Source organism: Pseudophryne corroboree, assembly GCF_028390025.1.
Source record: "Pseudophryne corroboree isolate aPseCor3 chromosome 7 unlocalized genomic scaffold, aPseCor3.hap2 SUPER_7_unloc_1, whole genome shotgun sequence".
Lineage (NCBI taxonomy): Eukaryota > Metazoa > Chordata > Amphibia > Anura > Myobatrachidae > Pseudophryne > Pseudophryne corroboree.
In genome coordinates, this window is record NW_026967608.1 from 1268624 (window position 1) to 1337059 (window position 68436).

The 68436-nt window shown below is 45.9% G+C and overlaps 32 non-coding genes and 3 pseudogenes across 32 annotated transcripts; all 35 read right to left on the minus strand.

Annotated features, from left to right (window-relative positions):
- Window positions 1–15562: 15562 nt before the first annotated feature.
- Window positions 15563–15725, minus strand: LOC134985836 (U1 spliceosomal RNA). The gene has a single exon (XR_010191982.1). It is a non-coding gene; the product is annotated as a U1 spliceosomal RNA (small nuclear RNA).
- Window positions 15726–15877: 152 nt separating this feature from the next.
- On the minus strand, window positions 15878–16041 carry LOC134985713 (U1 spliceosomal RNA). Its single transcript, XR_010191880.1, has one exon. It is a non-coding gene; the product is annotated as a U1 spliceosomal RNA (small nuclear RNA).
- Window positions 16042–16712: 671 nt separating this feature from the next.
- On the minus strand, window positions 16713–16875 carry LOC134985814 (U1 spliceosomal RNA). Its single transcript, XR_010191964.1, has one exon. It is a non-coding gene; the product is annotated as a U1 spliceosomal RNA (small nuclear RNA).
- A 152-nt stretch (window positions 16876–17027) lies between these two features.
- LOC134985690 (U1 spliceosomal RNA) lies at window positions 17028–17191 on the minus strand. The gene has a single exon (XR_010191859.1). It is a non-coding gene; the product is annotated as a U1 spliceosomal RNA (small nuclear RNA).
- Window positions 17192–17885: 694 nt separating this feature from the next.
- Window positions 17886–18027, minus strand: LOC134985793 (U1 spliceosomal RNA; annotated as a pseudogene).
- Window positions 18028–18179: 152 nt separating this feature from the next.
- LOC134985677 (U1 spliceosomal RNA) lies at window positions 18180–18343 on the minus strand. Its single transcript, XR_010191847.1, has one exon. It is a non-coding gene; the product is annotated as a U1 spliceosomal RNA (small nuclear RNA).
- Window positions 18344–20964: 2621 nt separating this feature from the next.
- LOC134985832 (U1 spliceosomal RNA) lies at window positions 20965–21127 on the minus strand. The gene has a single exon (XR_010191979.1). It is a non-coding gene; the product is annotated as a U1 spliceosomal RNA (small nuclear RNA).
- Window positions 21128–21279: 152 nt separating this feature from the next.
- LOC134985706 (U1 spliceosomal RNA) lies at window positions 21280–21443 on the minus strand. The gene has a single exon (XR_010191874.1). It is a non-coding gene; the product is annotated as a U1 spliceosomal RNA (small nuclear RNA).
- Window positions 21444–22117: 674 nt separating this feature from the next.
- LOC134985739 (U1 spliceosomal RNA) lies at window positions 22118–22280 on the minus strand. The gene has a single exon (XR_010191900.1). It is a non-coding gene; the product is annotated as a U1 spliceosomal RNA (small nuclear RNA).
- Window positions 22281–22432: 152 nt separating this feature from the next.
- On the minus strand, window positions 22433–22596 carry LOC134985636 (U1 spliceosomal RNA). Its single transcript, XR_010191809.1, has one exon. It is a non-coding gene; the product is annotated as a U1 spliceosomal RNA (small nuclear RNA).
- A 956-nt stretch (window positions 22597–23552) lies between these two features.
- Window positions 23553–23716, minus strand: LOC134985676 (U1 spliceosomal RNA). The gene has a single exon (XR_010191846.1). It is a non-coding gene; the product is annotated as a U1 spliceosomal RNA (small nuclear RNA).
- Window positions 23717–24387: 671 nt separating this feature from the next.
- LOC134985796 (U1 spliceosomal RNA) lies at window positions 24388–24550 on the minus strand. Its single transcript, XR_010191949.1, has one exon. It is a non-coding gene; the product is annotated as a U1 spliceosomal RNA (small nuclear RNA).
- A 152-nt stretch (window positions 24551–24702) lies between these two features.
- Window positions 24703–24866, minus strand: LOC134985856 (U1 spliceosomal RNA). Its single transcript, XR_010191999.1, has one exon. It is a non-coding gene; the product is annotated as a U1 spliceosomal RNA (small nuclear RNA).
- Window positions 24867–25538: 672 nt separating this feature from the next.
- LOC134985734 (U1 spliceosomal RNA) lies at window positions 25539–25701 on the minus strand. Its single transcript, XR_010191895.1, has one exon. It is a non-coding gene; the product is annotated as a U1 spliceosomal RNA (small nuclear RNA).
- Window positions 25702–25853: 152 nt separating this feature from the next.
- On the minus strand, window positions 25854–26017 carry LOC134985661 (U1 spliceosomal RNA). Its single transcript, XR_010191833.1, has one exon. It is a non-coding gene; the product is annotated as a U1 spliceosomal RNA (small nuclear RNA).
- Window positions 26018–26688: 671 nt separating this feature from the next.
- LOC134985776 (U1 spliceosomal RNA) lies at window positions 26689–26851 on the minus strand. The gene has a single exon (XR_010191933.1). It is a non-coding gene; the product is annotated as a U1 spliceosomal RNA (small nuclear RNA).
- Window positions 26852–27003: 152 nt separating this feature from the next.
- Window positions 27004–27167, minus strand: LOC134985857 (U1 spliceosomal RNA). Its single transcript, XR_010192000.1, has one exon. It is a non-coding gene; the product is annotated as a U1 spliceosomal RNA (small nuclear RNA).
- A 674-nt stretch (window positions 27168–27841) lies between these two features.
- Window positions 27842–28004, minus strand: LOC134985735 (U1 spliceosomal RNA). Its single transcript, XR_010191896.1, has one exon. It is a non-coding gene; the product is annotated as a U1 spliceosomal RNA (small nuclear RNA).
- A 152-nt stretch (window positions 28005–28156) lies between these two features.
- LOC134985681 (U1 spliceosomal RNA) lies at window positions 28157–28320 on the minus strand. Its single transcript, XR_010191851.1, has one exon. It is a non-coding gene; the product is annotated as a U1 spliceosomal RNA (small nuclear RNA).
- Window positions 28321–28991: 671 nt separating this feature from the next.
- LOC134985772 (U1 spliceosomal RNA) lies at window positions 28992–29154 on the minus strand. Its single transcript, XR_010191930.1, has one exon. It is a non-coding gene; the product is annotated as a U1 spliceosomal RNA (small nuclear RNA).
- Window positions 29155–29306: 152 nt separating this feature from the next.
- On the minus strand, window positions 29307–29470 carry LOC134985654 (U1 spliceosomal RNA). The gene has a single exon (XR_010191825.1). It is a non-coding gene; the product is annotated as a U1 spliceosomal RNA (small nuclear RNA).
- A 671-nt stretch (window positions 29471–30141) lies between these two features.
- On the minus strand, window positions 30142–30304 carry LOC134985751 (U1 spliceosomal RNA). The gene has a single exon (XR_010191911.1). It is a non-coding gene; the product is annotated as a U1 spliceosomal RNA (small nuclear RNA).
- A 152-nt stretch (window positions 30305–30456) lies between these two features.
- LOC134985861 (U1 spliceosomal RNA) lies at window positions 30457–30620 on the minus strand. The gene has a single exon (XR_010192004.1). It is a non-coding gene; the product is annotated as a U1 spliceosomal RNA (small nuclear RNA).
- Window positions 30621–31302: 682 nt separating this feature from the next.
- LOC134985728 (U1 spliceosomal RNA) lies at window positions 31303–31454 on the minus strand (annotated as a pseudogene).
- Window positions 31455–31606: 152 nt separating this feature from the next.
- LOC134985695 (U1 spliceosomal RNA) lies at window positions 31607–31770 on the minus strand. The gene has a single exon (XR_010191864.1). It is a non-coding gene; the product is annotated as a U1 spliceosomal RNA (small nuclear RNA).
- Window positions 31771–32441: 671 nt separating this feature from the next.
- LOC134985792 (U1 spliceosomal RNA) lies at window positions 32442–32604 on the minus strand. The gene has a single exon (XR_010191946.1). It is a non-coding gene; the product is annotated as a U1 spliceosomal RNA (small nuclear RNA).
- Window positions 32605–32756: 152 nt separating this feature from the next.
- Window positions 32757–32920, minus strand: LOC134985858 (U1 spliceosomal RNA). Its single transcript, XR_010192001.1, has one exon. It is a non-coding gene; the product is annotated as a U1 spliceosomal RNA (small nuclear RNA).
- A 674-nt stretch (window positions 32921–33594) lies between these two features.
- Window positions 33595–33757, minus strand: LOC134985736 (U1 spliceosomal RNA). The gene has a single exon (XR_010191897.1). It is a non-coding gene; the product is annotated as a U1 spliceosomal RNA (small nuclear RNA).
- A 152-nt stretch (window positions 33758–33909) lies between these two features.
- LOC134985682 (U1 spliceosomal RNA) lies at window positions 33910–34073 on the minus strand. Its single transcript, XR_010191852.1, has one exon. It is a non-coding gene; the product is annotated as a U1 spliceosomal RNA (small nuclear RNA).
- A 671-nt stretch (window positions 34074–34744) lies between these two features.
- On the minus strand, window positions 34745–34907 carry LOC134985773 (U1 spliceosomal RNA). The gene has a single exon (XR_010191931.1). It is a non-coding gene; the product is annotated as a U1 spliceosomal RNA (small nuclear RNA).
- A 152-nt stretch (window positions 34908–35059) lies between these two features.
- Window positions 35060–35223, minus strand: LOC134985655 (U1 spliceosomal RNA). Its single transcript, XR_010191826.1, has one exon. It is a non-coding gene; the product is annotated as a U1 spliceosomal RNA (small nuclear RNA).
- Window positions 35224–35894: 671 nt separating this feature from the next.
- Window positions 35895–36057, minus strand: LOC134985752 (U1 spliceosomal RNA). The gene has a single exon (XR_010191912.1). It is a non-coding gene; the product is annotated as a U1 spliceosomal RNA (small nuclear RNA).
- A 152-nt stretch (window positions 36058–36209) lies between these two features.
- Window positions 36210–36373, minus strand: LOC134985860 (U1 spliceosomal RNA). The gene has a single exon (XR_010192003.1). It is a non-coding gene; the product is annotated as a U1 spliceosomal RNA (small nuclear RNA).
- Window positions 36374–37055: 682 nt separating this feature from the next.
- LOC134985729 (U1 spliceosomal RNA) lies at window positions 37056–37207 on the minus strand (annotated as a pseudogene).
- A 152-nt stretch (window positions 37208–37359) lies between these two features.
- On the minus strand, window positions 37360–37523 carry LOC134985651 (U1 spliceosomal RNA). Its single transcript, XR_010191823.1, has one exon. It is a non-coding gene; the product is annotated as a U1 spliceosomal RNA (small nuclear RNA).
- Window positions 37524–68436: the final 30913 nt, after the last annotated feature.

Below are 68436 nucleotides of genomic sequence, written 5' to 3' on the forward strand. Positions count from 1 at the left end.
GTATAATCATTACATAATGTTGATGGCATTGAATTGTCTCTGCCTTGACTAGTATCCAAGATAAAAAGTAGATCCAAAGTGCGCAATAAATGTTACAGTGGGCAGCCGTCACACAGAAAAAGGGAACACCAAATCCCTGTAGTACAATGCAAACAGAAAGGATTTATGTGTGCATAGGCGCCTTAGTAACAAAGATGAGAGGATAATGTAAAACAATATTTATTTACACAATAAAAACATAGAAGCATAAACAGCGTAACAAAGTATAATGAACATATATATTGCACTTGTCCCAAAAAGGATTTCTCACCCTCTAATGGATTTGCGGTGGGCAGATGGCTTTCTCAGCAAAAAAGCGATCAGTTCCCAGTGTGGTTCAGATGGCACCACCGCAAAAAGCTTTTATCTTTAGAAGGCTGAGTAGGGATTCAGTCCGTGCATTCAAAATAGGGTATCCATATCGTCCAAACAACGCGTTTCGGAGTGTGCAACTCCTTTTTCAAGCTTGGATGGTATGGATCACAACCAAATGGATATTTATACCCTTACTAATTAACACAATCTTTCAATTATTCCCATTTCCGGTTTCGCCGGCCGGAAGTGACGTATGCAGTTCATCACTTCCGGTTGCGTCTCAGTATCTCTATGTCATAATGTTCCATATAATATATATTGCCCCCAGCACTTATGTACAGGCACATCCGCCTGTTGATCATTATCTAATGGACTTCACGGTCACAGAAACGAAAACAGAACTTTCTTCCGTTTTCGCCGACCGGAAGTGACGCATGCGTTCCACCGCTGCGTTCCAAATGGCGGCCATTTTAAACTTCACGGTCACCAAAAACAGAAACAAGAACTTCCGTCTTCGCCGACCGGAAGTGACGCATGCGTTTCACCGCTGCGTTCCAAACGGCGGCCATTTTAGAATTTCAGAATTTAGATCATATACTTATGCTGGGGATCTACAAACTTCTAAATTTTAAAAAGAAGAATCCCTTCTATTTGGTCTATTACCATATACATAAAATCCACATATACATATAAAAGAATTATGCAAACAATATCCCCAAACAAAAACTTTGTCATTTAAAAATGGAAAAGGCTTCCGAAATCACTTTGCCAGATATGACATATGCGTTCCACCGCTGCGTTCCACATAACGGCCATTTGTAGATTCCTTTTTCGATTCATTTGAGAAGTATTTTGCAGAAAAGAAGAGGGAATTAAATCCACTGCCATATCTCCTCACCAAAACTTTGCCGTACTGTGTATTCCGGGCCAGTCCGTCCCTAATACCGGGAGATAGGCATCTCAAAAATCCAAAAGAATCTTCATTCTAATATAAGGCTCAGAGAGAAGAAGATAAAAACAATTAAGAATCACATAGTTAAAATTACTCTAAAAACCATTTCAACTCAAAATCAAAATTATGTCCTTCAGGTTGCAAAGTGTTTAAAGTGTAGATCCACTTCATTTCACTCTGCGCAAGTTTTCTTTCTGTATTCTTATATTTCCAACTTCCTTTAATTAATTGGATCCCAAGGAATCTTTTTATTCCCTTTTCGCATTTGTTATGAACCACTGAAAAGTGTTCAGACAAAGGATGGGTACTGAGTCCCTTCTTAATATTATAAATGTGTTCTGCTGTTCTTGTTTTAAGGCTTCTAGTAGTTTTGCCTATATATAATTTTCCGCAGTTACATTCTATAAGATAAATTACATTGCGCGAGTGACAAGTTATAAATTCTCTTATTTTATGTTTCTTTCCTTTTATTTCAAAGTCAGTAGTTTTTCTTTCTATTCCCTTTTTTGTAGTGGATTTACACATAAGACATGTTCCGCATCGGTGAAATCCAACATTACGTTCACTCGCTCCTTTCTCATTTTTTAGAGCACTCTGTACTAAAATATTTTTAAGAGAGGGTGCTTTTTTATATATAAATCTAGGTTGTTCAGGTAGTATATCACACAAAATTGGATCATCTTTTAGGATTTTCCAATTTTTTTTGATGATACCTTCCACTTTCTTATGATGGGCTCCATATTTCGTAATATAGGCCCATTCATACCTAGTATCCTTTGTTGTGGGTCTAGTTTTCTCTTTTAACAACTCCTTTCTATCGATAATTTGTACTTTTTGTTGTGCAGTATCCAATAAATTTTTTGGATATCCTTTTTGTTGGAATCGTGCACTCATTTCATTTGTTTGTTCAATTAAAGTGCTTTCATTAGTGCAATTTCTTTTCAGTCTTTTAAACTGCCCCAGAGGGATATTTTCCAACCACCTCTTGTGATGTTCACTCGATATTTCAATATAAGAGTTGGAGTCCGTTGGTTTTCTGTGAGTTTTAGTACATATTGCTCCATCCTCTATATAAATAGTTAAATCTAAAAAAACTAGAAAATCAGCACTTTTATTGAAAGTCAATTCGATATTGAAATGGTTTTGATTTAAAACTTCACAAAAAGAATTAAGAGAATCTTCCCCCCCTTGCCAGATAAAAAACACATCATCAATGAACCGCCACCAGCATACCAGGCCTGCCCCCATAGTTGATGCATCAATAATGGTTGATTCCCAAAATGCCATAAATAAATTAGCATAACTGGGGGCAAACCTGGTGCCCATGGCGGTTCCCCTAGTTTGAAGATAATAGGACCCATTAAAATAGAAGTAGTTGTTTTTAAGAATAAAATCAATGGACTTTAAAATAAAATCTTTAAGATCCTCTGAGTACTCACTAGTATTTAAAAAATGAGTAACGGCTTCTTTCCCTTTCTCCCATTCAATAATCGTGTACAAACTGGTAACATCGGCACTGATTAAAGTGCAATTTTTATTCCAAGATATAGCTTCTAATTTTCTTAAAACATCCCCTGTATCTTTTAAAAAAGAAGTGGTTTTACAAACTAAAGGCTGTAGGAAGTGATCTACCATTGCGGAAAGGTTAGAGGTAATACTATTTACCCCCGCGATGATAGGTCTCCCTGGAGGTTTAGTGGGATGCTTGTGCACTTTTGGGAGAACATAAATAGTGGGAATAGCAGGGTCCTTTATACATACAAAATCCACCTCATTTTTTGTTAAAATACCTTTTTCATAAGCTTCATTTGTTAATTCAAGGAGTTTTTTAGTAATGGTTTGGGTGGGGTCGCTTCTTAATTTTTTATATGTTTGTTGGTCTCCCAACTGTCTATTTATCTCTTGTAGATAATCCTCTTTTTTTAAAATTACAACCCCACCCCCCTTATCTGCCGGTTTTATGATAATATCCTCATTATTCCTTAGTGACTCCAGGGCAGAAAATTCCTTTTTAGTAAGATTCCTCTTTTTAGCATTGGTAAGTTTTTTAAGATCCTTGGAAACCATGGAATTAAAACAGTCTATGTTGCCATTTTTCATATGTTTAGGATAAAACTTTGACTTTGGTTTAAATGGGGTAAGGGCATTTGTGATGACAGTTTCTTGATTTGTTTCACCTTTTTGTTTAAAAAACTTTTTTATACTGACCTTTCGAACAAACTTCTGAAGGTCTAAATACATCTCAAAGGAATTAATCTGAGATGTGGGAGCGAATTTTAATCCCTTTTCTAAAACTAATTGTTCATCTTTTGTCAGAGGATGATCACTTAGATTAAAAACTTTACCTTTTCCTTCTACATCTCCTTCCAACTCAACTGGAATTGTTTTCTTCTTTTTTTTCCCCTGATGGATTTTTTTCTTACCTCCTCTTTTTCCCCTTCGGGTCTTATTGACCACACCAGGAGCAACTATTTTCTTCTTGGTGTCCAAGGACCCCAGTTTAAAAAAGATGGAGAATTTGTTCTTTGATCTGTATGTTGTGGATCTCTCCTTAAGGGATTAAACCTATTTCTAATAGGTACATTAAAATCCCTTTCTCTATCTTCAAACCTTGGATTTTTCTTCCATGTAGATTGATTCCTTTCTCTATAACCATAAAAATTATCTCTCTGTTCATTAAACTTACCTTGATGGTAATTTGTTTGGGGATAAACATTAGGAGTGCTAGCCACTTCACGTCTAGGATACCTAGTGTTATTCTTAAATCTATAGGAATGATTTTCTTGATTGGAATGAGGATGTTTAAACTTCTTTCTTACATTTCTATTAGTTTCTTTATCCATTACGGGAATGGTACTGCATATTTCCTCCATTTCCTTATGTTCAACATTTTCTCCTTTTAGGAGATCTGAATCTCTCTGAAACTTCTTTCGTTTTTTAATTTTTAAATCTCTAGAACTTCTTTCTAATTTGGAGACAATTTCCTTTTCTTTTTGTTTGACCTCCTCTAAATCTATAAAGGGTTCAATATATGACTTTAATTTCTCTATGTCATAATTGATATCCTTTAGATTTTTTTGTCTCTCTTTTAGAATAAGTTCTATTAGAGACAAAGAACAACTGTGTAGTATTCTACACCATTCATCTTTAAAATCTCTTGTGGCTGTTTCGAAGGAGGCAACCTTTTGTATTTGGAGGCCCTTTGGAACCATTTTATTTTTATAATAATGTTCCAAACTGGCCACCTCCCACCACAAGCGATTTTCTTTTAACATCAATTTTTCAAGTTTATTTAGAATGGTACTGAGATCCTCATCCTCTATATCTATATCATTAGATTCCTGAGAGGACAGAAAATTCATAACCATATTCTTTCTTTGATCTCTATACGCAAACATCTTTGCAGCACTTTTAGAAATAATTGGTGTAAAGAACGTATATCCAAGATAAAAAGTAGATCCAAAGTGCGCAATAAATGTTACAGTGGGCAGCCGTCACACAGAAAAAGGGAACACCAAATCCCTGTAGTACAATGCAAACAGAAAGGATTTATGTGTGCATAGGCGCCTTAGTAACAAAGATGAGAGGATAATGTAAAACAATATTTATTTACACAATAAAAACATAGAAGCATAAATAGATCCCCAGCATAAGTATATGATCTAAATTCTGAAATTCTAAAATGGCCGCCGTTTGGAACGCAGCGGTGAAACGCATGCGTCACTTCCGGTCGGCGAAGACGGAAGTTCTTGTTTCTGTTTTTGGTGACCGTGAAGTTTAAAATGGCCGCCATTTGGAACGCAGCGGTGGAACGCATGCGTCACTTCCGGTCGGCGAAAACGGAAGAAAGTTCTGTTTTCGTTTCTGTGACCGTGAAGTCCATTAGATAATGATCAACAGGCGGATGTGCCTGTACATAAGTGCTGGGGGCAATATATATTATATGGAACATTATGACATAGAGATACTGAGACGCAACCGGAAGTGATGAACTGCATACGTCACTTCCGGCCGGCGAAACCGGAAATGGGAATAATTGAAAGATTGTGTTAATTAGTAAGGGTATAAATATCCATTTGGTTGTGATCCATACCATCCAAGCTTGAAAAAGGAGTTGCACACTCCGAAACGCGTTGTTTGGACGATATGGATACCCTATTTTGAATGCACGGACTGAATCCCTACTCAGCCTTCTAAAGATAAAAGCTTTTTGCGGTGGTGCCATCTGAACCACACTGGGAACTGATCGCTTTTTTGCTGAGAAAGCCATCTGCCCACCGCAAATCCATTAGAGGGTGAGAAATCCTTTTTGGGACAAGTGCAATATATATGTTCATTATACTTTGTTACGCTGTTTATGCTTCTATGTTTTTATTGTGTAAATAAATATTGTTTTACATTATCCTCTCATCTTTGTTACTAAGGCGCCTATGCACACATAAATCCTTTCTGTTTGCATTGTACTACAGGGATTTGGTGTTCCCTTTTTCTGTGTGACGGCTGCCCACTGTAACATTTATTGCGCACTTTGGATCTACTTTTTATCTTGGATATACGTTCTTTACACCAATTATTTCTAAAAGTGCTGCAAAGATGTTTGCGTATAGAGATCAAAGAAAGAATATGGTTATGAATTTTCTGTCCTCTCAGGAATCTAATGATATAGATATAGAGGATGAGGATCTCAGTACCATTCTAAATAAACTTGAAAAATTGATGTTAAAAGAAAATCGCTTGTGGTGGGAGGTGGCCAGTTTGGAACATTATTATAAAAATAAAATGGTTCCAAAGGGCCTCCAAATACAAAAGGTTGCCTCCTTCGAAACAGCCACAAGAGATTTTAAAGATGAATGGTGTAGAATACTACACAGTTGTTCTTTGTCTCTAATAGAACTTATTCTAAAAGAGAGACAAAAAAATCTAAAGGATATCAATTATGACATAGAGAAATTAAAGTCATATATTGAACCCTTTATAGATTTAGAGGAGGTCAAACAAAAAGAAAAGGAAATTGTCTCCAAATTAGAAAGAAGTTCTAGAGATTTAAAAATTAAAAAACGAAAGAAGTTTCAGAGAGATTCAGATCTCCTAAAAGGAGAAAATGTTGAACATAAGGAAATGGAGGAAATATGCAGTACCATTCCCGTAATGGATAAAGAAACTAATAGAAATGTAAGAAAGAAGTTTAAACATCCTCATTCCAATCAAGAAAATCATTCCTATAGATTTAAGAATAACACTAGGTATCCTAGACGTGAAGTGGCTAGCACTCCTAATGTTTATCCCCAAACAAATTACCATCAAGGTAAGTTTAATGAACAGAGAGATAATTTTTATGGTTATAGAGAAAGGAATCAATCTACATGGAAGAAAAATCCAAGGTTTGAAGATAGAGAAAGGGATTTTAATGTACCTATTAGAAATAGGTTTAATCCCTTAAGGAGAGATCCACAACATACAGATCAAAGAACAAATTCTCCATCTTTTTTAAACTGGGGTCCTTGGACACCAAGAAGAAAATAGTTGCTCCTGGTGTGGTCAATAAGACCCGAAGGGGAAAAAGAGGAGGTAAGAAAAAAATCCATCAGGGGAAAAAAAAGAAGAAAACAATTCCAGTTGAGTTGGAAGGAGATGTAGAAGGAAAAGGTAAAGTTTTTAATCTAAGTGATCATCCTCTGACAAAAGATGAACAATTAGTTTTAGAAAAGGGATTAAAATTCGCTCCCACATCTCAGATTAATTCCTTTGAGATGTATTTAGACCTTCAGAAGTTTGTTCGAAAGGTCAGTATAAAAAAGTTTTTTAAACAAAAAGGTGAAACAAATCAAGAAACTGTCATCACAAATGCCCTTACCCCATTTAAACCAAAGTCAAAGTTTTATCCTAAACATATGAAAAATGGCAACATAGACTGTTTTAATTCCATGGTTTCCAAGGATCTTAAAAAACTTACCAATGCTAAAAAGAGGAATCTTACTAAAAAGGAATTTTCTGCCCTGGAGTCACTAAGGAATAATGAGGATATTATCATAAAACCGGCAGATAAGGGGGGTGGGGTTGTAATTTTAAAAAAAGAGGATTATCTACAAGAGATAAATAGACAGTTGGGAGACCAACAAACATATAAAAAATTAAGAAGCGACCCCACCCAAACCATTACTAAAAAACTCCTTGAATTAACAAATGAAGCTTATGAAAAAGGTATTTTAACAAAAAATGAGGTGGATTTTGTATGTATAAAGGACCCTGCTATTCCCACTATTTATGTTCTCCCAAAAGTGCACAAGCATCCCACTAAACCTCCAGGGAGACCTATCATCGCGGGGGTAAATAGTATTACCTCTAACCTTTCCGCAATGGTAGATCACTTCCTACAGCCTTTAGTTTGTAAAACCACTTCTTTTTTAAAAGATACAGGGGATGTTTTAAGAAAATTAGAAGCTATATCTTGGAATAAAAATTGCACTTTAATCAGTGCCGATGTTACCAGTTTGTACACGATTATTGAATGGGAGAAAGGGAAAGAAGCCGTTACTCATTTTTTAAATACTAGTGAGTACTCAGAGGATCTTAAAGATTTTATTTTAAAGTCCATTGATTTTATTCTTAAAAACAACTACTTCTATTTTAATGGGTCCTATTATCTTCAAACTAGGGGAACCGCCATGGGCACCAGGTTTGCCCCCAGTTATGCTAATTTATTTATGGCATTTTGGGAATCAACCATTATTGATGCATCAACTATACATCAGCCTGGTATGCTGGTGGCGGTTCATTGATGATGTGTTTTTTATCTGGCAAGGGGGGGAAGATTCTCTTAATTCTTTTTGTGAAGTTTTAAATCAAAACCATTTCAATATCGAATTGACTTTCAATAAAAGTGCTGATTTTCTAGTTTTTTTAGATTTAACTATTTATATAGAGGATGGAGCAATATGTACTAAAACTCACAGAAAACCAACGGACTCCAACTCTTATATTGAAATATCGAGTGAACATCACAAGAGGTGGTTGGAAAATATCCCTCTGGGGCAGTTTAAAAGACTGAAAAGAAATTGCACTAATGAAAGCACTTTAATTGAACAAACAAATGAAATGAGTGCACGATTCCAACAAAAAGGATATCCAAAAAATTTATTGGATACTGCACAACAAAAAGTACAAATTATCGATAGAAAGGAGTTGTTAAAAGAGAAAACTAGACCCACAACAAAGGATACTAGGTATGAATGGGCCTATATTACGAAATATGGAGCCCATCATAAGAAAGTGGAAGGTATCATCAAAAAAAATTGGAAAATCCTAAAAGATGATCCAATTTTGTGTGATATACTACCTGAACAACCTAGATTTATATATAAAAAAGCACCCTCTCTTAAAAATATTTTAGTACAGAGTGCTCTAAAAAATGAGAAAGGAGCGAGTGAACGTAATGTTGGATTTCACCGATGCGGAACATGTCTTATGTGTAAATCCACTACAAAAAAGGGAATAGAAAGAAAAACTACTGACTTTGAAATAAAAGGAAAGAAACATAAAATAAGAGAATTTATAACTTGTCACTCGCGCAATGTAATTTATCTTATAGAATGTAACTGCGGAAAATTATATATAGGCAAAACTACTAGAAGCCTTAAAACAAGAACAGCAGAACACATTTATAATATTAAGAAGGGACTCAGTACCCATCCTTTGTCTGAACACTTTTCAGTGGTTCATAACAAATGCGAAAAGGGAATAAAAAGATTCCTTGGGATCCAATTAATTAAAGGAAGTTGGAAATATAAGAATACAGAAATAAAACTTGCGCAGAGTGAAATGAAGTGGATCTACACTTTAAACACTTTGCAACCTGAAGGACATAATTTTGATTTTGAGTTGAAATGGTTTTTAGAGTAATTTTAACTATGTGATTCTTAATTGTTTTTATCTTCTTCTCTCTGAGCCTTATATTAGAATGAAGATTCTTTTGGATTTTTGAGATGCCTATCTCCCGGTATTAGGGACGGACTGGCCCGGAATACACAGTACGGCAAAGTTTTGGTGAGGAGATATGGCAGTGGATTTAATTCCCTCTTCTTTTCTGCAAAATACTTCTCAAATGAATCGAAAAAGGAATCTACAAATGGCCGTTATGTGGATCGCAGCGGTGGAACGCATATGTCATATCTGGCAAAGTGATTTCGGAAGCCTTTTCCATTTTTAAATGACAAAGTTTTTGTTTGGGGATATTGTTTGCATAATTCTTTTATATGTATATGTGGATTTTATGTATATGGTAATAGACCAAATAGAAGGGATTCTTCTTTTTAAAATTTAGAAGTTTGTAGATCCCCAGCATAAGTATATGATCTAAATTCTGAAATTCTAAAATGGCCGCCGTTTGGAACGCAGCGGTGAAACGCATGCGTCACTTCCGGTCGGCGAAGACGGAAGTTCTTGTTTCTGTTTTTGGTGACCGTGAAGTTTAAAATGGCCGCCATTTGGAACGCAGCGGTGGAACGCATGCGTCACTTCCGGTCGGCGAAAACGGAAGAAAGTTCTGTTTTCGTTTCTGTGACCGTGAAGTCCATTAGATAATGATCAACAGGCGGATGTGCCTGTACATAAGTGCTGGGGGCAATATATATTATATGGAACATTATGACATAGAGATACTGAGACGCAACCGGAAGTGATGAACTGCATACGTCACTTCCGGCCGGCGAAACCGGAAATGGGAATAATTGAAAGATTGTGTTAATTAGTAAGGGTATAAATATCCATTTGGTTGTGATCCATACCATCCAAGCTTGAAAAAGGAGTTGCACACTCCGAAACGCGTTGTTTGGACGATATGGATACCCTATTTTGAATGCACGGACTGAATCCCTACTCAGCCTTCTAAAGATAAAAGCTTTTTGCGGTGGTGCCATCTGAACCACACTGGGAACTGATCGCTTTTTTGCTGAGAAAGCCATCTGCCCACCGCAAATCCATTAGAGGGTGAGAAATCCTTTTTGGGACAAGTGCAATATATATGTTCATTATACTTTGTTACGCTGTTTATGCTTCTATGTTTTTATTGTGTAAATAAATATTGTTTTACATTATCCTCTCATCTTTGTTACTAAGGCGCCTATGCACACATAAATCCTTTCTGTCTGCCTTGACTAGTGGCAGCAGCTTCAGCACTAGGTGGAAGTGGATCTTGATCTTTCCCTATTTTACCCTCCACCTTTTTGTTCTCCATTTTTTAATGTGTGGAATTATATGCCAGTAATATATCTGGAATTAGACGGTGGTAATGTCTGGAATTAGATACCACTAGATAGATACCAGATATCACTGCATACCCTCCAACATTTTACACACAAAAATTGGTACAAATTAGAAAAAGGGGCGTGGTCATGGGTAAAGGGGGCGTGGTCACGCCCCTTTTCCTATACTTTCAATGGAAGTTTGGAGAGCCAAAAATAGGTACAGACCATGAAAAAAAGGTACTGTACCTATTAAAAAGGTACAGTTGGAGGGTATGTCACTGTGACTGGAATGATGACATATGCACAGTGACAGGACACTACCACAGCACCCTACAGCAGCCATATGCGGCACAAGACACTGGAGTATTAGTAATGTACTGTAGTATACTGAGCACCACAAGACAATGAGCAGTGATACGGAGCACTGATGAGATTACTAGAACTGACACTGAGCAGCCAGATGCAGCACTGGACTATTAGTAATGTTCTGTAGTATACTGAGCACCACAATGCAGCACAAAACAATGAGCAGTGATACTGAGCACTGATGAGGATACTAGAACTGACACTGAGCAGCAAGATGCAGCACTGGACTATTAGTAATGTACTCTAGTATACTGAGCACCACAATGCAGCACAAGACAATGAGCAGTGATACTGAGCACTGATGAGGATACTACTGAGAACTGACACTGAGCAGGAGAGACACACTACAATTTCATCTTGCGCCTCTTTTTTTATTTATCTTTGCATCATGTGCTGTTTGGGGCTATTTTTTTAAGTGCCATCCTGTCTGACACTGCAGTGCCACTCCTAGATGGGCCAGGTGTTTGTGCTGCCCACTTGGGTCGCTTAGCTTAGTCATCCAGGGACCTTGGTGCAAATTTTAGGACTAAAAATAATATTGGGAGGTGTGAGGTGTTCAGAATAGACTGGAAAGGAGTAGAAATTATGGTTATTGAGCTTAATACTATAGGATCAAAATTACCCCGAAATTCTATGATTTTAGCTGTTTGAGGTTTTAAAAAAAAATCACCCGAATCCAAAACCCAAAAGGGTGGTTTTGCCAAAACGCGTCCGTATCCAAAACACAACTGCGGATCCGAAACCAAAACCAAAACATGAAACACGAAAAATGCCCGCTGCACATCTCTAGTTAGGGGAGAAGCATGTAGCCTTGTAGACTATGCACAGCTATATCTAGAAAAATATACGATCTAATCTTTAACCAACCAATGCAAGAAAGTATTTAATGTGAAAATACGAAACACTAGACTAATTGGAGGTGCGCCCTAAAGCAAATTACAATGTTAGGATTAGGGGGTTCGGAAAGACCTCTAGTGTATACACTACTATAATAAGAATTTACTCACCGGTAATTCTATTTCTCGTAGTCCGTAGTGGATGCTGGGAACTCCGTAAGGACCATGGGGAATAGCGGGCTCCGAAGGAGGCTGGGCACTCTAGAAAGATCTTAGACTACCTGGTGTGCACTGGCTCCTCCCACTATGACCCTCCTCCAAGCCTCAGTTAGGTACTGTGCCCGGACGAGCGTACACAATAAGGAAGGATTTTGAATCCCGGGTAAGACTCATACCAGCCACACCAATCACACAGTACAACTCGTGATATGAAACACAGTTAACAGTATGAAACAATAGAGCCTCTCAACAGATGGCTCAACAATAACCCGATTTAGTTAACAATAACTATGTACAAGTATTGCAGATAAACCGCACTTGGGATGGGCGCCCAGCATCCACTACGGACTACGAGAAATAGAATTACCGGTGAGTAAATTCTTATTTTCTCTAACGTCCTAGTGGATGCTGGGAACTCCGTAAGGACCATGGGGATTATACCAAAGCTCCCAAACGGGCGGGAGAGTGCGGATGACTCTGCAGCACTGAATGAGAGAACTCCAGGTCCTCCTCAGCCAGGGTATCAAATTTGTAGAATTTTGCAAACGTGTTTGCCCCTGACCAAGTAGCTGCTTGGCAAAGTTGTAAAGCCGAGACCCCTCGGGCAGCCGCCCAAGATGAGCCCACCTTCCTTGTGGAATGGGCATTGACAGATTTTGGCTGTGGCAGGCCTGCCACAGTATGTGCAAGCTGAATTGTACTACAAATCCAACGAGCAATAGTCTGCTTAGAAGCAGGAGCACCCAGCTTGTTAGGTGCATATAGGATAAACAGCGAGTCAGATTTTCTGACTCTAGCCATTCTGGAAACATATATTTTCAGTGCCCTGACAACGTCTAGCAACTTGGAGTCCTCCAAGTCCCTAGTAGCCTAGGCACCACAATAGGCTGGTTCAGGTGAAACGCTGACACCACCTTTGGGAGAAACTGGGGACGAGTCCTCAATTCTGCCCTATCCATATGGAAAATCAAATAAGGGCTTTTACAAGACAAAGCCGCCAACTTTGATACTCGCCTGGCAGAAGCCAAGGCCAATAACATAACCACCTTCCACGTGAGATATTTCAGATCCACGGTTTTTAGTGGTTCAAACCAATGTGATTTTAAGAAACTCAACACCACGTTGAGATCCCAAGGTGTGGAGGCACAAACGGGGGCTGACTCTGCAGCACTCCTTTTATAAATGTCTGAACTTCAGGTACTGAAGCTAGTTCTTTTTGAAAGAAAATCGACAGAGCCGAGATCTGTACCTTAATGGAACCCAATTTAAGGCCCATAGTCACTCCTGCTTGCAGGAAATGCAGAAATCGACCTAGTTGAAATTCCTCTGTTGGGGCCCTTTCGGCCTCACACCATGCAACATATTTTCGCCATATGCGGTGATAATGAGTTGCTGTAACCTCTTTCCTGGCTTTAGTAAGCGTAGGAATGACTTCCTCCGGAATGCCCTTTTCCTTCAGGATCCGGCGTTCAACCGCCATGCCGACAAACGCAGCCGCGGTAAGTCTTGGAACAGACAGGGCCCCTGCTGCCGCAGGTCCTGTCTGAGTGGCAGAGGCCATGGGTCCTCCGATATAAATTCTTGAAGTTCTGGGTACCAAGCTCTTCTTGGCCATCCACGAGTATCGTTCTTACTCCTCGCCTTCTTATTATTCTCAGTACCTTTGGTATGAGAAGCAGAGGGGAGAACACATAAACCGACTGGTACACCCACGGTGTTACCAGAGCGTCCATAGCTATCGCCTGAGGGTCCCTTGACCCGGTGCAATATCTTTTATAGCTTTTTGTTGAGGCGGGACGCCATCATGTCCACCTGTGGCCTTTCCCAATGGTGTACAATCCTATTGGAAGACTTCTGGAGGAAGTCCCCATTCTCCCGGGTGGAGGTCGTGTCTGTTGAGAAGATCTGCTTCCCAGTTGTCCACTCCGGGAATGAACACTGCTGACAGTGCTAACACATGATTTTCCGCCTATCGGAGAATCCTTGTGGCTTCTGCCATCGCCATCCTGCTTCTTGTGCCGCCCTGTTGGCTTACATGGGCGACTGCCGTGATGTTGTCTGATTGGATCAGTACCGGCTGGTTTTGAAGCAGAGGACTTGCCGGCCTCAGGGCATTGTAAATGGCCCTCAGGTCCAGAATATTTATGTGTAGGGAAATAACCTGACTTGACCAAAGTCCCTGGAAATTTCTTCCCTGTGTGACTGCCTCCCAGCCTCAAAGGCTGGAATCCATGGTCACTAGGACCTAGTCCTGTATGCCGAACCTGCGGCCCTCTTGAAGATGGGCACTCTGCAGCCACCACAGTAGAGATACCCTGGTCCTTGGAGACAGGGTTATCAGCCTATGCATCGGAAGATGCGATCCGGACCACTTGTCCAACAGGTCCCTCTGAAAAGTTCTTGTATGGAACCTGCCTAATGGGATTGCTTCGTAGGAAGCTACCATTTTTCCCAGGACTCGCGTGCAATGATGCACCGCTACCTATTTTGGCTTCAGGAGGTCTCTGACTAGAGATGACAACTCCTTGGCTTTCTCCTCCGGGAGAAACACTATTTCTGGTTTATGTCCAGAACCATCCCCAGGAACAGTAGACGTGTCATAGGAACCAGCTGTGACTTTGGACTGTTTAGAATCCAACCATGCTGTTGTAGCACTTTCCAAAATAGTGCTACCCCGACTACCAACTGCTCCTTGGACCTCGCCCTTATAACGAGATTGTCCAAGTACGGGATAATTACAACTCCCTTTTTTTTGAAGGAGTATCAACATTTCGGCCATTACCTTAATAAAACACCCTCGGTGCCATGTACAGTCCAAACGGCAGTGTCTGGACTTGGTAATGGTAATCCTGTACCACAAATCTGAGGTACTCCTGGCGAGGATGGTAAATGGGGACATGCAGGTAAGCATCCTTGATGTCCCAGGATACCATGTAATCCCCCTCGTCCAGGCTTGGAATAACCGCCCTGAGCGATTCCATCTTGAACTTGAATTTTTTTGTTCAAGGATTTTAAATATAAAATGGGTCACACCGAACCATGCGGTTTCGGTACCCCAACCCGTGTGGAATAGTAACCCCGTCCTTATTGAAGTAGGGGCACCTTGAGTATTACCTGCTGGGAATACCGCTTATTAATTGCCTCTAGCACAGCCTCCCTGCCTGAGGGAGTTGTCAGCAAGGCATATTTTAGGAAACGGATGGGGGGAGACATCTCGAATTCCAGCTTGTACCCCTGGGCGTGCAGGGCATGGCGGCCTTTTGCGGCAATTGGATGACCCCTAGTTCGCATTAAACACCTCCACCCTCCTTCGGTGTGGGGCTCATGTTGGCTATGCCCCAGCCCCTGAAGAATTCAAGCTGATTTCTTGCAGCAGCTAGGCACTGTAACAGCTCCAGAGCTGCTCTGTAAGGCAAGTAAAAGGGCTTGGGCCCTGCAGCACTACCTGTAGTTCGCATTGTGCGTTGGAAGGCACAAATTAAGCAGACGAGAGAAGTCAGGATAGTGCGCAAGGGCATAGAAGGGAGCGGCTCAAGAAAAAAGAAGTGTAAACAGACAGCAAACTAGGCCGGAGAGAGACATGAGACAAAGAGATCTGAATTATACGAGAGCCGACCAGGGGAAACACAAATTATGCAGTCAAGTTTCCCACATTTGGGGGAATCGCAGGAGCAGCACACCCAGAGTGCAATTGGTGAGCCTTGCCCTGGGAGAAGCACATTCATGATCATAGTATCTTACCTAGCAGGTAAGAAGGAGTTGGGCTAGAGCTGGGGAGGGTCGCTGCTCGGGCACCCCCCTGTCAAGTGAAGGAGATCCAACTGAGGCAGCACAAGGGAACTCTCGAAAGAAGAACAAGGCTAGAGGAAGATCTGAGACAAAGAAATCTGACTTTTACCAGAGCTGACCAGAGGAAAGCACAAACACAGTCCCCCACTACCACAAATAATGCTGTCAAGTTTACAACATTTGGGGAAATAACAGGGGTCAGCATACCCAGAATGCAATGAATGAACCTCACCCTGGGAGAACAATCTTCATGACCATGGTATCTCCTATGCAAAATAAGTATGATTTGGGATAGGGCTGGGGAGGGCCGCTGCTCAGGCACATCTCTGTCAAGTAAAGGAGATTCAACTGAGGCAGCACAAGGGAACTCTCATCTGGGGACAACAACTGCAGGAGGTACACATATTTTCAGATGAACATGGGAGGGCAGAAGGCTGCCTAATACTGAAGCACCCCCAAACAACAAACCAAATGCAACAACTAGTGCAAGCATTCCTGGGGGAAGGCCTGCAGCAGATGGATTTGCATATGGTGATGTCATCCAAGCAGTGGGTCAAAGTTGGCTTCAACCCTCGTCTGCATATGAAAAGAGAAAATTGGCATGCAGGGCATGGCGGCCTTTTGCGGTGCTTGGATGACCCCTAGTTCGCATTAAACACCTCCACCCTCCTTCGGTGTGGGGCTCATGATGGCTATGCCCCAGCCCCTGAAGCATTCAAGCTGATTTCTTGCAGCAGCTGGGCACTGTAACAGCTCCAGAGCTGCTCTGTAAGGCAAGTAAAAGGGTGTGGGCCCTGCAGCACTACCTGTAGTTTGCATTGTGCGTTGGAAGGCACAAAGTAAGCAGACGGGAGAAGTCAGGATAGTGCGCAAGGGCATAGAAGGGAGCAACTCAAGAAAAGAGAAGTGGAAACAGACTGCAAATTAGGCTGGAGAGTGACCTGAGACAAAGAGATCTGAATTATACGAGAGCCGACCAGGTGAAACACAAATTATGCAGTCAAGTGTCCAACATTTGGGGAAACCGCAGGAGTAGCACACCCAGAGTGCAATGGGTGAGCCTTGCCCTGGGAGAAGCACCTTCATGATCATAGTATCTCACCTGGCAGGTAAGTAGGAGCTGGGCTAGAGCTGGGGAGGGTAGCTGCTCGGGCACCCCCCTGTCAAGTGAAGGAAATCAAACTGAGGCAGCACAAGGGAACTCTTGAAAGAAGAACAAGGCTAGAGGAAGATCTGAGACAAAGAAATCTGACTTTTACCAGAGCTGACCAGAGGAAAGCACAAACACAGTCCCCCACTACCACAAATAATGCAGTCCAGTTTCCCACATTTGGGGAAATCACAGGGGTCAACATACCCAGAATGCAATGAATGAACCTCACCCTGGGAAAACAATCTTCATGACCATGGTATCTCCTATGCAAAATAAGTATGATTTGGGATAGAGCTCGGGAGGGCCGCTGCTCAGGCACATCTCTGTCAAGTAAAGGAGATTCAACTGAGGCAGCACAAGGGAACTCTCATCTGGGGACAACAACTGCAGGGAGAACACATATTTTCAGATGAACATGGGAGGGCAGAGGCTGCCTAATACTGAGGCACCCCCAAACAACAAACCAAATGCAACAACTAGTGCAAGCATTCCTGGGGGAAGGCCTGCAGCAGATGGATTTGCATATGGTGATGTCATCCAAGCAGTGGGTCAAAGTTGGCTTCAACCCTCATCTGCATATGAATAGAGAAGAGGGGCGTGCAGGGCATGGCGGCCTTTTGCGGCGCTTGGATGACCCCTAGTTCGCATTAAACACCTCCACCCTCCTTCGGTGTGGGGCTCATGTTGGCTATGCCCCAGCCCCTGAAGCATTCAAGCTGATTTCTTGCAGCAGCTGGGTACTGTAACAGCTCCAGAGCTGCTCTGTAAGGCAAGTAAAAGGGTGTGGGCCCTGCAGCACTACCTGTAGTTTGCATTGTGCATTGTAAGGCACTAAGTAAGCAGACGGGAGGAGAAGTCAGGATAGTGCACTAGGGTATAGAAGGGAGGGGCTCAAGAAAAAAGAAGTGGAAACAGACAGCAAACTAGGCTGGAGAGAGACCTGAGACAAAGAGATCTGAATTATATGAGAGCTGACCAGGGGAAACACAAATTATGCAGTCAAGTTTCCCACATTTGGGAAAATCGCAGGAGCAGCACACCCAGAGTGCAATGGGTGATCCTTGTCCTGGGAGAAGCAACTTCATGATCATAGTATCTCACCTGGCAGGTAAGTAGGAGTTGGGCTAGAGCTGGGGAGGGTCGCTGCTCGGGCACCCCCCTGTCAAGTGAAGTAGATCCAACTGAGGCAGCACAAGGAAACTCTCGATAGAAGAACAAGGCTAGAGGAAGATCTAAGACAAATAAATCTGACTTTTACCAGAGCTGACCAGAGGAAAGAACAAACACAGTCCCCCACTACCACAAATAATGCAGTCGAGTTTCCCACATTTGTGGAAATCACAGGGGTCAGCAAACCCAGAATGCAATGAATGTACCTCACCCTGGGAGAACAATCTTCATGACCATGGTATCTCCTATGCAAAATAAGTATGATTTGGGATAGGGCTGGGGAGGGCCGCTGCTCAGGCACATCTCTGTCAAGAATTTATAAAGTCTATACATATATATAACCAAATGTCAATATATATATAGAACCCAGTGCTCCTATCAAAACTTATCTATTTCACCAATTTGTTGCTTATTTAATCTTTATACATCTATTAATTTTCACCATATATTATAAAATGGTGCTCCCATAGGTAGTACTGTTCTACTAATAATAAACCAAATTTTAAAGATAATCACACTTGTTATCAAGGGAGCGCAAAAAATAAAATATACAAGCTCTTTATTTTTAAAAAATATATATAGACAGAAGAAACCCACATTCAATAAAATACAATGGAGTCAACATATATAGGCACCACTATCCATATCTAAATGTAATCAGGATCTATTTCATATTGCCCTTGATGACAACTGAATGTTTATTAAAGTGTCCAAAAAATCCTCCTGGATACAGCTGTTGTAATTTAATCGTTACTTTCCAATTGTAATTGATACATTAAATTCCTTCTTGTGGATGAACAGCAACAGTTGTAACCAACGCCTCTTATTTACTGCAGTTAAAGTTCATATGTAACTCACGTGAGTAATGAAAGAAAACAGGGGGAGAGCGCTGTGATGGTTGGTGAAACACAGCGGTATGCTACGACCCCCGTTAACCGTGGCTGGATCTTATTGGCACTCGCGGTCGGGATATTTCTTCCTGCCGTGGGTAGAGACCTCCTTTTGCTCGGTCTCAAATTGCTTTTTCCCCTTCACCGCTGTCTTTACATCAGACGTCCGCCGTGATGTAGCTCGTTCATGAACGGGCTTATATCTCAGCAATCAGAGTGTCCGGTAATCACCTTTCTTACGCGTTTCTCCGCTGTTATCCAAGAGCGGTTTCGTCAGAGGATACATCAGCAGCCTAGCAGGCTCTTTTTAAAATGCACCGGACCAATAGTATTACTAATTAGTTGATTGGATACATACATGTACTAATTGGATGCATACATGTAATGACTCACATATGGAACAACTTTCTAATTGCATTTGCACATATAAAGGCATTTCATAATATAAAAATAAGCAACATGGTGATTAAAAATAATAATAAAATAAGCAACAAGGTGGTTTAAAAAATAACAGAAAATATATAATCTATATACAGATTAACCTATAATCTTTCAATCAATACCTCATATCTATAATCACATATACATAATTCAGAGACTCAGCACTAAGGATCCCCATTTACTTATATAAAACCTTTTAGGGTAACATAAATCCAGGCCACTACTAAAGCAGTTCTTGTGGCGCATGGGAAACATCACCTGCATTCTATGCAGCTAGTCCCATGTTCGAATCCAACCCGCTCAGCTTAACATCAATATTATTTATTTACTTTTAATGGGATCATTCTATCAATTCATTTTTACCTTTAATTTTTGTTAATATTATTTCTATATTTCATTATTTTAACCCCTGGAATAATTACATTGCTGTTTAAACAACAAAAAGAATTGAAGAAAAAATAAATATTAAACAGACAATTTAAGGATTCGAAGATTTAAATATTTAAAGATTTTAAAATTTAAAACAGGGAGGGGGGGGGGGAGGGGGGCCTTTTGGGAGAAGGAGGGGAAAATAATAAAAATAGAAAAAAAAAATATATATAGAACCAAGAGAAAGTGTAAAAAGAGGATGGAGGAAGAAATCTGATGTTCATCATTACTAGTGGATTTTACTAAGGAACTTTAAAGAAATACACACAACAGGGTTATACAGTTTCATCCTAAGAGGAAAGCTGTTTCCAAAATAGCTACTTCTAATAATTTTGTTTATTTATTAAACATACAATAAATGGATATTCAATAAATAATATATTAGGTAAATAAATAGATAAAATCTTCAGAGACTGCCAATGTTGTTCAGTTCGATGCTCTCATTCAGACCATCAGGTGTAAGGGTACCCAAAGAAAAAATCCAAAATGCCTCCCTTGTCAAGTAAAGGAGATTCAACTGAGGCAGCACAAGGGAACTCTCATCTGGGGACAACAACTGCAGGGAGAACACATATTTTCAGATGAACATGGGAGGGCAGTAGGCTGCCTAATACTGAAGCACCCCCAAACAACAAACCAAATGCAACAACTAGTACAAGCATTCCTGGGGGAAGGCCTGCAGCAGATGGATTTGCATATGGTGATGTCATCCAAGCAGTGGGTCAAAGTTGGCTTCAACCCTCGTCTGCATATGAAAAGAGAAAAGGGGCGTGCAGGGCATGGCGGCCTTTTGCGGCGCTTGGATGACCCCTAGTTCGCATTAAACACCTCCACCCTACTTCGGTGTGGGGCTCATGTTGGCTATGCCCCAGCCCCTGAAGCATTCAAGCTGATTACTTGCAGCAGCTGGGCACTGTAATAGCTCCAGAGCTGCTCTGTAAGGCAACTAAAAGGGTGTGGGCCCTGCAGCACTACCTGTAGTTCGCATTGTGCGTTGGAAGGCACAAAGTAAGCAGACGGGAGAAGTCAAGATAGTGCGCAAGGGCATAGAAGGGAGTGGCTCAAGAAAAGAGAAGTGTAAACAGACAGCAAACTAGGCTGGAGAGAGACATGAGACAAAGAGATCTGAATTATACGAGAGCCAACCAGGGGAAACACAAATTATGCAGTCAAGTTTCCCACATTTGGGGAAATCGCAGGAGCAGCACACCCAGAGTGCAATTGGTGAGCCTTGCCCTGGGAGAAGCACCTTCATGATCATAGTATCTTACCTAGCAGGTAAGAAGGAGTTGGGCTAGAGCTGGGGAGGGTCGCTGCTCGGGCACCCCCCTGTCAAGTGAAGGAGATCCAACTGAGGCAGCACAAGGGAACTCTCGAAAGAAGAACAAGGCTAGAGGAAGATCTGAGACAAAGAAATCTGACTTTTACCAGAGCTGACCAGAGGAAAGCACAAACACAGTCCCCCACTACCACAAATAATGCTGTCAAGTTTACCACATTTGGGGAAATAACAGGGGTCAGCATACCCAGAATGCAATGAATGAACCTCACCCAGGGAGAACAATCTTCATGACCATGGTATCTCCTATGCAAAATAAGTATGATTTGGGATAGGGCTGGGGAGGGCCGCTGCTCAGGCACATCTCTGTCAAGTAAAGGAGATTCAACTGAGGCAGCACAAGGGAACTCTCATCTGGGGACAACAACTGCAGGAGGTACACATATTTTCAGATGAACATGGGAGGGCAGAAGGCTGCCTAATACTGAAGCAACCCAAAACAACAAACCAAATGCAACAACTAGTGCAAGCATTCCTGGGGGAAGGCCTGCAGCAGATGGATTTGCATATGGTGATGTCATCCAAGCAGTGGGTCAAAGTTGGCTTCAACCCTCGTCTGCATATGAAAAGAGAAAATTGGCATGCAGGGCATGGCGGCCTTTTGCGGTGCTTGGATGACCCCTAGTTCGCATTAAACACCTCCACCCTCCTTCGGTGTGGGGCTCAAGATGGCTATGCCCCAGCCCCTGAAGCATTCAAGCTGATTTCTTGCAGCAGCTGGGCACTGTAACAGCTCCAGAGCTGCTCTGTAAGGCAAGTAATAGGGTGTGGGCCCTGCAGCACTACCTGTAGTTTGCATTGTGCGTTGGAAGGCACAAAGTAAGCAGACGGGAGGAGAAGTCAGGATAGTGCACAAGGGTATAGAAGGGAGGGGCTCAAGAAAAAAGAAGTGGAAACAGACAGCAAACTAGGCTGGAGAGAGACCTGAGACAAAGAGATCTGAATTATATGAGAGCCGACCAGAGGAAACACAAATTATGCAGTCAAGTTTCCCACATTTGGGGAAATCGCAGGGGCAGCACACCCAGAGTGCAATGGGTGAGCCTTGCCCTGGGAGAAGCAACTTCATGATCATAGTATCTCACCTGGCAGGTAAGTAGGAGTTGGGCTAGAGCTGGGGAGGGTCGCTGCTCGGGCACCCCCCTGTCAAGTGAAGGAGATCCAACTGAGGCAGCACAAGGGAACTCTCGAAAGAAGAACAAGGCTAGAGGAAGATCTGAGACAAAGAAATCTGACTTTTACCAGAGCTGACCAGAGGAAAGCACAAACACAGTCCCCCACTACCACAAATAATGCAGTCGAGTTTCCCACATTTGGGGAAATCACAGGGGTCAGCATACCCAGAATGCAATGAATGAACCTAACCCTGGGAGAACAATCTTCATGACCATGGTATCTCCTATGCAAAATAAGTATGATTTGGGATAGGGCTGGGGAGGGCCGCTGCTCAGGCACATCTCTGTCAAGTAAAGGAGATTCAACTGAGGCAGCACAAGGGAACTCTCATCTGGGGACAACAACTGCAGGGAGAACACATATTTTCAGATGAACATGGGAGGGCAGAAGGCTGCCTAATACTGAAGCACCCCCAAACAACAAACCAAATGCAACAACTAGTGCAAGCATTTCTGGGGGAAGGCCTGCCGCAGATGGATTTGCATATGGTGATGTCATCCAAGCAGTGGGTCAAAGTTGACTTAAACCCTTGTCTGCATATCAAAAGAGAAAAGGGGCGTGCAGGGCATGGCGGCCTTTTGTGGCGCTTGGCTGACCCCTAGTTTGCATTAAACACCTCCACCCTCCTTCGGTGTGGGGCTCATGTTGGCTATGCCCCAGCCCCTGAAGCATTTAAGCTGATTTCTTGCAGCAGCTGGGCACTGTAACAGCTCCAGAGCTGCTCTGTAAGGCAAGTAAAAGGGTATGGGCCCTGCAGCACTACCTGTAGTTTGCATTGTGCGTTGGAAGGCACAAAGTAAGCAGACGGGAGAAGTCAGGATAGTGCACAAGGGCATAGAAGGGAGCGGCTCAAGAAAAGAGAAGTGGATCAGACAGCAAACTAGGCTGGAGAGAGACCTGAGACAAAGAGATCTGAATTATACGAGAGCCGACCAGGTGAAACACAAATTATGCAGTCAAGTGTCCCACATTTGGGGAAATCGCAGGGACAGCACACCCAGAGTGCAATGGGTGAGCCTTGCCCTGGGAGAAGCAACTAAGTAGGAGTTGGGCTAGAGCTGGGGAGGGTCGCTGCTCGAGCAGCCCCCTGTCAAGTGAAGGAGATCCAACTGAGGCAGCACAAGGGAACTCTCGAAAGAAGAACAAGGCTAGAGGAAGATCTGAGACAAAGAAATCTGACTTTTACCAGAGCTGACCAGAGGAAAGCACAAACACAGTCCCCCACTACCACAAATAATGCAGTCGAGTTTCCCACATTTGGGGAAATCACAGGGGTCAGCTTACCCAGAATGCAATGAATGCACCTAACCCTGGGAGAACAATCTTCATGACCATGGTATCTCCTATGCAAAATAAGTGTGATTTGGGATAGGGCTGGGGAGGGCCGCTGCGCAGGCACATCTCTGTCAAGTAAAGGAGATTCAACTGAGGCAGCACAAGGGAACTCTCATCTGGGGACAACAACTGCAGGGAGAACACATATTTTCAGATGAACATGGGAGGGCAGAAGGCTGCCTAATACTGAAGCACCCCCAAACAACAAACCAAATGCAACAACTAGTGCAAGCATTCCTGGGGGAAGGCCTGCCGCAGATGGATTTGCATATGGTGATGTCATCCAAGCAGTGGGCCAAAGTTGGCTGGAACCCTCATCTGCATATGAAAAGAGAAAAGGGTTATGCAGGGCATGGCGGCCTTTTGCGGCGCTTGGATGACCCCTAGTTCGCATTAAACACCTCCACCCTCCTTCGGTGTGGGGCTCATGTTGGCTATGCCCCAGCCCCTGAAGCATTCAAGCTGATTTCTTGCAGCAGCTGGGCACTGTAACAGCTCCAGAGCTGCTCTGTAAGGCAAGTAAAAAGGTGTGGGCCCTGCAGCACTACCTGTAGTTCGCATTGTGCGTTGGAAGGCACAAAGTAAGCAGACGGGAGAAGTTAGGATAGTGCGCAAGGGCATAGAAGGGAGCGGCTCAAGAAAAGAGAAGTGGAAACAGACAGCAAACTAGGCTGGAGAGAGACCTGAGACAAAGAGATCTGAATTATACGAGAGCCGACCAGGGGAAACACAAATTATGCAGTCAAGTGTCCCACATTTGGGGAAATCGCAGGAGCAGCACACACAGAGTGCAATGGGTGAGCCTTGCCCTGGGAGAAGCACCTTCATAATCATAGTATCTCACCTGGCAGGTAAGTAGGAGTTGGGCTAGAGCTGGGGAGGGTCGCTGCTCGGGTACCCCCCTGTCAAATGAAGGAGATCCAACTGAGGCAGCACAAGGGAACTCTCGAAAAAAGAACAAGGCTAGAGGAAGATCTGAGACAAAGAAATCTGACTTTTACCAGAGCTGACCAGAGGAAAGCACAAACACAGTCCCCCACTACCACAAATAATGCAGTCGAGTTTCCCACATTTGGGGAAATCACAGGGGTCAGCATACCCAGAATGCAATGAATGAACCTCACCCTGGGAGAACAATCTTCATGACCATGGTATCTCCTATGCAAAATAAGTATGATTTGGGATATGGCTGGGGAGGGCCGCTGCTCAGGCACATCTCTGTCAAGTAAAGGAGATTCAACTGAGGCAGCACAAGGGAACTCTCATCTGGGGACAACAACTGCAGGGAGAACACATTTTCAGATGAACATGGGAGGGCAGAAGGCTGCCTAATACTGAAGCACCCCCAAATAAAAAACCAAATGCAACAACTAGTACAAGCATTCCTGGGGGAAGGTCTGCAGAAGACGGATTTGCATACGGTGATGTCATCCAAGCAGTGGGCCAAAGTTGGCTGGAACCCTCATCTGCATATGAAAAGAGAAAAGGGGTATGCAGGGCATGGCGGCCTTTTGCGGCGCTTGGATGACCCTTAGTTCGCATTAAACACCCCCACCCTCCTTCGGTGTGGGGCTCATGTTGGCCATGCCCCAGCCCCTGAAGCATTCAAGCTGATTTCTTGCAGCAGCTTGGCACTGTAACAGCTCCAGAGCTGCTCTGTAAGGCAAGTAAAAGGGTGTGGGCCCTGCAGCACTACCTGTAGTTTGCATTGTGCATTGTAAGGTACAAAGTAAGCGGATGGGAGGAGAAGTCAGGATAGTGCACAAGGGTATAGAAGGGAGGGGCTCAAGAAAAAAGAAGTGGAAACAGACAGCAAACTAGGCTGGAGAGAGACCTGAGACAAAGAGATCTGAATTATATGAGAACCGACCAGGGGAAACACAAATTATGCAGTCAAGTTTCCCACATTTGGGGAAATCGCAGGGGCAGCACACCCAGAGTGCAATGGGTGAGCCTTGCCCTGGGAGAAGCAACTTCATGATCATAGTATCTCACCTGGCAGGTAAGTAGGAGTTGGGCTAGAGCTGGGGAGGGTCGCTGCTCGGGCACCCCCCTGTCAAGTGAAGGAGATCCAACTGAGGCAGCACAAGGGAACTCTCGAAAGAAGAACAAGGCTAGAGGAAGATCTGAGACAAAGAAATCTGACTTTTACCAGAGCTGACCAGAGGAAAGCACAAACACAGTCCCCCACTACCACAAATAATGCAGTCGAGTTTCCCACATTTGGGGAAATCACAGGGGTCAGCATACCCAGAATGCAATGAATGAACCTAACCCTGGGAGATCAATCTTCATGACCATGGTATCTCCTATGCAAAATAAGTATGATTTGGGATAGGGCTGGGGAGGGCCGCTGCTCAGGCACATCTCTGTCAAGTAAAGGAGATTCAACTGAGGCAGCACAAGGGAACTCTCATCTGGGGACAACAACTGCAGGGAGAACACATATTTTCAGATGAACATGGGAGGGCAGAAGGCTGCCTAATACTGAAGCACCCCCAAACAACAAACCAAATGCAACAACTAGTGCAAGCATTTCTGGGGGAAGGCCTGCCGCAGATGGATTTGCATATGGTGATGTCATCCAAGCAGTGGGCCAAAGTTGGCTGGAACCCTCATCTGCATATGAAAAGAGAAAAGGGTTTTGCAGGGCATGGCGGCCTTTTGCGGCGCTTGGATGACCCCTAGTTCGCATTAAACACCTCCACCCTCCTTCGGTGTGGGGCTCATGTTGGCTATGCCCCAGCCCCTGAAGCATTCAAGCTGATTTCTTGCAGCAGCTGGGCACTGTAACAGCTCCAGAGCTGCTCTGTAAGGCAAGTAAAAAGGTGTGGGCCCTGCAGCACTACCTGTAGTTTGCATTGTGCGTTGGAAGGCACAAAGTAAGCAGACGGGAGAAGTTAGGATAGTGCGCAAGGGCATAGAAGGGAGCTGCTCAAGAAAAGAGAAGTGGAAACAGACAGCAAACTAGGCTGGAGAGAGACCTGAGACAAAGAGATCTGAATTATACGAGAGCCGACCAGGGGAAACACAAATTATGCAGTCAAGTGTCCCACATTTGGGGAAATCGCAGGAGCAGCACACCCAGAGTGCAATGGGTGAGCCTTTCCCTGGGAGAAGCACCTTCATAATCATAGTATCTCACCTGGCAGGTAAGTAGGAGTTGGGCTAGAGCTGGGGAGGGTCGCTGCTCGGGTACCCCCCTGTCAAATGAAGGAGATCCAACTGAGGCAGCACAAGGGAACTCTCGAAAAAAGAACAAGGCTAGAGGAAGATCTGAGACAAAGAAATCTGACTTTTACCAGAGCTGACCAGAGGAAAGCACAAACACAGTCCCCCACTACCACAAATAATGCAGTCGAGTTTCCCACATTTGGGGAAATCACAGGGGTCAGCATACCCAGAATGCAATGAATGAACCTCACCCTGGGAGAACAATCTTCATGACCATGGTATCTCCTATGCAAAATAAGTATGATTTGGGATAGGGCTGGGGAGGGCCGCTGCTCAGGCACATCTCTGTCAAGTAAAGGAGATTCAACTGAGGCAGCACAAGGGAACTCTCATCTGGGGACAACAACTGCAGGGAGAACACATATTTTCAGATGAATATGGGAGGGCAGAAGGCTGCCTAATACTGAAGCACCCCCAAACAACAAACCAAATGCAACAACTAGTACAAGCATTCCTGGGGGAAGGTCTGCAGAAGACGGATTTGCATACGGTGATGTCATCCAAGCAGTGGGCCAAAGTTGGCTGGAACCCTCATCTGCATATGAAAAGAGAAAAGGGGTATGCAGGGCATGGCGGCCTTTTGCGGCGCTTGGATGACCCTTAGTTCACATTAAACACCCCCACCCTCCTTCGGTGTGGGGCTCATGTTGGCCATGCCCCAGCCCCTGAAGCATTCAAGCTGATTTCTTGCAGCAGCTTGGCACTGTAACAGCTCCAGAGCTGCTCTGTAAGGCAAGTAAAAGGGTGTGGGCCCTGCAGCACTACCTGTAGTTTGCATTGTGCATTGTAAGGTACAAAGTAAGCGGATGGGAGGAGAAGTCAGGATAGTGCACAAGGGTATAGAAGGGAGGGGCTCAAGAAAAAAGAAGTGGAAACAGACAGCAAACTAGGCTGGAGAGAGACCTGAGACAAAGAGATCTGAATTATATGAGAACCGACCAGGGGAAACACAAATTATGCAGTCAAGTTTCCCACATTTGGGGAAATCGCAGGGGCAGCACACCCAGAGTGCAATGGGTGAGCCTTGCCCTGGGAGAAGCAACTTCATGATCATAGTATCTCACCTGGCAGGTAAGTAGGAGTTGGGCTAGAGCTGGGGAGGGTCGCTGCTCGGGCACCCCCCTGTCAAGAGAAGGAGATCCAACTGAGGCAGCACAAGGGAACTCTCGAAAGAAGAACAAGGCTAGAGGAAGATCTGAAACAAAGAAATCTGACTTTTACCAGAGCTGACCAGAGGAAAGCACAAACACAGGCCCCCACTACCACAAATAATGCAGTCAAGTTTCCCACATTTGGGGAAATCACAGGGGTCAGCATACCCAGAATGCAATGAATGAACCTAACCCTGGGAGAACAATCTTCATGACCATGGTATCTCCTATGCAAAATAAGTATGATTTGGGATAGGGCTGGGGAGGGCCGCTGCTCAGGCACATCTCTGTCAAGTAAAGGAGATTCAACTGAGGCAGCACAAGGGAACTCTCACCTGGGGACAACAACTGCAGGGAAAACACATATTTTCAGATGAACATGGGAGGGCAGAAGGCTGCCTAATACTGAAGCACCCCCAAACAACAAACCAAATGCAACAACTAGTGCAAGCATTCCTGGGGGAAGGCCTGCCGCAGATGGATTTGCATATGGTGATGTCATCCAAGCAGTTGGTCAAAGTTGGCTTCAACCCTCGTCTGCATATGAAAAGAGAAAAGGGGCGTGCATGGCATGGCGGCCTTTTGCGGAGCTTGGCTGACCCCTAGTTTGCATTGAACACCTCCACCCTCCTTCGGTGTGGGGCTCATGTTGGCTATGCCCCAGCCCCTGAAGCATTCAAGCTGATTTCTTGCTGCAGCTGGGCACTGTAACAGCTCCAGAGCTGCTCTGTAAGGCAAGTAAAAGGGTGTGGGCCCTGCAGCACTACCTGTAGTTCGCATTGTGCGTTGGAAGGCACAAAGTAAGCAGACGGGAGAAGTCAGGATAGTGCACAAGGGCAAAGAAGGGAGCGGCTCAAGAAAAGAGAAGTGGAAACAGACAGCAAACTAGGCTGGAGAGAGACCTGAGACAAAGAGATCTGAATTATACGAGAGCCGACCAGAGGAAACACAAATTATGCAGTCAAGTGTCCCACATTTGGGGAAATCGTAGGAGCAGCACACCCAGAGTGCAATGGGTGAGCCTTGCCCTGGGAGAAGCACCATCATAATCATAGTATCTCACCTGGCAGGTAAGTAGGAGCTGGGCTAGAGCTGGGGAGGGTCGCTGCTCGGGTACCCCCCTGTCAAGTGAAGGAGATCCAACTGAGGCAGCACAAGGGAACTCTCGAAAGAAGAACAAGGCTAGAGGAAGATCTGAGACAAAGAAATCTGACATTTACCAGAGCTGACCAGAGGAAAGCACAAACACAGTCCCCCACTACCACAGATAATGCAGTTGAGTTTCCCACATTTGGGGAAATCACAGGGGTCAGCATACCCAGAATGCAATGAATGAACCTAACCCTGGGAGAACAATCTTCATGACCATGGTATCTCCTATGCAAAATAAGTATGATTTGGGATAGGGCTGGGGAGGGCCGCTGCTCAGGCACATCTCTGTCAAGTAAAGGAGATTCAACTGAGGCAGCACAAGGGAACTCTCATCTGGGGACAACAACTGCAGGGAGAACACATATTTTCAGATGAACATGGGAGGGCAGAAGGCTGCCTAATACTGAAGCACCCCCAAACAACAAACCAAATGCAACAACTAGTACAAGCATTCCTGGGGGAAGGTCTGCAGAAGACGGATTTGCATACGGTGATGTCATCCAAGCAGTGGGCCAAAGTTGGCTGGAACCCTCATCTGCATATGAAAAGAGAAAAGGGGTATGCAGGGCATGGCGGCCTTTTGCGGCGCTTGGATGACCCTTAGTTCGCATTAAACACCCCCACCCTCCTTCGGTGTGGGGCTCATGTTGTCCATGCCCCAGCCCCTGAAGCATTCAAGCTGATTTCTTGCAGCAGCTGGGCACTGTAACAGCTCCAGAGCTGCTCTGTAAGGCAAGTAAAAGGGTGTGGGCCCTGCAGCACTACCTGTAGTTCGCATTGTGCGTTGGAAGGCACAAAGTAAGCAGACGGGAGAAGTCAAGATAGTGCGCAAGGGCATAGAAGGGAGTGGCTCAAGAAAAGAGAAGTGTAAACAGACAGCAAACTAGGCTGGAGAGAGACATGAGACAAAGAGATCTGAATTATACGAGAGCCAACCAGGGGAAACACAAATTATGCAGTCAAGTTTCCCACATTTGGGGAAATCGCAGGGGCAGCACACCCAGAGTGCAATGGGTGAGCCTTGCCCTGGGAGAAGCAACTTCATGATCATAGTATCTCACCTGGCAGGTAAGTAGGAGTTGGGCTAGAGCTGGGGAGGGTCGCTGCTCGAGCAGCCTCCTGTCAAGTGAAGGAGATCCAACTGAGGCAGCACAAGGGAACTCTCGAAAGAAGAACAAGGCTAGAGGAAGATCTGAGACAAAGAAATCTGACTTTTACCAGAGCTGACCAGAGGAAAGCACAAACACAGTCCCCCACTACCACAAATAATGCAGTTGAGTTTCCCACATTTGGGGAAATCACAGGGGTCAGCATACCCAGAATGCAATGAATGAACCTCACCCAGGGAGAACAATCTTCATGACCATGGTATCTCCTATGCAAAATAAGTATGATTTGGGATAGGGCTGGGGAGGGCCGCTGCTCAGGCACATCTCTGTCAAGTAAAGGAGATTCAACTGAGGCAGCACAAGGGAACTCTCATCTGGGGACAACAACTGCAGGGAGAACACATATTTTCAGATGAACATGGGAGGGCAGAAGGCTGCCTAATACTGAAGCACCCCCAAACAACAAACCAAATGCAACAACAAGTGCAAGCATTCCTGGGGGAAGGCCTGCAGCAGATGGGTTTGCATATGGTGATGTCATCCAAGCAGTGGGTCAAAGTTGGCTTCAACCCTCGTCTGCATATGAAAAGAGAAAAGGGGCGTGCAGGGCATGGCGGCCTTTTGCGGCGCTTGGCTGACCCCTAGTTTGCATTAAACACCTCCACCCTCCTTCGGTGTGGGGCTCATATTGGCTATGCCCCAGCCCCTGAAGCATTCAAGCTGATTTCTTGCAGTAGCTGGGCACTGTAACAGCTCCAGAGCTGCTCTGTACGGCAAGTAAAAGGGTGTGTGCCCTGCAGCACTACCTGTAGTTTGCATTGTGCATTGGAAGGCACAAAGTAAGCAGACGGGAGAAGTCAGGATCGTGCGCAAGGGCATAGAAGGGAACGGCTCAAGAAAAGAGAAGTGGAAACAGACAGCAAACTAGGCTGGAGAGAGACCTGAGACAAAGAGATCTGAATTATACGAGATCCGACCACGGGAAACACAAATTATGCAGTCAAGTTTCCCACATTTGGGGAAATCGCAGGAGCAGCACACCCAGAGTGCAATGGGTGAGCCTTGCCCTGGGAGAAGCACCTTCATGATCATAGTATCTCACCTGGCAGGTAAGTAGGAGTTGGGCTAGAGCTGGGGAGGGTCGCTGCTCGGGCACCCCCCTGTCAAGTGAAGGAGATCCAACTGAGGCAGCACAAGGGAACTCTCGAAAGAAAAACAAGGCTAGAGGAAGATCTGAGACAAAGAAATCTGACTTTTACCACAGCTGACCAGAGGAAAGCACAAACACAGTCCCCCACTACCACAAATAATGCAGTCGAGTTTCCCCCATTTGGGGAAATCACAGGAGTCAGCATACCCAGAATGCAATGAATGAACCTAACCCTGGGAGATCAATCTTCATGACCATGGTATCTCCTATGCAAAATAAGTATGATTTGGGATAGGGCTGGGGAGGGCCGCTGCTCAGGCACATCTCTGTCAAGTAAAGGAGATTCAACTGAGGCAGCACAAGGGAACTCTCATCTGGGGACAACAACTGCAGGGAGAACACATATTTTCAGATGAACATGGGAGGGCAGAAGGCTGCCTAATACTGAAGCACCCCCAAACAACAAACCAAATGCAACAACTAGTGCAAGCATTTCTGGGGGAAGGCCTGCCGCAGATGGATTTGCATATGGTGATGTCATCCAAGCAGTGGGCCAAAGTTGGCTGGAACCCTCATCTGCATATGAAAAGAGAAAAGGGTTTTGCAGGGCATGGCGGCCTTTTGCGGCGCTTGGATGACCCCTAGTTCGCATTAAACACCTCCACCCTCCTTCGGTGTGGGGCTCATGTTGGCTATGCCCCAGCCCCTGAAGCATTCAAGCTGATTTCTTGCAGCAGCTGGGCACTGTAACAGCTCCAGAGCTGCTCTGTAAGGCAAGTAAAAAGGTGTGGGCCCTGCAGCACTACCTGTAGTTTGCATTGTGCGTTGGAAGGCACAAAGTAAGCAGACGGGAGAAGTTAGGATAGTGCGCAAGGGCATAGAAGGGAGCTGCTCAAGAAAAGAGAAGTGGAAACAGACAGCAAACTAGGCTGGAGAGAGACCTGAGACAAAGAGATCTGAATTATACGAGAGCCGACCAGGGGAAACACAAATTATGCAGTCAAGTGTCCCACATTTGGGGAAATCGCAGGAGCAGCACACCCAGAGTGCAATGGGTGAGCCTTTCCCTGGGAGAAGCACCTTCATAATCATAGTATCTCACCTGGCAGGTAGGTAGGAGTTGGGCTAGAGCTGGGGAGGGTCGCTGCTCGGGTACCCCCCTGTCAAATGAAGGAGATCCAACTGAGGCAGCACAAGGGAACTCTCGAAAAAAGAACAAGGCTAGAGGAAGATCTGAGACAAAGAAATCTGACTTTTACCAGAGCTGACCAGAGGAAAGCACAAACACAGTCCCCCACTACCACAAATAATGCAGTCGAGTTTCCCACATTTGGGGAAATCACAGGGGTCAGCATACCCAGAATGCAATGAATGAACCTCACCCTGGGAGAACAATCTTCATGACCATGGTATCTCCTATGCAAAATAAGTATGATTTGGGATAGGGCTGGGGAGGGCCGCTGCTCAGGCACATCTCTGTCAAGTAAAGGAGATTCAACTGAGGCAGCACAAGGGAACTCTCATCTGGGGACAACAACTGCAGGGAGAACACATATTTTCAGATGAATATGGGAGGGCAGAAGGCTGCCTAATACTGAAGCACCCCCAAACAACAAACCAAATGCAACAACTAGTACAAGCATTCCTGGGGGAAGGTCTGCAGAAGACGGATTTGCATACGGTGATGTCATCCAAGCAGTGGGCCAAAGTTGGCTGGAACCCTCATCTGCATATGAAAAGAGAAAAGGGGTATGCAGGGCATGGCGGCCTTTTGCGGCGCTTGGATGACCCTTAGTTCGCATTAAACACCCCCACCCTCCTTCGGTGTGGGGCTCATGTTGGCCATGCCCCAGCCCCTGAAGCATTCAAGCTGATTTCTTGCAGCAGCTTGGCACTGTAACAGCTCCAGAGCTGCTCTGTAAGGCAAGTAAAAGGGTGTGGGCCCTGCAGCACTACCTGTAGTTTGCATTGTGCATTGTAAGGTACAAAGTAAGCGGATGGGAGGAGAAGTCAGGATAGTGCACAAGGGTATAGAAGGGAGGGGCTCAAGAAAAAAGAAGTGGAAACAGACAGCAAACTAGGCTGGAGAGAGACCTGAGACAAAGAGATCTGAATTATATGAGAACCGACCAGGGGAAACACAAATTATGCAGTCAAGTTTCCCACATTTGGGGAAATCGCAGGGGCAGCACACCCAGAGTGCAATGGGTGAGCCTTGCCCTGGGAGAAGCAACTTCATGATCATAGTATCTCACCTGGCAGGTAAGTAGGAGTTGGGCTAGAGCTGGGGAGGGTCGCTGCTCGGGCACCCCCCTGTCAAGAGAAGGAGATCCAACTGAGGCAGCACAAGGGAACTCTCGAAAGAAGAACAAGGCTAGAGGAAGATCTGAAACAAAGAAATCTGACTTTTACCAGAGCTGACCAGAGGAAAGCACAAACACAGGCCCCCACTACCACAAATAATGCAGTCAAGTTTCCCACATTTGGGGAAATCACAGGGGTCAGCATACCCAGAATGCAATGAATGAACCTAACCCTGGGAGAACAATCTTCATGACCATGGTATCTCCTATGCAAAATAAGTATGATTTGGGATAGGGCTGGGGAGGGCCGCTGCTCAGGCACATCTCTGTCAAGTAAAGGAGATTCAACTGAGGCAGCACAAGGGAACTCTCACCTGGGGACAACAACTGCAGGGAAAACACATATTTTCAGATGAACATGGGAGGGCAGAAGGCTGCCTAATACTGAAGCACCCCCAAACAACAAACCAAATGCAACAACTAGTGCAAGCATTCCTGGGGGAAGGCCTGCCGCAGATGGATTTGCATATGGTGATGTCATCCAAGCAGTTGGTCAAAGTTGGCTTCAACCCTCGTCTGCATATGAAAAGAGAAAAGGGGCGTGCATGGCATGGCGGCCTTTTGCGGAGCTTGGCTGACCCCTAGTTTGCATTGAACACCTCCACCCTCCTTCGGTGTGGGGCTCATGTTGGCTATGCCCCAGCCCCTGAAGCATTCAAGCTGATTTCTTGCTGCAGCTGGGCACTGTAACAGCTCCAGAGCTGCTCTGTAAGGCAAGTAAAAGGGTGTGGGCCCTGCAGCACTACCTGTAGTTCGCATTGTGCGTTGGAAGGCACAAAGTAAGCAGACGGGAGAAGTCAGGATAGTGCACAAGGGCAAAGAAGGGAGCGGCTCAAGAAAAGAGAAGTGGAAACAGACAGCAAACTAGGCTGGAGAGAGACCTGAGACAAAGAGATCTGAATTATACGAGAGCCGACCAGAGGAAACACAAATTATGCAGTCAAGTGTCCCACATTTGGGGAAATCGTAGGAGCAGCACACCCAGAGTGCAATGGGTGAGCCTTGCCCTGGGAGAAGCACCATCATAATCATAGTATCTCACCTGGCAGGTAAGTAGGAGCTGGGCTAGAGCTGGGGAGGGTCGCTGCTCGGGTACCCCCCTGTCAAGTGAAGGAGATCCAACTGAGGCAGCACAAGGGAACTCTCGAAAGAAGAACAAGGCTAGAGGAAGATCTGAGACAAAGAAATCTGACATTTACCAGAGCTGACCAGAGGAAAGCACAAACACAGTCCCCCACTACCACAGATAATGCAGTTGAGTTTCCCACATTTGGGGAAATCACAGGGGTCAGCATACCCAGAATGCAATGAATGAACCTAACCCTGGGAGAACAATCTTCATGACCATGGTATCTCCTATGCAAAATAAGTATGATTTGGGATAGGGCTGGGGAGGGCCGCTGCTCAGGCACATCTCTGTCAAGTAAAGGAGATTCAACTGAGGCAGCACAAGGGAACTCTCATCTGGGGACAACAACTGCAGGGAGAACACATATTTTCAGATGAACATGGGAGGGCAGAAGGCTGCCTAATACTGAAGCACCCCCAAACAACAAACCAAATGCAACAACTAGTACAAGCATTCCTGGGGGAAGGTCTGCAGAAGACGGATTTGCATACGGTGATGTCATCCAAGCAGTGGGCCAAAGTTGGCTGGAACCCTCATCTGCATATGAAAAGAGAAAAGGGGTATGCAGGGCATGGCGGCCTTTTGCGGCGCTTGGATGACCCTTAGTTCGCATTAAACACCCCCACCCTCCTTCGGTGTGGGGCTCATGTTGTCCATGCCCCAGCCCCTGAAGCATTCAAGCTGATTTCTTGCAGCAGCTGGGCACTGTAACAGCTCCAGAGCTGCTCTGTAAGGCAAGTAAAAGGGTGTGGGCCCTGCAGCACTACCTGTAGTTCGCATTGTGCGTTGGAAGGCACAAAGTAAGCAGACGGGAGAAGTCAAGATAGTGCGCAAGGGCATAGAAGGGAGTGGCTCAAGAAAAGAGAAGTGTAAACAGACAGCAAACTAGGCTGGAGAGAGACATGAGACAAAGAGATCTGAATTATACGAGAGCCAACCAGGGGAAACACAAATTATGCAGTCAAGTTTCCCACATTTGGGGAAATCGCAGGGGCAGCACACCCAGAGTGCAATGGGTGAGCCTTGCCCTGGGAGAAGCAACTTCATGATCATAGTATCTCACCTGGCAGGTAAGTAGGAGTTGGGCTAGAGCTGGGGAGGGTCGCTGCTCGAGCAGCCTCCTGTCAAGTGAAGGAGATCCAACTGAGGCAGCACAAGGGAACTCTCGAAAGAAGAACAAGGCTAGAGGAAGATCTGAGACAAAGAAATCTGACTTTTACCAGAGCTGACCAGAGGAAAGCACAAACACAGTCCCCCACTACCACAAATAATGCAGTTGAGTTTCCCACATTTGGGGAAATCACAGGGGTCAGCATACCCAGAATGCAATGAATGAACCTAACCCTGGGAGAACAATCTTCATGACCATGGTATCTCCTATGCAAAATAAGTATGATTTGGGATAGGGCTGGGGAGGGCCGCTGCTCAGGCACATCTCTGTCAAGTAAAGGAGATTCAACTGAGGCAGCACAAGGGAACTCTCATCTGGGGACAACAACTGCAGGGAGAACACATATTTTCAGATGAACATGGGAGGGCAGAAGGCTGCCTAATACTGAAGCACCCCCAAACAACAAACCAAATGCAACAACAAGTGCAAGCATTCCTGGGGGAAGGCCTGCAGCAGATGGGTTTGCATATGGTGATGTCATCCAAGCAGTGGGTCAAAGTTGGCTTCAACCCTCGTCTGCATATGAAAAGAGAAAAGGGGCGTGCAGGGCATGGCGGCCTTTTGCGGCGCTTGGCTGACCCCTAGTTTGCATTAAACACCTCCACCCTCCTTCGGTGTGGGGCTCATATTGGCTATGCCCCAGCCCCTGAAGCATTCAAGCTGATTTCTTGCAGTAGCTGGGCACTGTAACAGCTCCAGAGCTGCTCTGTACGGCAAGTAAAAGGGTGTGGGCCCTGCAGCACTACCTGTAGTTTGCATTGTGCATTGGAAGGCACAAAGTAAGCAGACGGGAGAAGTCAGGATCGTGCGCAAGGGCATAGAAGGGAACGGCTCAAGAAAAGAGAAGTGGAAACAGACAGCAAACTAGGCTGGAGAGAGACCTGAGACAAAGAGATCTGAATTATACGAGATCCGACCACGGGAAACACAAATTATGCAGTCAAGTTTCCCACATTTGGGGAAATCGCAGGAGCAGCACACCCAGAGTGCAATGGGTGAGCCTTGCCCTGGGAGAAGCACCTTCATGATCATAGTATCTCACCTGGCAGGTAAGTAGGAGTTGGGCTAGAGCTGGGGAGGGTCGCTGCTCGGGCACCCCCCTGTCAAGTGAAGGAGATCCAACTGAGGCAGCACAAGGGAACTCTCGAAAGAAAAACAAGGCTAGAGGAAGATCTGAGACAAAGAAATCTGACTTTTACCACAGCTGACCAGAGGAAAGCACAAACACAGTCCCCCACTACCACAAATAATGCAGTCGAGTTTCCCCCATTTGGGGAAATCACAGGAGTCAGCATACCCAGAATGCAATGAATGAACCTCACCCTGGGAGAACAATCTTCATGACCATGGTATCTCCTATGCAAAATAAGTATGATTTGGGATAGGGCTGGGGAGGGCCGCTGCTCAGGCACATCTCTGTCAAGTAAAGGAGATTCAACTGAGGCAGCACAAGGGAACTCTCATCTGGGGACAACAACTGCAGGGAGAACACATCTTTTTTAGATGAACATGGGAGGGCAGAAGGCTGCCTAATACTGAGGCACCCCCAAACTAAAATTCTAGTTTCTCTAATGTCCTAGAGTATGCTGGGGACTCCGTAAGGACCATGGGGATAGACGGGCTCCGCAGGAGACATGGGCACTTTAAGAAAGACTTTAGTTCTGGGTGTGCACTGGCTCCTCCCTCTATGCCCCTCCTCCATACCTCAGTTTGATACTGTGCCCATTTGAAACTGGGTGCTTTTCAGGAGCTCTCCTGAGCTTTCTGACAGAAAGTATTTTGTTAGGTTTTTAATTTTCAGGGAGCACTGCTGGCAACAGACTCCCTGCATCGAGGGACTGAGGGGAGAGAAGCAGCCCTACTCTCTGAGTTGCAAGGTCCTGCTTCTTAGGCTACTGGACACAATTAGCTCCAGAGGGATTGGTACGCAGGATCTCACCCTCGCCGTCCGTCCCAGAGCCGCGCCGCCGTCCCCCTTGCAGATTCAGAAGATAGAAGCCGGGTGAGTATGAGAAGAAAAGAAGACTTCAGAGGCGGCAGAAGAGTTCATGATCTTCACTGAGGTAACGCACAGCACTGCAGCTGTGCACCATTGCTCCCATACACCTCACATACTCCGGTCACTGTAAGGGTGCAGGGCGCAGGGGGGGCGCCCTGGGCAGCAATATAAACCTCTTTTTGGCAAAAATATAACATATATACAGCTGGGCACTGTATATGTATGAGCCCCTGCCAATTTTACAGTTTAAGCGGGACAGAAGCCCGCCGCCGAGGGGGCGGGGCTTCTCCCTCAGCACTCACCAGCGCCATTTTTTCTCCACAGCACCGCTGAGAGGAAGCTGCCCGGACTCTCCCCTGCTTATACCATGGTAGACAAGAGGGTTGAAAAGAGAGGGGGGGCACATAATTCGGCGCAAATGACATACAGCAGCGCTACTGGACAAACATTAAGTTACTGTGTTATTCCTGGGTTATATAGCGCTGGGGTGTGTGCTGGCATACTCTCTCTCTCTGTCTCTCCAATGGGCCTTGTGGGGAAACTGTCTTCAGAAAAGCATTCCCTGTGTGTGTGTGGTGTGTCGGTACACGTATGTCGACATGTCTGAGGAAGATGGCTATATTAGAGAGGAGCGGGAGCAAATGAATGTGGTGTCTCCGCCGACACCTGATTGGATGGATATGTGGAATGTTTTAAATGCTAGTGTAAACTCATTGCACAAAAGATTAGACAAGGCTGAAGCTTTGGGACAGTCAGGGTCTCAACCCATGCCTGATCATATGTCGCAGGGACTGTCAGGGTCTCATAAGTGCCCACTATCCCAGATTGTTGACACAGATACCGACACGGATTCTGACTCCAGTGTCGATTACGTTGATGCAAAGTTACAGCCAAAATTGGCAAAATCCATTCGATATAGGATTATGGCAATAAAAGATGTTTTGCACATCACAGAGGAACCCCCTGTCCCTGACAAGAGGGTACATATGTACAAGGGAAAGAAGCCTGAGGTAACCTTTCCCCCCTCACACGAGCTGAACGAGTTATGTGAAAAAGCTTGGGAATCTCCAGATAAAAGACTGCAGATTTCCAAAAGGATTCTTATGGCGTATCCTTTCCCATCAACGGATAGGTTACGATGGGAATCCTCCCCTAGGATGGACAAAGCATTAACACGCACAGCTACAGCTGGAAAATCAAATTTTTTACCTTATGTTCCCTCACAGCATAAGAAAGCTCTGCATTATCAAATGCAGTCCTTTCGGTCACAAAGAAACAAGAAAGTGTGAGGTGCGTCCTTTCTTGCCAGAGGTAGGGGCAGAGGAAAAAAGATGCACAACACAGCTAGCTCCCAGGAACAGAAGTCCTCCCCGGCCTCTACAAAATCTACTGCATGACGCTGGGGCTCCACTGGCGGAGTCCGGCCCATGAGATGTCATGCAGCCGCTCTGACCACGCCTCCTGTTTCTCCGTTGCCGACCCAATATTGAAACCCTGCCCCCGCACCGCTCCATCTCTGACTTGGGAATGGAGTGTTGTTGACCCCCCTCCCCCCCCCCCCTGCACCGATTGACTGGCAGAGGCGATCGCATTATCTGCAGGCGGATGCGTATGCTCTTAGCAATTTTTGCAGTTGGATTGCTTATTGCGATTGCAATCCAACCCGAATCAGGCCCTATTACCTATCACAATGCACTACGGGTAGTACAAAATGGGGTTAATATAGGAGAAAAACCCCCAGAGCTGTGCTCCTTAACTGTCCCTGGTGGCTAGTGGAGCAGCTGCCCAGTAATCAGTGTCCACGCCAGTGCGCACACGGCCCGCCCCCTACAGCCACGCTGGATCACAGTATAAAGCGGGCACAGAAGACCCTTACCACCCTTTCATCAGCGGCCTCGTGATCCCGGAGGGCGGTGTGTGTGTGACTGACCTTAGGAAGAAACCGGAGCCTCCGCTGCAGTGACCCAGCAACCGGGGCACTGGAGTATACTGTGCCGCTGGGAGTGATGGAGCTGCAGTAAATATGTCTATTAGACCTAGCCTGCTGCAGCCCTTGTAGATTCTTATTAAAAAAGTTCTTCTTTTCTTGTCAAAATTAATAGCTAAGAATAGGATGCCTGAGGCAGCCCCCTGTTAAGTGGCCTGCTACTGAAGGCACCAACTACAAACTGAGCTCCCTGTTCATGGAAGCGAGGTTATAGAGGAGGGGGCGCTGAGTATCTTGTGAACAGTCAAAAGCTTTGAGCTTGTTGGTGCCTCAGATCAAGATCCTACTCTACACCCCAATATGAATCCTTGTGGAGTCCAGTGTACCCCACAGAAGAAAAAAATGTGTCACAACCATTGGCAGCAACATAAGAATAGCTGCTGATGGGCACAATTGAGAAAGGAAGGGGGGAAAACATTTGAATCCAGCACATATATGTAATTCGAATATGTAATTTGTACCTTCCTACTTTAAAATGTAATGGATGAACCTCACCCTGTGAGAACTATCTTCATGATCAAGAGATCTCATATGCAAGATAAGTATGTGTTGGGATAGGGCTGTGGAGGGCGGCTGCTCGGGCACACCCCCGTCAAGTTAAGGAGATTCAACTGAGGAAGCACAAGGGAACTCTCATCTGGGGACAACAACTGCAGGGAGAACACATTTTCAGATGAATGTGGGAGGGCAGAAGGCTGCCTAATACTGAAGCACCCCCAAACAACAAACCAAATGCAACAACTAGTGCAAGCATTCCTGGGGGAAGGCCTGCAGCAGATGGATCCAATAACAGCTCCAGAGTTGCTCTACAAGACAAGTAAAAGGGTGTGAGCCCTGCAGCACCACCTGTACTTTGCATACACACATATAGGACAGCATCTCTTATATGCCCCAGGGTCAATAAAATAGTATCCTTATCTAGGGTATCCATCCCCTCAGATAAGGTATCCGTCCATGCTGCTACAGCACTACACACCCAGGCCGACGCAATTGCCGGTCTGAGTAAGGTACCCGAATGTGTATAAATGGACTTCAGGGTTATCTCCTGTTTGCGGTCAGCAGACTCTTTGAGGGTAGCCGTATCCTGGGACGGGAGGGCTACCTTCTTGGATAAGCGTGTTAATGCTTTGTCCACCCTAGGGGAGGATTCCCATCTTAACCTATCCATTGATGGGAAAGGATACGCCATAAGAATCCTTTTGGAAATCTGCAGTCTTTTATCTGGAGATTCCCAGGCTTTTTCACATAACTCGTTCAGCTCGTGTGAGGGGGGAAAGGTTACCTCAGGCTTCTTTCCCTTGTACTTATGTACCCTCTTGTCAGGGACAGGGGGTTCCTCTGTGATGTGCAAAACATCTTTTATTGCCATAATCCTATATCGAATGGATTTTGCCAATTTTGGCTGTAACTTTGCATCATCGTAATCGACACTGGAGTCAGAATCCGTGTCAGTATCTGTGTCAACAATCTGGGATAGTGGGCGCTTATGAGACCCTGACAGTCCCTGCGACATAGGATCAGGCATGGGTTGAGACCCTGACTGTCCCGAAGCTTCAGCCTTGTCTAATCTTTTGTGCACTGAGTTTACACTAGCATTTAAAACATTCCACATATCCATCCAATCAGCTGTCGCAGAGACACCACATTAATTTGCTCCCGCTCCTCTCTAATATAGCCTTCTTCCTCAGACATGTCGACACACGTGTACCGACACACCACACACACAGGGAATGCTTTTTCTGAAAACAGTTTCCCCACAAGGCCCTTTGGAGAGACAGAGAGAGAGAGTATGCCAGCACACACCCCAGCGCTATATAACCCAGGAATAACACAGTAACTTAATGTTTGCCCAGTAGTGCTGCTGTATGTAATTTGCGCCGAATTATGTGCCCCCCCCCCCTCTTTTCAACCCTCTTGTCTACCGTGGTTTCAGCAGGCGAGAGTCTGGGGAGCTGCCTCAGCGGTGCTGTGGAGAAAAAATGGCGCTGGTGAGTGCTGAGGGAGAAGCCCCGCCCCCTCGGCGGCGGGCTTCTGTCCCGCTTAAACTGTAAAATTGGCGGGGGCTCATACATATATACAGTGCTCAGCTGTATATATGTTATATTTTTGGCAAAAAGAGGTTTATATTGCTGCCCAGGGCGCCCTGCACCCTTACAGTGACCAGAGTATGTGAGGTGTATGGGAGCAATGGCGCACAGCTGCAGTGCTGTGCGTTACTTCAGTGAAGATCATGAAGTCTTCTGCCACCGCTGAAGTCTCTTTTCTTCTCATACTCACCCGGCTTCTATCTTCCGGCTCTGCGAGGGGGACGGCGGCGCGGCTCTGGGACGGACGGTGAGGGTGAGATCCTGCGTACCAATCCCGCTGGTGCTAATGGTGTCCAGTAGCCTAAGAAGCAGGACCTTGCAACTCAGAGAGTAGGGCTGCTTCTCTCCCCTCAGTCCCTCGATGCAGGGAGTCTGTTGCCAGCAGTGCTCCCTGAAAATTAAAAACCTAACAAAATACTTTCTGTCAGAAAGCTCAGGAGAGCTCCTGAAAAGCACACAGTTTCCACTGGGCACAGTATCAAACTGAGGTATGGAGTAGGGGCATAGAGGGAGGAGCCACTGCACACCCAGAACTAAAGTCTTTCTTAAAGTGCCCATGTCTCCTGCGGAGCCCGTCTATCCCCATGGTCCTTACAGAGTCCCCAGCATCCTCTAAGACGTTAGAGAAAATAGGATTTTAATACCTACCAGTAAATCCTTTTCTCTTAGTCCGTAGAGGATGCTGGGCACCCGTCCCAGTGCGTACTGTGTCTGCAGTTATTAAATGGCCCTTAACTCCAGAACATTTATGTGGAGACAACTTTCCCGACTTGACCATCTTCCTTGGATGTTTTCCCCCTGTGTGACTGCTCCCCAGCCTCGGAGGGTTGCATCCGTGGTCCCTAGGATCCAGTCCTGGATCCCGAACCATCGCCCCTCTAGGAGGTGAGAACTGTGCAGCCTCCAATGGAGTGATATTCTGGTCTTGGAAGACAGGATTATCCTCCGGTGCATGTGTAGGTGGGATCCGGACAACTTGTCCAACAGGTCCCACTGGAACACTCTAGCATGGAACCTGCCAAACTGAATGGCCTCGTAGGCCGCAACCATCTTCCCCAGCAACCGAATGCATTGATGGATTAACACTCTTGCTGGTTTCAGAATTTGTTTGACCAGACTCTGGATCTCCATAGCCTTTCCACTGGAAGAAAACCTCTTCTGTGTCCAGTATCACTCCCAAAAACAACAACCGCGTCATTGGGACCAACTGCGATTTTGGCAAGTTTAGGAGCCAACCATGTTGTTGAAGAACTGTCAGGGAGAGTGCAATGTTTTGCAACAACTGGTCCCTGGATCTCGCCTTTATCAAGAGATCATCCAAGTACGGGATAATTGTGACTCCTTGCTTGCGAAGGAGAACCATCATTTCCGCCATCACCCTGGTGAAAATCCTCGGAGCCGTGGACAGACCAAACGGCAACGTCTGAAATTGGTTTTGACAATACTGAATTGCAAACCTCAGGTAGCTTGATGCAGTGGCTAAACGGAACATGTAAGTAGGCATCCTTATGTCTACCAAAACCATGAAATCTCCTTCCTCCGGACTGGAGATCCCTACCCTGAGAGATTCCATCTTGAAATTGGATTTCTTTAGGTAGAAATTGAGGGATTTCAGATTTCAGATTGGTCTGACTGAGCCTTCCGGCTTCGGGACCACGAAGAGGCTTGAATAAAAGCCTTCTCCCTGCTGACTAAGGCCGATTTGAACAATCGGTGAGGGGGAACGTCTTGAAACCCCAGTTTGTACCCTTGGGACACTATTTGTAAAACCCACGAGTCCAGGTCCAAATTAATCCAGAACTGACTGAAGTGTTTTAGACGTGCCCCCACTGGTGTGGGCTCCTGCAAGAGAGCCCCAGCGTCATGCAGTGGATTTGGCAGAAGCAGAGGACGATCTCTGCTCCTGCGATCTTGAAGAGGCTACAGACCTCTTCCCTCTTCTCCTTCCTCTACCTGCAAAGAAAGGGGAATCTTAACTTCTTGCATATCTATTGGGCCAAAATGACTGCGTTAGATAATGATGCGTCTTCATCCGTTGAGAGGGAACATAGGGCAAGAAGGTTGACTTACCTGCGGGAGCTGCCGAGATCAAATTAACTAGGCCGTCGCCAAACAAGGCTTCACCTTCATAGGGAAGAAACTCCCTTTCTTCTTGGAGTCAGCATCAGCATTCCCTTGGTGAATCCACAATGCCCTCCTATCCGAGACTGCCATGAAATTGGCCCGTGAACTCAAGAGTCCAATATCCCTTGCAGTCTCACACTGGTTGAGAAATCCCCTGCAGAATCTTGGAGATCCGTCAAATTTTGCTGGCGTTGGAAGATGAAGACGTGGAGCAGAAATGGGTAAGGTGGGTGGGGTTATAGCTGGAGTCACTGTGGTTGACGCACCAGACGCGCCTGATCCACGGAGAGTTGTCTGAATCCCATCCAGCCGAGTAGAGAGATCAAGGAGACAGCGGATGATGTGGCCCTGTGCAGCCTCCTGATGTTCTAGTCGGGCTGCCAGTTCTTGCATCGGCCTGGCAATGGGTGAGCCTTGCCCTGGGAGAAGCAACTTCATGATCATAGTATCTCACCTGGCAGGTGAGATGAACATGGGAGGGTAGAAGGCTGCCTAATACTGAAGCACCCCCAAACAACAAACCAAATGCAACAACTAGTAAAAGCATTCCTGGGAGAAGGTCTGCAGAAGACGGATTTGCATACGGTGATGTCATCCAAGCAGTGGGCCAAAGTTGGCTGGAACCCTCATCTGCATATGAAAAGAGAAAAGGGTTATGCAGGGCATGGCGGCCTTTTGCGGCGCTTGGATGACCCCTAGTTCGCATTAAACACCTCCACCCTCCTTCGGTGTGGGGCTCATGTTGGCTATGCCCCAGCCCCTGAAGCATTCAAGCTGATTTCTTGCAGCAGCTGGGCACTGTAACAGCTCCAGAGCTGCTCTGTAAGGCAAGTAAAAAGGTGTGGGCCCTGCAGCACTACCTGTAGTTCGCATTGTGCGTTGGAAGGCACAAAGTAAGCAGACGGGAGAAGTTAGGATAGTGCGCAAGGGCATAGAAGGGAGCGGCTCAAGAAAAGAGAAGTGGAAACAGACAGCAAACTATTATCCAAGTACGGGATAATTGTGACTCCTTGCTTGCGAAGGAGAACCATCATTTCCGCCATCACCCTGGTGAAAATCCTCGGAGCCGTGGACAGACCAAATGGCAACGTCTGAAATTAGTAATGACAATCCTGAATTGCAAACCTCAGGTAGCTTGATGCAGTGGCTAAATGGGAACATGTAAGTAGGCATCCTTTAAGTTTACCAAAACCATGAAATCTCCTTCCTCCGGACTGGAGATCACTACCGTGAGAGATTCCATCTTGAAATTGAATTTCTTTAGGTAGAAATTGAGGGATTTCAGATTTCAGATTGGTCTGACTGAGCCGTCCGGCTTCGGGACCACGAAGTGGCTTGAATAAAAACCTTCTCCCTGCTGTCTAAGGCTGATTTGAACAATCGGTGAGGGGGAACGTCTTGAAACCCCAGTTTGTACCCTTGGGACACTATTTATAAAACCCACGAGTCCAGGTCCGAATGAATCCAGAACTGACTGAAGAGTTTTAGACGTGCCCCCACTGGTGCGGGCTCCTGCAAGAAAGCCCTAGCGTCATGCAGTGGATTTGGCAGAAGCAGAGGACAATCTCTGCTCCTGCAATCTTGAAGAGGCTACAGACCTCTTCCCTCTTCTCCTTCCTCTACCTGCAAAGAAAGGGGAATCTTAACTTCTTGCATATCTATTGGGCCGAAATGACTGCATCAGATAATGATGCGTCTTTATCCGTTGAGAGGGAACATAGTGCAAGAAGGTTGACTTACCTGCGGGAGCTGCCGAGATCAAATTAACTAGGCCGTCGCCAAACAAGGCTTCACCTTCATAGGGAAGAGACTCCCTTTCTTCTTGGAGTCAGTATCAGCATTTCCTTGGTGAATCCAGATATACAGGGAATGGGGGGAAGGGGATGTGTTCTGCACCAGCTATTAAATTCTAAATATTTGTATGAAGAGGCCCCAATAAATGTCCATCAGTTATATTAAATATTAATTGTAGGACGTTCGGGGGTGCTACCAGAGACAAGTAATGTTATGCAGGAAAGGAGAAGAGAAAAGAATGTCTCTTTTGCTGGCGCACAAATGATGATTTAAAAATTTACTTTTAATAAATTCGTTAAAATTGTCTAAACACGAGATAAAGTACAATAAGTTTGTATAATGTAATTACCATATATAATAAATGGAAATACATTTATTAATATCAAGGTTCGCTACCTGTGTTGTGTCTTTATTATTGATCCAAATTGACTTTATCAATTAGTCTGATACTGAATTACTGGACACTATGTAATATTAGTTGAATGTATATTAGTAATTCACTTGACAAATGTCAGAAGAACCTGGCAATAGTTCTACATATCATACACTTACAGCACTCTTTCCACAATATTTTCCCTTTATTCCAGATCAAATGGTATAATCCCCCACAGTAATTATTCCTGTTGTAGTATAGTACAGTATGGTTGCTGGGGACGTCTTTAATGAAAAGAGAGGGAACATCTAATGTGTCTTCTTATGGGTAAAATACTTGCAAGCTAAGTGCTATGAATAGCATCAGCATGTAGATAAATGCTGAGTGTTAGGTGAGTAATGCAGATAAATAGGGATATCTAATAATTCTATAGAATAGTGGGTGAATTATTAGATATCCCTATTTATCTGCACCTCTAAGCACACTATTTGACTGTCCACACCCTGCTGTGCCTATTACCCATCTCCTCCACCACCCTCAACACTGACCCACACATCATTCACCCACAAAGATACAATAAAGGTAGTTTGGATAAATTAGCTAAATGAAATGGATTTAACCAATTTATCTAAATGACCATTTTTGGATGTTTTCCAGTGTTTGGGAGCAAATGGTCAATTGTCATTTGCTGCCACATATTAGCATAATTTTGTTTCAACTAGAAAAAAAAATTGGACAGATAATCTAAGTGTGGATCCAGTTTAATGCTGATTTCAGAGCCAACTATAGACTTGATTGAGGTACTGTGTCCCCGGTACCAAATACCAATTAAAATAATATTGTGAGGTGTGAGGTGTTCAAAAAAGACTGAAAATGAGTGGAAATTATGGTTATTGAGGTTAATAATACTATGGGATCAAAATGACCCCCAAATTCTATGATTTAAGCTGTTTTTTAGGGTTTTTTGAAAAAAACACCCGAATCCAAAACACACCCGAATCCGACAAAAAAATTTCGGTGAGGTTTTGCCAAAACGCGTCCGAACCCAAAACACGGCCGCGGAACCGAACCCAAAACCCGAAAAATTTCCGGTGCACATCACTACTTAATTAGAACTTCGGTCAATGTGAATTAATTATTGGACTCAACCATGGTTATCCTTAAAACCCAGGGGTCTATTTAAGATCGATCTTAATCGATGTTGGGCTTCCAGGTTGAAAAAAACACACATTTACTAACATTTTAAAATTTATATAAAAAATCATCTGTTCGTAAATGCAGTGCACATGGTTTTGCCCAACTGCTAACAAAATTCCTGCTGCGATCAACTTGGAATTACCCCCATCGATTGATGTTTTCACACTGCTCGTTCCAACCCCAAAAACTATGAAGAGGATGGGGGCATATACGCAGGGTCCATCCTGTGCATGTGCCTACATTTTCTCCGGGTGCTCCGCAGAAAATGCGAATGCCTCTGCCTGTCAATCAATAGAGGGCGTACCTTCGCAGGTATATCGCGATCATGAGCCATGTCTCCCATTTTTGTCATTATAGGTGCTCTGTGAGCTGCTGACCATACCCCAGCCCCTCTGTCTCCCGTGAATAGACATTGGGGCTTATTCAGACCAGATCGCTTCAATTTATTTTCACCCAGCGGGCAATCAGGTCTGCACTGCACATGCGTATGCGCCACAATGCGTAGGTGCGACGGTCCGGAGATCACAAGAAGATTGACAAGAAGAGGGTGTTTGTGTGGGTGGCAACTGAATGTTTCTAGGGAGTGTCCGGAAAAACACTGGAGGGACCCGGCGTTTTGTGGGAGGATTTGTGACGTCACCTCAATGGCTGAGTAAGTGCTGAGCTGTGCAGCTCTTGTGCACATGTGATCACACACCTGCACAGCAAATTTTCCCTTCCGCTGTAGGCGGCAACCACCTGATCACAGGGATGCAAAAAACACACCCTAGCGATCAGGTCTGAATTACCCACCATGTGCATATTTGCAGAGCAACAAGCTACAGGGAGCCTTCCACCCCCCCCTTCCCCATGACTATGGGACACTGGGGGGGGGGGGGTTATTTGGGTTAGCTGGACATTCCCAAAAAAAGTGACTGTCCTGCAAAAATTGGGTTAGTTTGGAGGTATGTGCAAATACATTTATTGTTTTGCATGCAGGGTAAATACTGGCTTCTTTGACATTTAGCCACAAATGCTGCACAGTTGAATTACAGTATTACACTGCAATTAACAGTTATGCTAGGACATTCCTTCTCCCAAAATCTACCTCTCTCTGCATGTTACATCTGTCCCACAGTGGCGTGCGGTGAGGTCAGTGGCTAGTGAGGCACTACAGCCATAATGTCCGCCGAATCCTGCCGATGACCCTTAGCCAATGCCCGCTACTGCCTCTGAGCCGATACCCACTGCCACCGCCAATGGCTTACAAACTCTCCCACAATCAACTGACCCAGCCCTCCACCACTAATTTCTATATCAGTCCGATGCCGCCAATGCCCGCTGCCTGCCTGCTCATTGTTCTTGTGATATATTATAAATTTTTAAAGAAAAAAAAAATGAGTGTTTGGGACTGGGAAGGGTGAGGGAGGAGGACATGAATGCAATTTTGTTGTCCAGGGCTTCCATTAACTTAAAGGAGAGGGGTCTGAATGGGTTAAAAAAAATGTGTGCGGTCCCCCCTCCTTAGTATAACCAGCCTCTTTGAGCCGGTCCTGGTTATTTAAATACTGGGGGAAAAATTGGACAGAGGTTCCCCGTATTTAGACAACCAGCACCGGGCTCTTAGACGGGTCCTGGTTCCAAAAAATACGTGGGACAAAAGATGTAGGGGTCCCCCATATTTTTAAAACCAGCACCGGGCTCCACTAGCCAGAGAGATAATGCCACAGCCAGGGGACACTTTTATGTAGGTCCCTGCGGCCCTGGCATTACCCCTCCAACTAGTCACCCCTGGCCGGGGTTCCCTGGAGGAGTGGGGATCCCTTAAATCAAGAGGTTCCTCCCCTCGAGGCACCCAAGGGCCAGGGGTGAAGCCCGAGGCTGTCCCCAGCACCCCTGTGTGGTGGGTGCCGGGCTGATAGCCATATGTGTAAAAAAAGAATATTGTTTTTTTGTTGTGGAACTACAAGGCCCAGCAAGCCTCCCCCACTTGCTGGTACTTGGAGAACCTCAAGTACCAGCAGGCGGGGAAATAACGGGCTCGCTGGTACCTGTAGTTCTACAACAACAAAAAATACCCAAATAAAAACACAAACACACACACCGTGACAGTAAAATTATTGAGACAGGCTGTAGCATGTGGATGCATGTAACCCTATAAAAGTGATGGATTGGGTGACTATTACAATACCCACTGTTGCTGTCTGAAAAATGATGGATATATAGATTGCTCTGCCGAGATATGTTTTTTTTCTAAAATGCACCACAGGTATGGATGGATAGTATACTTGACGACACAGAGGTAGGTAGAGCAGTGGCCTACTGTACCATACTGCTATATAATATATTATTTATTATTATTATCCTTTATTTATATGGCGCCACAAGGGTTCCGCAGCACCAAATTACAGAGTACATAAACAAATAATCAAACAGGAAAACAGCAACTTACAGTTGATGACAATATAGGACAAGTACAGGGTAAATAAACATAGCTACATCAGCAGATGACACTGGAATAAGTATCAGGTGGCAGAAGACTGCTGGATTTGGTGCAGCTGAAGATTATTAAAGTAAGAAAAGAGTAAGCACATGAGGGAAGAGGGCCCTGCTCATGAGAGCTTACATTCTAAAGGGGAGGGGTAGACAGACAGGGGTGAGACAGATGGGGTACATAGAGAGCGTGGAACAGAGGTTTAGGATGAGATTTACAGGTTTGGTGAAGAAGTGGGTCTTGAGAGCCCATTTGAAGTTTTGTAGAGAGGTGGAGAGTCTGAGGGGGAGAGGTAGGGAATTCCAGAGAAGTGGTGCAGCACGTGAAAAATCTTGGAGGTAGGAGTGGGAGGAAGTAATCCGTAGGCAGGAGAGTCGGCGTGCATTAGCAGAGCGAAGAGGACGGGTGGGAGTGTAAAGCGAGATAAGATCAGAGATGTAGATGGGAGAGGAGTGGGTGAGGGTTTTGTAAGCAAGTGTGAGAAGCTTGAAATGGATTCTGAAAGGGAAGGGGAGCCAGTGAAGGACTAGTAAGAGAGGAGAGGTGGACGTAGTGCATTTGGTGAGGAAAATGAGCCGGGCAGCAGCATTGAGGATAGATTGGAGTGGAGAGAGGTATTTGTCAGGAATGCCAGTCAGGAGGAGATTACAGTAGTCCAGTCTGGAGATGACCAGTGAGTGGATAAGAGTCTTAGTAGCATCCTGGGTCAGAAAGGGTCTGATCCTGGAAATATTTTTTAGATGAAAACGGCAGGTTTGTGAGAGGTGCTGAATGTGTGGTTTGAAGGAGAGGGAGGAGTCAAGGATTACTCCAAGACAGCGCACTTGGGGGGTAGAGGAGATAGTAGTGCCATCAATAGATAATGAGATTGTAGGAGGTGAGGTTATGCGGGAGGGAGGGAAGATGATCAGCTCGGTCTTAGACATGTTAAGTTTAAGAAAGAGCTGGGACATCCAGGAAGAGATAGCAGAGACAGTTGGAGATACGAGTGAGGAGAGTAGGGGAGAGGTCTGGAGAGGAAAGATAGATTTGAGTGTCATCAGCATAGAGATGATATTGGAAACCAAAAGAACTAATGAGCTTACCTAGTGAGGACGTATAGAGAGAGAAGAGGACCAAGGACAGAACCTTGGGGTACCCCTACAGTTAGTGGAAGTGAGGGGGAGGTGGAGTCATGAGAGGAGACAGAGAATGAACGGTCAGAAAGGTAGGACGACAACCAAGAGAGGGCAGTGTTACGCAGACCAATGGAGTGAAGGATTTGCAGTAGGAGAGGATGGTCCACAGTGTCAAAAGCAGCAGAGAGATCAAGTAGAATAAGTAGAGAGTAGTGTCCCTTAGATTTAGCAGCATGGAGGTCATTGCATACTTTTGTAAGGGCAGTTTCAGTGGAGTGGAGAGGACGGAAGCCAGACTGGAATGGGTCAAGCAGTGAGTGTGAGGAAAGAAAGGAAGTAAGGCGGTTGTAGACAATACGCTCAAGGAGTTTGGAGGCAAAAGGGAGAAGAGAGATGGGTCGGTAGTTAAAGAGAGAGTTTGGATCAAGGGTAGGTTTTTTAAGAATAGGAGAGATGAGAGCGTGCTTGAAGGCAGAGGGGACAGTGCCTGATGAGAGGGAGAGATTGAGAAGGTGGGAAAGATGGGAACAAGCAGAAGAAGAGATGTGGCAGAGGAGGCGGGAGGGGATAGGGTCAAGTGGGGAGGTGGTGAGGGAACAGGAACGAATGAGGGCCATGACTTCCTCTCCAGATGCATGGGAGAAAGATGACAGAGTTGGTGCGAGGGATGGGGAGGGTTGGTAAGGGATGGGAGAAGGCTGGTTACTGATAGTCTGGTGTGATGTGATGTCCTGACGTATGGAGTCAATTTTGGATGTGAAGTAAGTGGCAAAGTCAAGAGCAGAGAGTGAGGAAGGGAGATGAGGTGGAGGTGGGCAGAGGAGTGAGTTGAGAGTGGCAAAGAGGCGCCGGGGGTTGGAAGACTGGGAGGAGATGAGGTTCTTGAAGTATGACTGTTTAGCAAGAGAAAGGGCAGCACTGAAGGATGAGAGCAAAAGTTTGAAATGGAGGAAGTCTGCCTTAGAGCGTGATTTCCTCCAGTGTCGCTCAGCAGTACGTGAGCATTTTTGCAGATATCTGGTGCATTTGGTGTGCCAGGGTTGAGGTGTTAATTTGCGAGGGTGAACAGTGGTTGGTGGAGCAACAGAGTCAAGAGCAGAAGTAAGGGAAGCATTGTATGTGGAAGTGGCTTGTTCAGGGCATGAGAGAGAGAATAGGAGAGAGAAGTGAGTCAAACAGGGAGGAAAGGAATGTGGTGTCAATAGCTTCAATGTTACGCTTAGTGATGGTAGCCTTAGGAGGTTGAGATGGGGAAGTCGAGAGAGATAGGTTGAAGGAGAGCAGGTGGTGGTCAGAGAGGGGAAATGGGGAGTTGGAAAAATCAGAAATATCACAGCGGTGAGTGAAGACCAGATCCAGTGAGCTCCCATTCACATGGGAGGGTGAGGAGGTCCACTGGGAGAGACCAAGTGAAGAGGTGAGGTTAAGGAGTTTAGAGGCAGGGGATTGTGTGGGGATGTCAATAGGGATGTTGAAATCGCCTAGGATAATGGTGGGAATGTCAGAAGAGAGGAAGTGAGGAAGCCAGGAAGCAAAGTTGTCGATGAATTTGGAAGCAGTGCCAGGGGGGCGGTAAATGACAGCTACTCTAAGATGGACTGGTTGGAAGAGACATATGGAGTGGACCTCAAATGTAGATAATATAAGGGATGGTTCTGGTGGTATGAGTTGGTAGGAGTAACTAGAAGGTAAAAGGACCCCAACACCACCCCCATGGCGACCCCCAGGTCGGGGGGTGTGTGTGAATGTAAGGCCCCCAGCAGAGAGAGCAGCAGCAGAAGTAGTGTCAGAGGGCGTAATCCAAGTTTCAGTAATGGCTAGTAGGTGTAGGGAGTTGGAAATGAAAAGGTCATGAGTGGGGACCAGTTTGTTACAAACGGATCTGGCTTTCCAGAGGGCACAGGATAGGGGATATGAGTTTGTGGGAGAGATGTGAATTAGATTTTCAGGGTTGCTGTAGCGATGAGGTGGGATTAACTTTGAGGGCAGGGATGAGAGAGTAGTGATGGTACGGGTGCCTGAGATAGGAGGGGAAACTGCAGGAGGTGGGCAGGGAGGGAGGTCAGTGTGATGTGGATGGGGTGTGGGGAGGTGACAGGGAAGGGAGAGAGGGAGCAGGGCTGAGTTGTGGGGTAGCAGGACCATGGGGCAGAGGTGAATGAAAGTAGGGTAACAGGAAAGGTGGGGGAAGGAAACAGAGGGATGAAGGGGAGACAGAGGAGGAGGTGGAGGAGACTAGGGGGGAAGGATAAAGATACATTATTAGGTAGACACTGAGTGATGTGGGGAGTATAAGAAAGCATTCACATAGTGTTAAGTAGGTAAATAGGTTGAGGGAAAGTGGAAGTAGGAGAGGAGACTGTAAGGGAATCCGAGCAGAAGAATTGTAGAAATGCAGGTGAGAAAAGCAGTGTAGGCTCAAGGGGTGTAGATTTAGTATGAAATGAGTCAAAAGCGTAGATAAAGTGGGTGCAGAAATGTATTTGGAGTGTAAGAAATGAAAGGATTGTGAGAGGTTTAAGAAGCAATGGTAATTATGTTAGATGTTTTAAGTGTTTGCAGGTAAAATTGCATTGGTGCAGCTGTGCTTAAAAAACAAAATTACAATAATACAGATACAGGCATTTGTAGGTGAAATGGATGGTTTATGAAATGTCCAAGTAAGGTAGTTCTGTGCTATGTAATCAGATGCAACAATCAGGAGGTGAGTGATCTGAGGAGTAAGTGACTCACATTTGTTATTAGTTCTTCAGTTTTCTTTGTTTTGTTAGATTGGTGTGCTTCTGTTTTCCTTCTTTTTTCACTTAGATTGAACACTGCTGTTATGTGTCAATTTTATCACGCTTTTATAAAAATGCACGCTTAGATCAATAAATGCACAGCCAAATGGCTTTGCACAGCCTACACCATTGGACTTTAGTAGAAGACTATTACAAGTGAAACCAATAATTGAAATCTGTAACCACACCCCACCCCCTCAAATGCCAGGCAATAAATTACCTTAAAAACAACAACCAGGCATTCCACAAAGATTAAACTGGGTCTATATCATTCAAAACTTTAAAAAAAGTACTTCAAAATAACATACTATGCAATAATGTTTCAATTTGCATTACCCTGCAGAATTAGCTTTGCATATATAGATATAGTGCAGCAGAATAGATTGGTGGTTGTAGTCAATTGTAATTACCCAGCAGAATTAGCTTTGCATATATAGATATAGTGCAGCAGAATAGATTGGTGGTTGTAGTCAATTGTAATTACCTGTAGGTGACAAGAAGAGAAGAAACGTCAATTCACAATCGATATCAGCTGAAGATAAATTAACGCTGATTGAACGCTGCGTTGTGTCAATTTTATCACGCTTTGATAAAAATGCATGCTTAGATCAATAAATGCACAGCCAAACAGCTTTGCACATCCTACACCATTGGACTTAAGTAGAAGTCTGGTGGTCAGCAAAATTTTGCACTGTCCTCCTACTATATATAGTGCGCACAACTACTAAAATACACCACAGGTATGGATGGATAGTATACTTGACGACAGAGGTAGGTAGAGCAGTGGCCTACTGTACCGTATTGCTATATATTATATACTGGTGGTCAGCAAAATTCTGCCCTGTCCTCCTACTATATATACTGCGCACAACTACTAAAATACACCACAGGTATGGATGGATAGTATACTTGACGACACAGAGGTAGGTAGAGCAGTGGCCTACTGTACCGTACTGCTATATATTATATACTGGTGGTCAGCAAAATTCTGCCCTGTCCTCATACTATATAATACAATGCAGCACAGATATGGAGCATTTTTCAGGCAGAGAACGTAGATATTTTCAGCACACTGAGCACAGATATTTGCAAGCACACTGAGCACAGATATTTGCAGCACACTGAACACAGAAACTGAGAAAACGCTGCACGTCCTCTCCCTATCATCTCCAATGCACAAGTGAAAATGGTGGCGACTCGTGGCTCCTTATATAGAATAGAATAGCTGCTGACGGGCACGATTGAGGGAGGAAAGGGACATTTGAATCCAGCCCATAGATGCAATGTGAATATGTAATTTGTACCTTCCTATCTTAAAATGTATATACAGTGTATATGTCACAACTGAGGGCCTGAGCTGACTGGAGGCAGCCTCAGTTGTAGGGGCTGAGGTGTAGTGGAACCTGGGAGGTTGTATCAGACCCCTGGACATGTAAGTTAAATGTAGAAGAATTGCCCGAAGGCGTGCCCACGACAACCAGGATAAAAGTCAATGATGTTTATTTTGACAAACTCCATGCATCACAGCAGTAATAAAAGAGAAACATAAAATCAGCAGAGAAATAATACAGTTCCTGGGTACTACAGGAGGACAAGGACCACAGGGCTCTGGTAGTATGAGACAGTTCTTATTATCTTCTAGTTGGAAAGTCCTTACCAGGCCCGACTGTAGCAATGGAGATAGCCCAGGATCATACTAGCTGGTGTTCCAGGAAAAGCTGGGCTGCTGTGGATAAAATGGCTGCTGTGGGTACTGGCTGAAACCAGACTGATGTAAGCACGGAGTGGATTGCTGGATGGAACCAGCCAAATAATAAATGAAGCTTGAGAGCGATGAAATATGATTGATATATGGCGTTTGAGAGCGGTGAAATAATAGTGCCGGTGGTGAGTGGTAATCTGCGGAAATGATACCGGCACTTTAAGAAGAGCTGATCTCTGCTGGAAGCTAGGCTGGAAGCAGGTAAATCTGTAACTGGAAACAGATGAGTCCCAGAGGACTGGAGAGTCAGGCTGCACCGCAGGTGGTAGACTAGAGCGGGTCTCTTTAGTGGAGGTTTGGAGATGGTAACTGGAACCTGGAAAACAACCACGGGAGAGAGACAAACTGGAACTAGGTTTGACAACCAAATCACTGACGCCTTCCTTGCTCAGGCACAGAATACTTATACCTGCAGCAAGGAAGGGATTGGCTAGGCAATTATGCAGATTACAATGGAAACAGCGGATTGGTGGAAATGAACAGGTGACAGAATCCAACATGGCTGCGCCCATGCAGACACTTGGAGGGAAGATTGGTTTGATAATCCATGTGGGAACTTTAACAGCAATGGCGGCGCCGGCCACAGTAAACAGGAGACGCCAGACTGATGAGTGCACATTTGAACCACGCGGGCAACAGCGGAGGCCGCGGCTGACATAAGCGCCACTCTGACATCCTGCATGCAGAAACTCAGGGATGGCGGCGGAGGCCGCGGGAGATGCCATTCAAGATGTAACATGGCGCCGCTGTGACAGCGTCTCAGAGTGACAGGAGAGGAGGCAGGAATGGGGACATCAGAATAACAGATGGGATCCGGTCCTGGAGCGCTGAGCCAGCCTTAGGAGGCATCTGAAAGGTAAGTTATGGCGTCCAGATACCCGGATCGTGACAGTATACACTAGAGGTCTTTCCGAACCCCCTAATCCTAACATTGTAATTTGCTTTAGGGCGCACCTCCAATTAGTCTAGTGTTTCTTGCTGCCTTTCCAATGAAGCAAGTTTAATTTAGTAATAGGTGAAAAACCATCCCTACAAAGGTGTTAATCAGAGACTTGGCTTTGTGGACACTTTTCAGAGAACAACTTTGTTAGCATAAAAGTAAAGCCAGAAAATGAAGAGCTGTTTAATCACTCAATTGGATTTTTTTGCCAGCATATTTCTTTTTCTCTGCAACCCACTGCTAAATTGTGCTTCCTAGCTGTTTTTATAAAATCACTGAATCAAATCTAACTCTGATTACATCAGAGAAGGCCAGGTACCCTACACCATAACAGGGGGTTTGAAATTTTGACTTGTCTACTTAAAGATCACCAAAATCTGATCACAAGGTCAATTACGTCCCTGGGTGGGATTGAACCACCAACCTTTTGGTTAATAGCCGAACACACTAACCGATTGCGCCACAGAGACACTTTGCAAAAAGTACATACTGACAAAGGCTAATAAGCATTTATCTAGAACGTTTCCTAGAAAAACTTTAAAAAGTCAATAATCTGGAGAGTTTTTGTAAGATGTTTCTTCCATCAACCAACGAAGAAACACATTGGTACTTTTCCATGATGAGTGAGTGCTTCAGGTTCTCTTGCACTTACATGTGCAGCAGAGTACTGCAATGGAAGCATGCTGGGCCCATAACCCAGAGGTAGGCAGATTGAAACTATCCTCTGCTATATGCATTTTTTTTTTGTTAATTAAAGTAATCCAAAACTGGGATTGATATTTTGGTTCTTTTATTTTTACTTAAAGTACAATAACTTTTACCATTTTAATTTGTTTTAATAGTATATTGACAGTATTGTTTTCTTTCAAAAATCCACTTAATTTTCTTTACCCTATTAGTAAAATGGTAATTGACAAAAAACAAACTACATTGTCACCAGAAGAGCAATACAAAATGTACAAGTGATATATTAAAATCATCTTTCCAGCTTGAATTTCAATGATGCATTGGGGCAACGATTTTGTTAGCAACATCTTCACCCTTAAATAAAGATTTTCTTAATTCCTTACCTGTGTGCTAATTAGATATCACCTTGTTTTCACATTAAACAGACTTCCACATGAGAAAGCAGCAAGGATGCAGTGGCGTTAATGTTTCCTGGTGTCAACCCGTATTATTTCAGTAGACATTGAAATGAGGATGCATCTTGCTGCCTTTCCAATGAAGCAAATTTAATTTAGTAATAGGTGAAAAACCATCCCTACAAAGGTGTTAATCAGAGACTTGGCTTTGTGGACACTTTTCAGAGAACAAATTTGTTAGCATAAAAATAAAGCCAGAAAATTAAGAGCTGTTTAATCACTCAATTGGATTTTTTTGCCAGCATATTTCTTTTTCTCTGCAACCCACTGCTAAATTGTGCTTCCTAGCTGTTTTTATAAAATCACTGAATCAAATCTAACTCTGATTACATCAGAGAAGGCCAGGTACCCTACACCATAAGAGGGGGTTTAAAATTTTGACTTGTCTACTTAAAGATCACCAAAATCTGATAACAAGGTCAATTACGTCCCTGGGTGGGATTGAACCACCAACCTTTTGGTTTATAGCCGTACACACTAACTGATTTCGCCACAGAGACACTTTGCAAAAGTCCATACTGACAAAGGCTAATAAGCATTCATCTAAAATGTTTCCTAGAAAAACTTTAAAAAGTCAATAATCTGGAGAGTTTTTGTAAGATGTTTCTTCCATCAACCAACGAAGAAACACATTGGTACTTTCCCATGATGAGTGAGTGCTTCAGGATCTATTGCACTTACATGTGCAGCAGAGTACAGCAATGGAAGCATGCTGGGCACATAACCCAGAGGTAGGCAGATTGAAACTATCCTCTGCTATATGCATTTTTTTTTGTTAATTTAAGTAATCAAAACTGGGATTGATATTTTTGCTCTTTTATTTTTACTTAAAGTACAATAACTTTTACCATTTTAATTTGTTTTAATAGTATATTGACAGTATAGTTTTCTTTAAAAAATCCACTTAATTTTCTTTACCCTATTATTAAAAGGGTAATTGACAAAAACAAACTACATTGTCACCAGAAGAGCAATACAAAATGTACAAGTGATATATTAAAATCATCTTTCCAGCTTGAATTTCAATGATGCATTGGGGCAACGATTTTGTGAGAAACATCTTCACCCTTAAATAAAGATTTTCTTAATTCCTTACCTGTGTGCTAATTAGATATCACCTTGCAGGCCTGTTCAAGTACAATCGGACAACGCCACCACGGTAGTGTACACAAATCATCAAGGCGGCACTCGAAATTGCATAGCAAAGCTGGAAGTATCAAAAATCCTCAGTTGGGTAGAACGTCATCTGCCAGCAATATCGGCAGTGTTCATTCCCGGAGTCCTCAACTGGGAAGCGGATTTCCTCAGTCGTCAGGACGTTCACGCTGGAGAGTGGAGAGGCCGCAGCAGAAATGTCTGCACTGGTGTCAGTAGGTGACTGAGGCAGGGATGACTGGGAGATAGTGGGTGACTGAAGCATGTATGAGTGGGAGATAGTGGGTGACTGAGGCCGGGGTGACTGGGAGATAGTCAGTGACTAAGGCAGGGGTGATAGGGATATAGTGGATGACTGTGGCAGGGGTGACAGGGACAGTAGGAGACTGAGGCAGGGGTGACAGGGATAGTGGGTGACTGAGGCAGGGGTGATATGGAGATAGTGGTTGACTGAGGCAGGGGTGACTGGTATAGTGGGTGACTGAGGCAGGGGTCGCAGGTATAGTGGTTAACTGAGGCAGCGGTGACTGGGAGATAGTGGGTAACTGGGGCAGGGGTGACAGGGAAAGTGTGTGACTCAGGCAGGGGTGATAGGGAGATAGTGGGCAGCAGATCACTGCCTTGCTGACAGCAGCACATCCCTGCTTCACTGACAGCAGCACATCCCTGCCTCATTGACAGCAGCACATACCTGCCTCATTGACAGCAGCACATACCTGCCTCACTTATAGAAGCACATCCCTGCCTTACTGACAGCAGCAGATCACTGCCTCACTGACAGCAGCAGATCCCTGCCTCACTGGCAGCAGCAGATCCCTGCCTCACTGGCAGCAGCAGATCCCTGCCTCACTGGCAGCAGCAGATCCCTGCCTCACTGGCAGCTGTATATAGGGCCTAATTCAGACCTGATCTCTGCTGTGCATATTCACACAACAGGAGATCAGGTCTGAAGTGTGTGTGTGTGCTGGTGCCGCAGTGCACCGGCACATGCCAGAGATGCGATCAGCATCTCTGCCCAGTGAGCGCCTCTGCCAACACATACTTATCTTGCATATGAGATCTCTTGATCATAAAGATAGTTCTCACAGGGTGAGGTTCATCCATTACATTTTAAAGTAGGAAGGTACAAATTACATATTCAAATTACATATATGTGCTGGATTCAAATGTTTTCCCCCCTTCCTTTCTCAATTGTGCCCATCAGCAGCTATTCTAATGTTGCTGCCAATGGGTGTGACACATTCATTTCTTCTGTGGGGTACACTGGACTCCACAAGGATTCACATTGGGGTGTAGAGTAGGATCTTGATCTGAGGCACCAACAGGCTCAAAGCTTTTGACTGTTCCCAAGATGCTCAGCGCCCCCTGCTCTATAACCTCGCTTCCATGAACAGGGAGCTCAGTTTGTAGTTGGTGCCTTCAGTAGCAGGCCACTTAACAGGGGGCTGCCTCAGGCAGCCTATTCTTAGCTATTAATTTTGACAAGAAAAGAAGAACTTTTTTTATAAGAATCAACAAGGGCTGCAGCAGGCTAGGTCTAATAGACATCTTTACTGCAGCTCCATCACTCCCAGCGGCGCAGTATACTCCCGTGCCCTGGTTGCTGGGTCACTGCAGCGGAGGCTCCGGTTTCTTCCTAAGGTCAGTCACACACACACCGCCCTCCGGGATCACGAGGCCGCTGATGAAAGGGAGGTAAGGGGCTTCTGTGCCCACACTATACCGAGATCCAGCGTGGCTGTAGGGGGCGGGCCGTGTGCGCACTGGCGTGGACACTGATTACTGGGCAGCTGCTCCACTAGCCACCAGGGACAGTTAAGGAGCACAGCTCTGGGGGTTTTTCTCCTATATTAACCCCATTTTGTACTACCTGCAGTGCATTGTGATAGGTAATAGAGCCTGATTCAGGTTGGATTGTAATCGCAATAAGCAATCCAACTGCAAAAATTGCTAAGAGCATACGCATGCGCCTGCATTTTCTGTGGCACCCCGCAGATAATGCGATCACCTCTGACTGTCAATCGGTGCAGGGGGGGGGTCAGCAACAATCCATTTCAAAGTCGGAGATGGAGCGGTGCAGGGGCAGGGCTACAAAATGGGGTCGGCAACGGAGAAACAGGAGGCGTGGTCAGAGCGGCTGCATGACATCACATGCAGCCGCTGCGATCACAAAAATGGTGGCGGCTTCCTGCGCACACGTACAGTCTGCACTAACAGGAGGCTAACCCATTTTTTATGATCACGCTGAACTGCACTGAGACTGCAATTTCAGCGTGGTCAAGAAGGGAGGCGGCATGCTGGGTGGCCATGCCCTGTGATGGGTGGCCCCAGCATGCGAACCAAAGGATTGCAAATTCTGTTACTTAGCAGAATTTGCAATCCTTACTGAATTAGGCCCATTGATTACAAAATTGTAAACAATATTTGAAGTTTTTCTTCAGGGACTAACACAAAAGATGCTTGGGGCTACTAACACATGGGTAAGCCACGTAAAGCTTCCCATGGGTCAGTGGCATCACAACAGGGTTGCGGCACACACCCGAGTGTCACCCGCCAAGGGCGGTGACACCAAAGTGCCGGCTCTTCTTCAGTGACAGAATATGGGTGTTTCATTGTGACATTACGTGCAACACCCAGTTTCTGTCACTGTGCAGGAGCCAGCACCACTCACACACTAGTCCCCGGGTGCAGCCCCCAACCCCCGGGATACCCGGAGCAACAAAATGGTGATTCAGGCCACGCCCCTACCTATGAGACCATGCCTCCTTTTTACCATTGCACTGCTTATCTGCGCGCACTGCATTACAATCTCCTTCGCCACCTCTCTGGGTGTCACCAGTGATAGTGACACCTCTGCCATGCTTGTAGCAGCTGGTCCTAAGATCTACGCCTCCAGCCCTGAGTGTTTGCCCATGTGACTTGTTGATCATCATAGCGAAGCAGATGCTTACAGAAAACTGCAGGGGCTTAGATTGAAAAGAAAAACATTGATGAACCCATCATTTCAGCGACAGGGTCTGCCACACGACTGACTGAAATGACTGGTTGGTTTGTGCCCCCACCAAAAAAGAATCAATCAATCAATCTCTCCTTGCACAAACTGGCTCTACAGAGGCAAGATGTCCACCTCATCATCCTCCGATTCCTCACCCCTTTCACTGTGTACATCCCCCTCCTCACAGATTATTAATTCGTCCCCACTGGAATCCACCATCTCAGATCCCTGTGTACTTTCTGGAGGCAATTGCTGGTCAATGTCTCCACGGAGGAATTGATTATAATTCATTTTGATGATCATTATCTTCTCCACATTTTCTGGAAGTAACCTCGTACGCCGATTGCTGACAAGGTGAGCGGCTGCACTAAACACTCTTTTGGAGTACACACTGGAGGGAGGGCAACTTAGGTAGAATAAAGCCAGTTTGTGCAAGGGCCTCCAAATTGCCTCTTTTTCCTGCCAGTATACATACTGACGTGCCTACCTGGATGCAGTCACTCATATAATTCTCCACCATTCTTTCAAAGGTGACAGAATCATATGCAGTGACAGTAGATGACATGTCAGTAATCGTTGCCAGGTCCTTCAGTCCGGACCAGATGTCAGCACTCACTCCAGACTGCCCTGCATCACCGCCAGCGGGTGGGCTCGGAATTCTTAGCCTTTTCCTCGAACCCCCACTTGCGGGAGAATGTGAAGGAGGAGCTGTTGACGGGTCACGTTCCGCTTGACTTGACAATTTTCTCACCAGCAGGTCTTTGAACCTCTGCAGACTTGTGTCTGCCGGAAAGAGAGATACAATGTAGGTTTTAAATCTAGGATCGAGCACGGTGGCCAAAATGTAGTGCTCTGATTTCAACAGATTGAATCCTGGTTAAGTGAATTAAGGGCTCCATCCACAAGTCCCACATGCCTAGTGGAATCGCTCTGTTTTAGCTCCTCCTTCAATGTCTCCAGCTTCTTCTGCAAAAGCCTGATGAGGGGAATGACCTGACTCAGGCTGGCAGTGTCTGAACTGACTTCACGTGTGGCAAGTTCAAAGGGTTGCAGAACCTTGCACAACGTTGAAATCATTCTCCACTGAGCTTGAGTCAGGTGCATTCCCCCTCCTTTGCCTATTTAGTGGGCAGATGTATAGGCTTGAATGGCCTTTTGCTGCTCCTCCATCCTCTGAAGCATATAGAGGGTTGAATTCCACCTCGTTACCACCTCTTGCTTCAGATGATGGCAGGACAGGTTCAGGAATGTTTGGTGGTGCTCCAGTCTTCGACATGCGGTGGCTGAAGGCAGAAAGTGGCCCGCAATTCTTCGGGCCACCGACAGCATCTCTTGCACGCCCCTGTCGTTTTTTAAATAATTCTGCACCACCAAATTAAATGTATGTGCAAAACATGGGACGTGCTGGAATTTACCCAGATGTAATGCACGCACAATATTGGTGGCGTTGTCCGATGTCACAAATCCCCTGGAGAGTCCAATTGGGGTAAGCCATTCTGCGATGATGTTCCTCAGTTTCCGTAAGAGGTTGTCAGCTGTGTGCCTCTTATGGAAAGCGGTGATACAAAGCGTAGCCTGCCTAGGAACGAGTTGGCAATTGCGAGATGCTGCTACTGGTGCCGCCGCTGCTGTTCTTGCTGCGGGGGGCAATACATCTACCCAGTGGGCTGTCACAGTCATATAGTCCTGAGTCTGCCCTGCTCCACTTAACCACAGACAAGTGGACATTGGGTACAACTGCATTTTTTAGGACACTGGTGACTCTTTTTCTGAGGTCTGTGTACATTTTCGGTATCGCCTGCCTAGAGAAATGGAACCTAGAGGGTATTTGGTACCGGGGACACAGTACCTCAATCAAGTCTCTAGTTGCCTGTAAATTAACGATGGATACCGGAACCACGTTTCTCACCACCCAGGCTGACAAGACCCGAGTTATCCGCTTTGCAGCAGGATGACTGCTGTGATATTTCATCTTCCTCGCAAAGGACTGTTGGACAGTCAATTGCTTACTGGAAGTAGTACAAGTGGTCTTCCGACTTCCCCTCTGGGATGACGATCGACTCCCAGCAGCAACAACAGCAGCGCCAGCAGCAGTAGGCGTTACACTCAAGGATGCATCGGAGGAATCCCAGGCAGGAGAGGACTCGTCAGACTTGCCAGTGACATGGCCTGCAGGACTATTGGCTCTCCTGTCTAAGGAGGAAATTGACACTGAGGGAGTTGGTGGTGTGGTTTGCAGGAGCTTGGTTACAAGAGGAAGGGATTTAGTGGTCAGTGGACTGCTTCCGCTGTCATCCAAAGTTTTTGAACTTGTCACTGACTTATGATGAATGCGCTGCAGGTGTAGTATAAGGGAGGATGTTCCGAGGTGGTTAACGTCCTTATCCCTACTTATTACAGCTTGACAAAGGCAACACACGGCTTGACACCTGTTGTCCGCATTTGTGTACAGGATGCATACCTTCATGTCCCCATTTATCCACCTCATCAGGCGTACCTCAGATTTGCGGTACAGGACTGTCATTGCCAATTTCAGACGTTGCTGTTTGGTCTCTCCATGGCCCTGAGAATTTTCACCAAGGTAATGGCGGAAATGATGGTGCTCCTGTGCAAGCAAGGTGTCACAATTATCCCGTACTTGGGCGATCTCATAAAAGCGAGATCAAGAGAGCAGTTGCTGAACAGCGTATCACTTTCACTGAAAGTGTTACAGCAACACGGCTGGATTCTCAATATCCCGAAGTCGCAGTTGATTCCTACTACTCGTCTGTCTTTCTTGGGCATGATTCTGGACACGGACCAGAAGAGGGTTTATCTCCCGATAGGAAAGGCCCAGGAACTCATGACTCTTGTCAGGAACCTATTGAAACCAAAACTTGTGTCAGTGCATCACTGCACTCGAGTCCTGGGAAAGATGGTGGCATCATACGAGGCCATTCCATTCGGCAGGTTCCATGCGAGGACTTTCCAATGGGACCTACTGGACAAGTGGTCCGGGTCACATTTACAGATGCATTGGTTGATCACCCTGTCCCCCAGGGTCAGGGTATCACTCCTGTGGTGGCTGCAGAGTGCTCACCTTCTCGAGGGACGCAGATTCAGCATTCAGGGCTGGATCCTGGTGACCACAGATGCAAGCCTCCAAGGTTGGGGAGCAGTCACACACGGAAGAAATTTCCAAGGTCTTTGGTCAAGTCAAGAGACTTGTCTTCACATCAACATATACAATGCCCTACGTCAAGCGGAGACCTTACTTTGCGACCAACCGGTTCTGATCCAGTCAGACGTCACCGCAGTGGCTCATGTAAACCGCCAAGGCGGCACAAGGAGCAGAGTGGCGATGGCACAAGCCACCAGAATTCTTTGCTGGGTGGAGAATCACGCAAGCGCACTGTCAGCAGTGTTCATTCCGGGAGTGGACAACTAGGAAGCAGACTTCCTCAGCAGACACGACCTACATCCGGGAGAGTGGGGACTTCATCAGGAAGTCTTTGCACAGATTACAAGTCGGTGGGAACTGCCACAGATAGACATGATGCCGTCCCGGCTCAACAAAAAGCTACAGAGGTATTGCGCAAGGTCAAGAGACCCTCAGGCAGTAGCTGTAGACGCCCTAGTGACACCGTGGGTGTTCCGGTCGGTCTATGTATTTCCTCCTCTTCCTCTCATACCCAAGGTGTTGAGGATAATAAGACAAAGAAAAGTGAGAACAATCCTCATTGTTCCAGATTGGCCACGGAGGACCTGGTATCCGGATCTGCAGGAAATGCTCACAGAAGATCTGTGGCCTCTCCCTCTAAGACAGGACCTGTTGCATCAGGGGCCCTGTCTGTTCCAAGACTTACCGCGGCTGCGTTTGACGGCATGGCGGTTGAATGCCGGATCCTAGCATTCCGGTTGAGGTCATCCCTACGCTAATAAAGGCTAGGAAGGATGTAACGTTAAAACATTACACCGTATATGGCAAAATTATGTTTCTTGGTGTGAGGCCAGGAATGCTCCTACGGAAGAATGCCATCTGGGCCGTTTCCTTCACTTCCTACAAACTGGAGTGAATTTGGGCCTACAATTAGGCTCTATTAAGGTCCAGATTTCGGCCTTATCCATTTTCTTTCAAAAAGAATTGGCTTCTCCTCCAGAAGTTCAGACTTTTGTAAAAGGAGTGCTGCATCTTCAGCCTCCTTTTGTGCCTCCGGTGGCACCTTGGGACCTTAACGTGGTGTTAAGTTTTCTAAAATCACACTGGTTTGAACCACTTAAAACAGTGGAGTTAAATTATCTCACGTGGAAGGTGGTCATGTTATTAACCTTGGCTTCGGCTAGGCGAGTGTCGGAATTAGCGGCTTTGTCACATAAAAGCCCATATTTGGTATTCCATGTGGATAGAGCGGAATTGCGGACCCGTCCTCAATTCCTACCAAAAGTGGTCTCATCTTTTCATATGAACCAACCTATTGTGGTGCCTGTGGCTACGCGTGACTTGGAGGATTCCGAGTTACTTGATGTGGTCAGGGCTTTGAAAATTTACGTGGCCAGGACGGCTAGAGTCAGGAAAACTGAAGCGCTGTTTGTCCTGTATGCAACCAACAAGATTGGTGCCCCTGCTTCAAAGCAGGCTATTGCTCGCCGGATTTGTAACACGATTCAGCAAGCGCATTCTATGGCTGGATTGCAGTTACTGAAATCGGTCAAGGCCCATTCCACGAGGAAAGTGGGCTCTTCTTGGGCGGCTGCCCGAGGGGTCTCGGAACTACAGCTGTGTCAAGCTGCTACTTGGTCGGGTTCAAACACCTATGCAAAATACTATAAGTTTGATACCCTGGCTGAAGAGGAACTCATGTTTGCTCAATCGGTGCTGCAGAGTCATCCGCACTCTCCCGCCCGTTTTGGAGCATTGGTATAATCCCCATGGTCCTTACGGAGTCCCCAGCATCCTCTAGGACGTTAGAGAAAATAAGATTTTAAACCTACCGGTAAATCTTTTTCTCGTAGTCCGTAGAGGATGCTGGGCGCCCGTCCCAAGTGCGGACTACTTCTGCAATACTTGTATATAGTTATTGCTTCAATAAGGGTTATGTTATAGTTGCATCGGTCCTGCACTGATGCTATGTTGTTTTTTCATACTGATAACTGGGTAGTTTATCACAAGTTATACGGTGTGATTGGTGTGGCTGGTATGAATCTTGCCCTGGATTAACAAAATCCTTTCCTCATACTGTCCGTCTCCTCTGGGCACAGTTTCTCTAACTGTGGCATAGAGGGAGGAGCCAGTGCACACCCAGAACTAAAGTCTTTCTTAAAGTGCCCATGTCTCCTGTGGAGCCCGTCTATCCCCATGGTCCTTACGGAGTCCCCAGCATCCTCTACGGACTACGAGAAAAAGATTTACCGGTAGGTTTAAAATCTTATTTTCTACTGTATTCTTTTCTATCCTAGTTTATTACGACCCACTCTCATCCAAGGAGTTTGATATTCTACTACCTGCATGCAATTTAAATTGCTTAAATTGTTTATATGGTTGATTTGTCCTTCACAATCCATAATCTGCAACTTGGATGGTTTTGTGTCTTATAATAAAAATGTATATATATATATATTAAAAAAAAAAAAAAAGTTATAAGACATATGCATTCAATATTTGAAGAAACAAAATAAAATAAAGCTATCTATTGGGTTTCACTAACAAGCACATTGGAAGACTTGACTACTGTTAAAAGACATGCATTACATGGTATAGAGCCACAAACCACAATGTAGTAAAATAAAAACAAACTTACATGTGTATCAAACCTATGTGAGGCTTACATTGATAGTGCAAGATCAACACTATCAACTGTGCAAACTAGACTGCACATAAATGCCATAAAATTTATCTGAGATTTTAGTAAATAAGGCCCGTTGCTGTCCGGGTCACGCAGCCATCACGGCCCGCCCCCATACGGTCCGGTCATGTCTGCGTTGTCCGGACTGTGCCCCCAAAATGGCGGCACAACGCCGCTGGCCCGACTACTCCTGCCCAGTGACCGCCTATGCCTGTCAATCAGGCAGAGGCGCTCACTGGGCAGAGATGCTGATCGCATCTCTGGCATGTGCCGGTGCACTGCGGCACCAGCACACACGCACTTCAGACCTGATCTCCTGTTGTGTGAATATGCACAGCAGGGATCAGGTCTGAATTAGGCCCTATATACAGCTGTCAGTAAGGCAGGGATGTGCTGCTGCCAGTGAGGCAGGGATGTGCTGCTGGTAGTGAAGCAGTGATGTGCTGCTGTCAGCGAAGCAGTGCTGTGCTGCTGTCAGCGAGGCAGAAATGTGCTGCTGTCAGCGAGGCAGGGATGTGCTGCTGTCAGCGAGGCAGGG